This window comes from Nicotiana tabacum, chromosome 22 (assembly GCF_000715075.1).
Source record: "Nicotiana tabacum cultivar K326 chromosome 22, ASM71507v2, whole genome shotgun sequence".
Taxonomy (NCBI): Eukaryota; Viridiplantae; Streptophyta; class Magnoliopsida; order Solanales; family Solanaceae; genus Nicotiana; species Nicotiana tabacum.
Genome location: NC_134101.1, coordinates 52,919,311 through 52,980,258, shown reverse-complemented (window position 1 = coordinate 52,980,258; position 60,948 = coordinate 52,919,311). Strand labels below are relative to the sequence as shown.

The 60,948-nt window shown below is 38.3% G+C and overlaps 2 protein-coding genes across 2 annotated transcripts; one reads left to right on the top strand and one right to left on the bottom strand.

Annotated features, from left to right (window-relative positions):
• Positions 1-464: 464 nt before the first annotated feature.
• LOC107800891 (serine/threonine-protein kinase BLUS1) lies at positions 465-2,844 on the bottom strand. Its single transcript, XM_016624154.2, has 2 exons — positions 1,717-2,844; positions 465-1,267 (listed from the first exon to the last, which is right to left on the bottom strand). The coding sequence occupies exons 1-2, from the start codon at positions 2,671-2,673 to the stop codon at positions 644-646; spliced, it is 1,581 nt and encodes a 526-aa protein (XP_016479640.1). The 5' UTR covers positions 2,674-2,844; the 3' UTR covers positions 465-643.
• Positions 2,845-28,520: 25,676 nt separating this feature from the next.
• Positions 28,521-29,096, top strand: LOC107800893 (transcriptional regulator SUPERMAN-like). Its single transcript, XM_016624156.1, has one exon. It carries the CDS (start codon positions 28,521-28,523, stop codon positions 29,094-29,096), a length of 576 nt encoding a protein of 191 aa, XP_016479642.1.
• Positions 29,097-60,948: the final 31,852 nt, after the last annotated feature.

The window sequence follows — 60,948 nt, the reverse complement described above, 5'->3', positions numbered from 1 at the left end:
ATTTTCGTTTAGGAGATATGCCTTGTGCTCAAATTTGCCCGTGTCTGTGTACATTATGTATGGACCTGGTTCATGCTTGAGTTCCTTTGTCAATCATCAAAACAAACTTAAGCCAATATATTCTATATAACAGCACTTCGCTATAACAAAAAAAAAAATCTGAAATAAATATGGAGATTTCACTTACAATAAGAATGTGCCCATTTGCAAAACTCAGAGTACAAAAAAGTTAACAGGGCCCAACTCTAGAAGTGAATTCTAATTAACAGCCAGCTCCTATGGAAGCTCGCATGTAATCTTGAAGTTGGTTGTCATTAGAAAAGCCAGTTTCTTTCCCGTACATAAAAGGTTGAAAGAAGAGCCGGTGATTTCCAAGTTCAGGTCCTGACTCCTGAGCTTTTCGCAGTATCAAGGCAAGAAAATGCTGCACTTATAATTTCGTTTCTAGCTCCTAACAAAATATATCTGCATACATCATTTTAGCTTTATTGGTCAATAGACATTTACAAAGTACATTGTTGGGCCGGCTATATGAATCATCGTTGTTCATCATATCACTCAATTTAAGCTCATCTTAGTCCGACAACATATCTAAAGCTTAAATAAATAAAAATTCTAGGAGTACAATTACATATAAATTGTACTACTCGTTCGAATACTTCGACTTCAGAAACTCTAACTCGAGCTGCAAAGCACAGTTTTTCTTCTTCTCATTCTCCAGTTCATTTCTCAGCTTATCAATCACCTCAATCAAATGATCTTTCCTACTCACTTCCACACTGTGGTGTTCCCCATAGAAAATACTTATCAAATTCATTACATTTTGTCTTTGATCATCCAAACTCTTCTTTAAAAACAATAAGCTAGCCAACATTACTTCCCTACTAACACTCCCACCTCCGATTTCAGTATGAATTTTTCTATCTCCACTACAAACTATAGCACCATCAACCTCAGACGATTGGCGTGAACCTCCTGGCGAACTTATAGTCGATGTATCTGAACCCAGTTCCTTTTCTTGAATGATGATTTCAGTTTCATCAACATCATCATTTTCTTGTTTTACGCTAATTTGTTGATCTTTTTCAACCGGGAAAACTGGAACAAGTTCAAATCCTTGTACATTGAAATTCCACCCACTGATCCTTCTTTGCTTAGAAATTTCTCCTTGTACTGGATCCTCCTCATTTTCATCATCAGATTTCTTTAAAGACAATTGTCTTTGAATCTTTGATTGTCTGAATCTCTGTTCCACACTCGGCAACCCCTGCAAACATAAGCGGATTTAGAATTTAAATTTAACAGAGTTCAAGGTTTCAAATTCTTTAAAAAATATGAGTTCAAAACTTAATATTTACAATAAAAGAAAAGTCGGTCCGGTGCACTAAACTCCCGATATGCGTGAGGTTCGGGAAGGGCCGGATCACAAAGGGTCTATTGTGCGCAGTCTTACCCTGCATTTCTGCAAGAGGCTGACCCGTGACCTCCTAATCGCATGACAACAACTTTACCAGTTATGCAAGGCTCCTTTAGAACTTAATATTTACAATAAATTCTCAAAATTAAAGATCATTTGATTCTCAAATTTTTGCGAGAGACTGTTTCCACGGCTCGAACCCGTGACCTACTGATCACATGACAGTAACTTTATCAGTTACGCGTTAGAACTTAATATTTACAATAAATTCTCAAAATTTAACTATATGTCCACCCTACCTGCAAGATGTGCTTAACCAAAAAATCAGGACCTTTATTACTGCACTTAAAGAAAGGATGTTTCAACAATTTCTCTGCTGATGGCCTTTTAGATGGATCTTGATCAAGACATAATCCTACCATATCCTTAAAAGATTTGGAGAATTTCTTGTAATTCTTGCTGTTTCTTGTTTTCTCATAATCAGAAAACCGAAATTTCTTTGTGATTTTCATGAACAAGGATTTTGAAGGAGGAAGATGAGACAGTGGAGGCCGTCCATGTGCTAATTCCAAAGCAGTAATACCAAAAGACCAAATATCAGCCTTGAAACTATACCCTGTATGTGAATGTATCACTTCAGGTGCCATCCAATAAGGTGTTCCAGCTACGTCAGTGAACATTAAACACGAAGAAGAGGACGAATACGACGATCCATAAGCTGAAATTGGTTCATAAATTGATGCAGAAACTCCAAAATCCGCAAGCTTTATAGTTCCGTCAGAATCAATCAGTAAGTTCCCTGATTTAATATCGCGGTGAAGATGGCCTTGATTATGAAGATATGCCAATGCATTGAGTGTTTCTTTTAGGACTATCGCGATACATGGCTCGGATAAACCATCAGGAAAAGCAGAGGAAATTATGGATTGCAAAGAACCAGCAGACATAAAAGGCATGATTACCCAAATATAATGATCAACAGTGAAAGAACAGTGTGCTTTAAGGATATTTGGATGAGAAAGAAGGGACATGGTTTTAGCTTCACGTCTAATGTTGTCAAGATCAGCTCTTGATTGATCAAGATCAATGGCTTTGATTGCTACAACAGAGGAGTTCATTGGTAGACAAATGGCCTTGTATACAATTGCACTAACACCTTTACCAATCTCATCAAGAATTGTATAGCATGTTGAGTCTAAAGGATACTGAATTTTTTTGTGCTCTTCTTGATCATGTTCTTCTTGATTATAAGCCATGAACCTTTTGGTTTTGAGAAATGGTTGTTTCTGTTTTTTTGTTTTAACTTGTTGGAAAGAAAGACATAAGTATGGCAAATTTATGAATGGAGTTACCTCAAGAAGATGAAAGAAAGTTTAAAAAGGAAAGGATACAGAGAAGATTGAAGTGGTTTTCCTGTGAAAGATTGAAAAAAGGAGGTTTATCCAGGGCGGTGACATATTTATTTCATTACTTTTATAGTTTTATAGTAAAGTGTGTGCATGTGAATTTTCAACTACCTTTTTCTCGAGTTAGCCAGATGAGGATCAGGGATAATTGGCTTCATTGTCCAGTTTTGAGGCATAGCATTACGTATTATCAATCCTATAGCTTCATTAGTCGTTACCATTCAAATTTTCTTTCTATGAACGCAAGTATTATCATACCTAAATTGCAATGGCCATTTGGTTAGAAGAGGGAATTGTCAGAATCCACAACTTGGTCTAGTAATTTCTAATTAATGGATTTGGACCAGGCCCATAAGGTTCTGGCACACGGGTCAAACATGTATGTGAATCCGAATCGTAATCACAACAGATGAGCTACATTTATCATCTGCCTTCAAATTAAAGTGAAAATAGCACGGGCTAATCCGTTTTCAGACCGATAATTGAAAAATAATCAGTGTTTGCAAAGTCATTGAAAAATGCCATTATTTTGCTGCAACAGAAAGTTCCAGCATAATATACTGGAGATTGGTGCATATGTATATGAACTTCCAGCATATTATACTGGAACTCCAGCACATGGAAAGTTCCAGCATAATATGCTGGAGATTGGAGCACATGTGTATGAAATTCCAGTATATTATGCTGGAATATTTTTCGAATTTTGAACAGTGTTTCGTTCAGATTTATCTTTGCATGAAAAGTGGTTAAATTTCGATTACTTTTGAAACTGTGGTTATTTTTTAATTATCACTTGTAAATCTGACTATTTTTGAATTTCACCCCAAATTAAGGGTTGGAGCAATTGACAATTGTCATATCTTCCTAGCAGTTTATCCTCAAACGAGAAAGCAATTGTTGTTATAACTTATAAGCCATAGAATTCACATACAATTTAGAGTTTGAATTTCACTTCATTATTTCCCTAAATTACATTAAAATCGCCTGGTGTTAAGCTTAACTTGTCCTAGAAGCCCCCCCCCCCCCCCCAAACCCTATTTAAAATACTAATTTTAAAGTACGCAAGTTGCACGTGTATATCATACTAATAAATATGAACTTTTTAGAAATCACATAAATAAATATTGTAAGAAATATTTTTTATGCTAATAAAATAAAATCTAAAGGAAAAAAGTCATTACTACAATATTGGCCTCATATGTGAATTTGATATGGTGAGATAAATACATTTTTTCCATTATATTAAATCTTTTTTAATCGTGTCAAATATTTACATCAAATCATTATGGTTAAGTGAAATATTAAGGTGAGAATATGTATTAAATAACTATGATTTAATGATAATAATATTCATGAAGATATTCCTGATGTATTGATTGATTTTAAAGTATTATACATAGGAAATTTTTAATTGTTCAAATAAGTAAATTCAAAGTCCTAAAAACAAGGAAGGATTATGGATTCATATTGGATACCTACAATTTATTTTTATTTTTTGTGTGGTCAATACAAGGATTCTTGTTAACGAAGATAGATAAAAATCTCCAAGTTAGGAAACATTATGTACATCAGAACCCTAAGATCAAGGAAGGGCTATGGATCCATAGCTACCATGTGTATCATTTAATACTCACATATAACGAGTCCCAAACCTAATTGTGGTTTTTTTTGGACTCTAGCAACCATAATAGGTAAAAAAAATAAAAATAAAGACTGAGCACTATTTTATATATAGCGCGATTATTCACCATGCTATAATTTAACGGCACGTTTGTCCGTTAAGGTATAGCGCGGTGAATAACCGTTGCTATATTTGAACTTAAAATGAACGGGAAGGTATAACGCGCATATATACCGCGCTATAGTATAGCGCGGTATATATGCGCGCTATACCTATATAAAAAAATATGCCCTTCGCCTTCCCCCCCCCCCCCCAATTTTAACGAAAAAAAGCTCGGTTGGAGCCCACTGGTCCCACAAAAAGTATAGATTATCGGTATTGTAATAAGCTAACATCGTATCTAAGGCGTTATCGTGTAGTGGGTTGCTCGTTTCGGCTCCAAATTATCAAATATTCAACTTTCAAAAAAAAATTAAAATCGAGGTATTCCGACTTATTTTTTGTTAAAACTCATGTATAAAAAATGCATATTAGTTATTTTTTACTGTGTTCTATGTTATTTTATGATTGTTTTGCGATTTAATTAATTTTTTTTATTTTTTATCCGGATTATATAATTAGTGTGCTAAAAATATTAGTAAAGTAGAGAAATTATTATTTTATAAATAATTAATATTTTTTGTTATTATAAAAAATGATAATTAGTTATTTTTTACTGTGGTATATGTATTTTCGTGATTGTTTTGTGATTAAATCAATTTGTTATTTTTTATCCAGATTAGATTAATTATGTGCTAAAAGATTAGTAAAATAGATAATTGTTATTTTAGGAATAATTAATCTTATTTAGATGTTATTGTTGTACATATATTAATATGTGACTTTAATGTTGTTTAGTTCCCTGTAGTGTTATGTTATGCCTGTAATTTTAATATAGTGCCCGTAATTGTAATGTAGTGCCCTTTAGTATAATAAAATGTAGTGCCCTTTTGCGTAGTATCTTTGTAGTTATTGAAATTAATCATTTAATTTTTTGTTAGCCCCAAAAATATCTGAAAAAGATGATAGTTCAAATACAAACTCTCTCGAATTCCAGTCAACAAACGTAAGAAAATAACATTAAAAAAAATATTTTTCAAACTAAGTATTTTTATATGAATGTTTAATAATTAAAGCATGTATAGTTATGAAAATTAATTATTTAATTCTATTATACTCAAAAATAAGTGAATAATAAACTAACATATAAAATAAGAAACTAACATATAAAATAAGAAACAAACATATAAAATAAGAAACTAACATATTAAATAATAAACAAACATATAAAATAGTAAACTAACATATAAAATAATAAAGTAACATATAAAATAATAAACTAACATATAAAATGATAAACCAACATATAAAATAATAAATTAACATATAAAATTATAATATAGAAAATGTATCAACCTAAGTAACAATATAGTAAAAATATCGAATAAATTTTAATATTACAGATATTGCAATAAATTTAAAGATGTCAAGCAATTAAAAAGAAAAATCTTTTAATTAATATTGTTCAATTTACAGTCATCGTCATGGAGGTTCCGCCTGTGCATCCCGAACCTGCATCACTAGAGCTACTGTTGCTACATGCCGACCATAGATCTTCATACATATGGGATGGGAAATGTTTTCCCAGACATTCCGCGCCAGACGTATAGACAATATGTGGGGTTCATTAGGGCCCACTATAGGTGTTTAACGGATGGGCCGGGTTGAGAAAAAGGTGACCGGCCGGTTCCCAATCCGGACCGATTACCGGTTTTTTCAAACCGGGCTTAACGGGTCCGGGTCCATCCGAGTAAAAAATGAACCGGAAGGTTTACGGGTCCAAGGAGCCGGGCCGGGCCGGGTTAGTGTTATTTTTTTTTATTTTATATTTTGTATATCTACCGTAATTTATATTAATATAAAGTAAACATATAAAACAAAAAAATAATCTTCTTATAAAAAGAGTGTTTGAATAAAAGGATGCAAATGCTTTAAAATCTTTATATTTGAAATTTTGAATATTTCATTAAGAATTTAAGATAATAGAATACAATGAAGATGGAAAAAAATTACACTTATAATTTGTAAGTGCTTTTTTTATTTCAAACTTACAAATTGAAGTTTACATTTAACAACAAGTAAATTAACGAAAAAAGAGTAAATTCAAAGGTTTTGCATTGCCTTAGTAAGTTCTTCATAATCAATATGAACTTCTTGGCCATCTTCTGGAGTGTTAAATTCAGATGAGTTACCATGTGTTAATATATCTCTAAGTTCCTCGTCTTCTGGTCTATCAACATTTTTATGTCCCTGATTTCTTCGTTCCGATCTAATCCAATCTCTGAAACATACTAAAACTTCCAAAGCATTGCTTCTCAATGAGTGACGGGTGTCTCCAAGTTGTTGTCTTGCTTGACTAAATGCACTCTCTGATGCAACAGTTGAAATTGGCACATTCAGCACGTCCCGAGCCATAGCGGAAAGAACAGAAAATTGCTTTTCATTCTCATGCCATCATCCCAACGGTGAAAATTCCTTTGTGCGAGGCTCTTTTTGCTTTTACAAGTAGAATTGAAGTTCATCAATGTTCCTGCTACTGGTTTGAGTGGTAGGAAATGTAGACCAAATATTAAAACCATCAAGGACTTCATCATCATCCATAGTAGTAGAAGTGGTACAATGCATAGTGGGATTAACATTGCCTACATTAAAAGCAGCATCATCAACTATATTTGCATAATAATTATATAATTATTGTAAATAATCATTTAGCTTGTTCATACAACAATATATATACGGGGTTTCAGATGGTCCAATCTCCATATAAGTATATAAAGCATTGATTAATTGGTGACAATCAAACATCTTAATAGAAGGATTTAAAACAACACAAATTAAGTAAATTGGAGGAATTGGAAAGAAATATATTTTTTGAATTTTGCTTGTATTTTTTCAACAGCATCCTTATATTTTTCTTTCTTCTTAAATTCAGAGAGTAGAAAAGAAATTTCAGCTATATGTACTAAAGCCATAGTAACAGTAGGGTAATATGCTCCAGAAAACTCAACAGTAGCTGTATAAAATTAATGTAAAAATTTAACAACATCATTAATGACCTCCCAAGTAGTAGTCGTTAACATATGATTTGGATCAGTACAATGCGCATTAGCAACTTCAGTTATTGGCAATCTATATTTGTAGCAACATTTTAAAAATAAGTATGTATAATTCCATCTAGTAATAATTTCGTCTGGCATGAATCTGGGGTTAAGGTTATGCTCCATACACTTATTCTTAAATTTCCTAATTCTAGATTGTCTATTATTTCCTTGAATAACACCAACTGCTCTTCTAACATGAGTAATCTCAGTTGAAAATAAATCAAGGTCACTTTTAACAAATAAATTATAAACATGACATGCACACCTAACATGAAAAATTTCGTCAAGTGGTGGTTGCAAATGCAGTCTTAATATTGAAATTGCGGCATTATTGATAGAAGCATTATCAAAAGACATACACAATACTTTTTTCTTAAAATTATTAAATTCAACAACTTCGCAAATAGTAGTACTTATAAACATAGCAGTATAACTCTGATATTCATCATATTTAAAAGCGATAATACGTTTTTGCATACAGTAATTATCATCTATCCAATGACATGTAATTGTCAAATAATCATTTTCATTAACAGCATGGCCAATATCAGAAGTTAGAGAAACTCTACAAGGAAGGTGGTCAAACAAATAACGTATGTATGTTTGATATTGTCCATGAAGTCTAAAGATATCAGATCTACAAGTACTTTTAGGGATACCTTTAAATAAAGAATTATAAATCTTTTGAATATGCATAATAAGATATGATGAAGAAGCAAAAGAATAAGGTAGATAACCCAAAGCAATCATTTTTGCTAACTCCTCAAGATCCTTCATTTTATCATATTTCATAAGTCCTCCAGTACTAGGGTTTAGAGTTTCTTGATTTTGATCTAAATCAGAGCCCCATTCTATAGGATGCTCAATTCTCATATGTCTACTAAGTGTCCCAGTCCCCCCCTAATTGTCCTCCAGTCTTATGTTTAAAATCATCTTTACAAAGTCTGCATCTAACTCTATCAGTATTCTCTATTTCGTCAAAAAATTTTCAAACCTTACTTCTTTTTCTCCGATTAGTAGTCGGGGCCACAGGTGATCTACTACTAGCACCACGACTACCACCCATGCTACCAACTCCAACACTACTAGGTGTAAGTGGTGTCTCATCTTCAATTTCTAATTCATTATCTTCTATACCGAAATCTTCCTGTAATTGTTCATAATTTATATTATTATCAGGTAATATTTCGGAAATATGTGTAATCATTTAAATTACTACCAGATGTTGAAGTAGTACCTCTTTTTCTATTTTCTCGATTACCCCGATTAGCAACCTTATTACAAACTCTTTTTGCAGCATTAAACTTATTGTGAAAATTTAACTACTAGCAAAAATTAAATATGCAAATAAAATAGTAAATAAGAGAATGAGTTGGAGGGAGTGCACCGAATTCGGCAATAAATTGAATACTTGATGATTTTGCAACTCCAATTTTACCACGAAGATACGTCAATTGTTCAAAGTTTGAAGTTCAATTGTTCAAACTTCAAATAATAAATAATACGATAAATTAAATTCCAAAAATAATGAGAGCCAAATAGTTGATTGCACTTTAGGTGAAGAATGAGAGAGTGATAATTGAGAATATGAGTTTGAGAAATGAGAGATGAGTGAAGAAATGAAGAAGAGGTGGGGTGTATTTATAGTTTTTCAAAGGGCTAAATTAGTAATTACTAAAAATATTTTTTTAAAAATAATTACCCAAAAAAGGGCTATTTTTGCAATCCGACCGTTGGGCAACGGCCAAATTGAAGCTGACTGTTGCCAACAGTCATTTCACTTTAAAAAAATTCAGATTTATAGCCGTTGAACCGGTCCGGGCCGATTAACCGGTTCAACAGTAATTTTCGTTCACCGGGTTTGACCGGTCCAGTTAACCGAATTTTATTTTATAAACGGAGAAACCCCCTAACCCAGCCCACCCGTCCCCCTAACTACTGGTCCGGGCCGGTCCGAATTTCAACCGGTTTGGGCCTGTGCAGAAGCGGGTCAACCCGGCCCGTTTGACAGGCTTAGGGCCCACCCACTCCATCCCCGTATAGTTAGACTCCTTAAGGATACGAGTTTTTACATGATCATAGAGATCGGCCGGTTGCAGTTCGACTAGGCGTTGATCACGGCTATGATAGAGGGGTGGCGACCGGAGAGACACATGTTTCATATAACCATCGGCGAGGTGACCATCACGCTTGAGGATGTGGAGGTTCTTTTCGGGCTGCTGGTTGATGGGTTGCCTGTAGCTTACCCACATGCTCTCAGAGACTATAGGGGATTGCATTACCTGCATATGTTGCAGCGGCTCATCGGATTCCAGCCAGCGGTGGATACGGCATTGAGTGGAGCCACTCATTTGCAGCTGACGCCCGTCCGGCAGCATCGGGAGGCAATGGATGCGGAGATTACAGATGATTCTCCGCCGGAAGTTATCGATCGGCACACAAGATTGGTGCTGCTGTTGATGTTTGGTGGTGTACTATTCCCGAACACTTCGGGAAACCTATTTAGCTTGAGATTTCTACATCATCTTGAGCAGCTAAATGATTTACCTGGTTACAGCTGGGGTGCAACTGTTCTAGGTTACCTATATAGGCAGATGTGTCGGGCGTCCATGGGCACCTAGAGAGACGTTGCCGAATTTTTACCGCTACTGCAGGTGAAAACATAGTCAATTCTTTTCATGATTATAACATACATATGGTGAGAATACCTTAAATTTTACGTCCACAATCTATATTAGGTTTGGGCCTGGGAGCGATTCCTGCAGTTCCAGCCACCTCTACCACCCATCGCTCCGGATGTACCACCTCTAGCATTTCTCCCTTTAGCTTGGAGGTGGGTTGATAGGCGAGGCTACGGACGCGAGGTCGAGGCTCGACATCATCTCCTCTATTACAAAGATTTGTTGGATTTGCTTGAAAGCGCGCATGTACATGTATTCTTAAGTTTACTTGGCCTGGATTTATATGTGTTGTGTTTACTCACGATTCTAGTGTTTTATTAATAGTTCTTATGGAGGACATATAGCGACGCGCTCATAGCTGGTTTGCCCGATTATTGCTCCTGCGGCCGAGCTATATGGAGCTCTTATGTCCCACTGATATGTATCGATATTGTCGAGCATCATGCCACCGAGCGAGTCCTTCGCCAGTTTGGTAGACCGCAACTTGTACCTATTCCACCCGCTTGGCTTAGGACACATTACCAGCGAGATGATCGTTCCAGGGTTGACCAGACAAACTTGAACTGGCTAGAGGCCCAGATTGAGGTTTGGGACCAGAGGTATGACCTGATTCCTCCACCCCCTGCACCTGAGCATACGGATGGCGAGCATGAGTATATGGGCTGGTATCACATCGTTACCCGACTTCATGTCGGGAATCTCGTTCATCGCGCTGGTGGTCGGTACATTCCATACGCTGGGAGGCAGGAGGCACTGGTATGTTATTTGTTATACTTACTTATAACGTTAAATTATCATTCCGTAATTAATATTTGACATGTTATACAGGCTATTGGATTATATCAGTTCTACCAGTTAGGACTGCAGATGCTACTGCATACCGGCGAGGGAGCGGCAGCTTTGCATGAGTATGGCTATCGGGTTACAGATCTGGCTGCCCAGACATTGAGGCGTGCCCGAGATGATGAGCGATTAGGAAACGAGGCTGCTTATGTGCAGCCAGAGGAGTACCATCACAGGCCACCAGTGGAGCCTGGACGTGGTAGACGTGGCAGGCGTGGCAAGAGAGAAAGGGGTATCCCACGAGGTCGTGGTGGTCGGCGAGGACGGTGTCCCTTGAAAGGGGGCATTGAGGCACCCGTAGAGGATATTAGAAATCATCAGCCGGTTGACCACCCTGAGCCACACGATCCTCCTCATGATATGCCGTCATTCAGCCTGCAGCTGTCGCTAGGGACTTCGCAGTTGACCCCGTCAGCTCCATTGTTGATCGCGGGCACGATCATTACGCAGCAGGAGTGGGATCAGTATTTTCCTGATCGACCAGGGCCATCAACGATTTCCGAGGATTGTCCAATACGAGAGGTGAATAATGGGCGATGACTGAGTTATGGCTCATCATCGGGGGCTGCTAAGGATGTTTCACATACTTCATCTACTCCAGTGCACCCCGATGTTCTGACAGTGCAGTGTGTCGCTACTCAGGCGCATGTTTGTTTGTATTAATATTATTTCTATTTGTTTTTATCTCATCGATTAGTCATCAATATATAAAGCATTTTTTTTATAAAGACATCATCATAGCCCTTCACGGAGGCCACTTTGTGCGATATTGATATGCCAGAGACGAATGATTTTATTCAGGAGCCCGCCGAGACCATGGTATGACCATTAAATATTTTTTAGCTAACACGTACGTTAGTAATTTATATTTCATGTATCAAAATATCTTATTATTCTGTAGGTTACTGCTGGACCGATGGCCGCTTCTACCGAGTCTGCCAGCCTTATCGACGATCATGCTGCAGTGCATCCTCTGATAAAGAGGCGACGTGATGAGGATGATCCTGATAGCATAACCGAGCGGGATGGGATGCGCCTCAGGTCAGCCAATGCTTTAAAGTATACAGGCTGTGGGACACATTTACATTTATTATTATCTGTATATATGGCATTAAATATATAATAGCAACATTATTTATGTTTTACATAATTTGCGCATGTGTTTTTATTTCTCGGGTTATTTATTAGTTTAATACTACAACACAAAAAAAATGACAACTTAACATAATTTGAATTCGGTACAATTAATTATAACATATGACACGTAAAACATAAAGATAAAATACTACACTCAACACATCCATGTGTTTATTTAGTAACTATCGCCTATTATTCTGTGCTTCAACCACTTAAATTTCTCTTCCAACCTATTTTTTTCTTCTTCTGCCTTTTTTAGTTTCTCCTTCACTGCCGCAAGTTGTTGTAGTTTAAAGATCTGGAGTTCGTATTCACCGGTCATATTCCAAATATAGTGCAAACATGATTTGTAGTATTTCATGTTAATGGGTTCATCATACCATTCTTGAAATCCACATTGATTTTCGTCCTACCAATGGGGATTATAACACAACACTATTAATTAACATGTTATATAAAAAATATTAACAAATATTTTTTCCAAAATAATAACTTACAAGTTGTTGACAGATCCAACGCCTGCGCCCCAGATTGCAATTTGACCAACATGGCCTCAAAATCGCACGTTTGCCACAATAACACCTTGTATGTCATTGCGTCCAGACATTTCGTAATGCAAGAAAAATAAAAAATTAATGAATTTTTTTTCTATTTGTTTTGTTAAGCGCAAATAATAACTAAAACGCACTAGGCTTTTATAGGCAGCTATTACACATAACGCATATTGGTGGCGCGCTATGTTTCGCGTGATAATAATTCTTTAGGGTACAAGACAGCTTTTCTAGAACAACAACCTTTTCAGGTCAACAAGACAATACACATAACGCATATTGGTGGCGCGCTATGATTCTTTAGGGTATAAGATAGCTTCTTAAACTGAATCAAGAGATCTGTATTCGAAGACCATTTGAAGAAACATTACAACATCCATTTCAAAAATGCCACTAACATTAATAAGTGGTTTAAGAAGAGGCAAAAGGTTGAAGGTTATTCATTAGATCCCCATGGAATACGTCTTAATACTATCGATCCCTACCTTAAAAAAAATATGCTAGGTTGCTATATTGATTTGGTTGATGACAAGTGATATGATGTTCTGCGTCCCTTGGAAAATAAACCTATCAATATACACACTGATCTCAAAGTTGTAGGGCACATTATTGAGGTGAAGCGCATTCTACAAATCCTGAAGGTATGCAAAAAATTACAATGGGTTCCCCTTTACTCAAAATGATGTGATTATGAAGTACTATATCGCTGGCATGGGCTTGTTGTGTCATAAGCATTGTCTGCAACCTTCCAAACAAGCACACATAAAGATGAACCAGAAGTGATTCAGCATTTGATCAAGGAGATTCTAGATATGGAAAAGGCACAAGATGTTCATCATGCAATGGATGATCTTAACCACCTGGGAGAAACGAAGGATCAGTACTGAGATTTATTAGAAAATAAAATATTGCATAGAGACAATGGTTATCCTATTTTCCTAACAGTTATTGAGTGGGAGGGACTACCTAAGTTTCTACCACAGACGTTGGACGTAGGAGTCCCATATTATTGTAGATATTAAGCAAATGGTCTTATTGACGATAGCAATAAAATACAAGAAATGTGTGTCAAGTAGGGCCTAGATTACAATGCCCTCGGTCCCGAACACTACTAAAAATTCGACAAAAACCGACCAAGGTCGACCGACCAACTTTGGTCGGTCAAAAAACCGACCAAAAAACCGACCAAAGTTGGTCGGTTTTTCAAAATATTTTTTTAATTTTTTTTTTACGAACCGACCAACTTTGGTCGGTTTTCTTTGGCGCAAAAATGCGAGAAACTATTTTTGAGTCCCGCGAAATTTATGTTTCAAGAAACCGACCAACTTTGGTCGGTTTTTCAATTAAAATAAATAAAAATTAATATTAAAAAAACCGACCAAAATTGGTCGGTTAATTCGGCGGGTCATTTAAAAAAACCGACCAACTTTGGTCGGTAATTTTACTTTTTAATAAAACCGACCAACTTTGGTCGGTTATTTTCGTGCGAAAATACAATTAAAGAGTATAAATCAAATAAAAGACAATCTTAAAATAAAATGTACCAATGGTCTAGTGGTAGAATAGTATCCTGCCACAGTACAGACCCCGGTTCGATTCCCAGATGGTGAATCTTTTTATTACATAATTAAAATACCGACCAACTTTGGTCGGAAAAAACTGACCAACTTTGGTCGATTTGTTTTGCAATATTTGGTTTTTGAATTTAATTGACCGACCAAAGTTGGTCTGTAATTTCTGACCAACTTTGGTCGGTATTCCTTTCCGACCACAAAAATACCGTCCACACGTAAATGGTCGCGTTTTGGTCGGTTTTTGGCTATTATCGACCAACGTTGGTCGGTTTTTTTGGTCGATTTTTACCGAATTTCTAGTAGTGGAAGGGTGCGTACACGATGTTGACGAAGAAGATGAAAACAGTGATAATGAAATAGTGCAAGACAGCGACGATAATGGCGAATGACAATTTTCTTTCTTTCTTGGGGTGTATGTTAAATTGTTATAATGAAATATTAATGCTAAATTAGAATAAGATTTAACCCCATTGGAAACATAATTTTATTTCATACATTTTACAAGCTGAACATTTACATACATTTATTACAACAAGTTACTACAACAAAATACTACGTGTATCCTTGGTAATTGCGCATATTGGATGAACTTCCACCGGGAGCTGAATTACCACCGCTACCCAAACCAGCCGAAGGATATTTATGATGGTCGTGTCCTGTTTGGGAACATATGCCACATTTACGCGCATAAACGGTATCACCAACATCCATTTGGTTCCGTATACGCATTCTTTTTTGCACTTGTCGTTGACGCACATAATCCTTGTTACATACCATTTTGAATGGTTCCAACGGCCAATAATGCTCAGCACCCACTGGCTGCAACTGTCCACTATAGGTGTTTAAGTAAGCATCAACACTATATTCTTTATCAACATACCATGTTGCTGCGAAACCTGTATGTTGAAAGCACTTCATGGCATGCGAACATGACATGTGATAGATGGACCTTTTTCCACAAGAGCATAACCTTCTGGCTTCATTGACAGTGTGTGTATTATTCCCTCGATTGTGAAGAATATCAGTGCGAACTTCAAAAATATTTCGCTCGTTACAAAACTGCAAAAATGAATACCATTGTGCTCGCTTCCTGTATTTCTCAAATCTTTTCATTGGTATTGGCGTAAATTCAACACCCATTTCCATCAATGACAATGCACCTCTATATCTTTCAACAAACCTCTCCGCCATCTGCTTGAATGATATCCACACCATGGTAGTGACATGCAATCCACGTGCAGACTTCAATAATCCGTTGAAAGACTCTGACACATTTGTAGTCAGAATTCCCCATCTTCTGCCACCATCCGCATGCAAAGTCCACTTGTCAAGCTCATGTCGCATCAACCAACTATAGGCTCCTTGGTCTTCCTGCCTGATCAATTCCATTCGCCTCCTGAATTTACACTCTTGGGATAAGCCCTCTGGAAGTTGGCCTTTAGGTGCCTCACGCAGTAATGGTGGTAGGCATACTGTTCTTGACATGCACGCAAATTCTGTACAGAACTTAAAATACCGCCATGCCGATCAGATATTAGACAAATACCTGAACGCTGTCTGACAACGTGCTCCTTTAAGTGGTTTATAAATAATATCCACGTCTCTTGGCTTTCATGGGAACAAATAGCAAATGCTAGGGGAAATATACTTCCATTAGCATCTACTGCAATGGCGATCAACAACTTAATATCATACTTTTCATAAACATGAGTGCCGTTGATGGATATTACCGGCCGACAATGCACAAAACCATCAATGGCTGGTATGTGTTCTGGTATTCCCGGACTCCGCTCAAGTTTCCATTCAACAACTGTCCCGGGGTTAAAGTGTTGCAATGCGTCCATGTACCTGGGTAGAGAGGCAAATGACTTATCCTAGTTACCATAAACAATGTCAAACGCACGTTTGCGCCCGAGAGATGCCTTTCTTTTGGTAATGGTACAACATCCATATACCTGGTGGACAAATGTTATACACTCTTTGATTTTGTACCTTATGGACGCTTCAATGTATGGAATCAAGAAAAGAGAAATCAAGTCAATATTCAATTTAAAATGATTCCCACTGAATGTGTCCATTTCACAATTGTGGGTGCCAATGTATTTACCCACAACCCACATATTTGTTTTCAGCTTCCTCGCACGCAGCATCCAATTACAACCTTGAAACCATCTACGACAAAGAACCTTGTATACTTTCGGAGATGACTCATGAACCATGATCTCACGACACTCTTTTATGCTGTACATTCATACCGCCCTGCTTAGGCGCGCTTTATCAGCAAAAAGCATGCCCTTTGACACCACCGCTGCTCTAGATTCATCCCACATTACTGTCCGAATTTCTTCAGGATCCCTTGTGAAGGCATCCACATCCGACATACTTGGCAAATAATCAAGGTAGGGAATCTCCCTTGAATGAAATGGCACATGTGACTCGTACACTATTGGTCTAACGGGAGGTGGAGCATGCTCCCTCATCAAATCATGTTCAGCATTCTCGTCCTCATCATCATTACCCTCATTAGGGAAGGGTGTGTCATCTCTAAACTCATCAACATTGTTGTCATAATTACTATTCTCTTCATGACTCTGCGCATCTGCCAGATCATGCTTAAATATGTCGTCTTCGGGCAATTGAGTAAGGACATGACCTTCAAGTTGCTTATTTTCACTACACAACCAATAAAATAATGAGTTTCTCAAATTCATCCAAACTTTACATATAAACTTTGTTACTTCACTTACAAATCATAATGTGTTGATATCCCATGATGCACATTATTCTGTTGATGATGACTCCCGGATGGACCACCATATTCCAACACACCAAAACTAGGCATATTTCAATTGGCCGTTGGTTTATAACTTGTAAAATTCATATCTGGCCGGCACGCCCTATGAAATATATGAGTGTTAATACAAATTCAATACATAAAAATAAATATCGTACATAACACAAAGGACAATTGAAGTTACCACTCGGCTTGTGGATTATGTAAACTAGGGGAAAAATTATTTCCTCGCTCCTCATTTGTCCGTGGAGATAAGTTTAGATCAGGTCAAACTCTTTCACCCGGAACCTTTTCGGCTAAAACTTCTCCAGCCTTGACGTACATTTTCAATATTTTTATTACAAGAAGTTCCCGGTGTTCATCCGAAGTCCTCAAAAAATCTTTCAGAGTTTCATCATCTTCGATGTTAAACTCAGCATAACAAGCAGCCCCTTGCGGAGTAATAGAATACGTATATCTTTTGGTTACTTTAATATTCACCGAACGTTTGCTCACACGTATTTTTTTACATAACAACGATACCAATTTATCGTACTCTATTGTAAGTGGCAACTTAACATGACAATATGAAGAAAAACTATAGCGTACTGAATTATTCTCCACCACAACCTCACCCCCTCACCCCCAATATAATGAAATCCTAATTTTTCGCTCTTCGGACATTATGACAAAATATAAAATAACTTAACGAATAAATATTTTGGAAGACTTGAAAAATCCTGAATGGATTTTTACAAAATTCTGAAACTCCTTAAATAAGAAAAAAACCAGTCCGAAGGTACAATTATTTGATGTATAGCGCCTTAAATATACGCGCTATACCCTTATGAATTATTGGTATGTCAGTTTTGAGCAGATAAATTATTGTTGGGCCCAACTTTTATCTATAGCGCAGTTATTCACTGCGCTGTACCTTAACGGACAAACGTGCCGTTAAGGTATAGTGCAGTGAATAACCGCGCTATATATAAAATGGTGCCCAGCCTTTTTTTTTTTTTTACCTATTATGATCGCTTGAGTCCAAAAAATCACAATTAGGTTTCGGAACACATAATTGTACAATATACTACTAAATATGATTTTGAAATATCTCAATTAAAGACTCTTCCCTCTTCGCTTATTACATATGAGAAATTTTGTGTGGTAACTAAAAAAATAATATTTAACTTTATGTGTGAAATACGCAATATTGTTAATTATTTTAAAACTAATATAAAAAATTGAAACAATTTATAAAATAATATTGAATTTGAGAATACGAAAAAATAGAGAAAAGAAAAACAAGATGTTATGTGAAGCAAGACACTAACGAAGTATTAAAGACTATATAAAATCAAGCATCAAAGTAATTAAAATTATAAGATGGCAAGTGGTAAAAAAAAGTCAAAAGCAAAAATAAAGAGAAAGAAGAAAGATACTTATGTGCTCTAATCAGTGTTTTAAAAGGCGTGCGCGTAATGCGAGGCGTTTGACATATGTCTCAGCGAGGCGTAAGCCCCGTGGATATTTAATTTTTAATATTTTATAAAATAATATAATTACAGTAAAAATTTATAAACTGGTAAAATTTCATAAAAAATGAATAAAACTATAAATATGTGAAATATATATATACTTCATCCCCACAAAAAACTAGTCATAACAATCTATTATACGTTACTTAGAAGCACGAGTAACTTGAAAAATAAGTCAAAACAATATATTACACGATACTTACAAGCACAAGTAACTTGAGTCGAAAAAAATAATGTTTTCTACATGGACGAACAAAAAGGATGACTAACCTACAATTTGAACTTTGAACTTGCTGCTATAAAGGAAAATGGGGTTCTCTTTGTATTTGTAAAAAAAAAATTGAATATTTGTTGCTTTTGGGAGATATTAGCAGACTAACGGACAAGATAAAGAATTGGAAAATGCCATAAATTAGGGCTTCAATCAATAAAAAAGGTCCTGACTTTTAAATTTAATACATTTCAGTTCCTTTTTAAACTTTTGAGTAATTACAAGCTGACTTTTGGGAATTTGGATATTATATGAAGGACTTATTCATCAAATTTTATTTTAATTTGAAAAAGTCTCTGGGGCTTAAGCCTCACTACAAAAACGTGCCTCAAACGCTTGGGCGTACGCCCCGAACGTCCGGGCATACACTCTGAATTGCTGGATATATGCCTCTTGAGACTTTCGCCCCACACCATCACCTCGGGACATTTTTGGTACGCCTCGCCCCATAGCTCTCCCCGAAAACACCTTTTAAGACACTGGCCGTAATGGAGATGAATGTATGAGAAAAGTAATTAGTTTCCAGACCTCTCGTCTACAAGAGAAGAATTGGAATTGGATATCCAAAAAAGCTGTCTTTTGGGTAGTGTTATTGCGCGGGTGGAATTAATAATCCAACATATTAAGAATTTCTAATAAGAAAATATGTAATAATTAATATTTTAGTTAATTTTAAAGTCCAAAATATTAGAAAATAACTTAAATTACTATTTCATCCAGTGTAAAAATATGATTTTAAGGGTAAATTATTATTTCATCGCTAAGGGCATTCGTGCTTTTAATATAGTATAGATAGATAGATTAATCAAACACAATCTATTTATAAAAAACTAACAATAATACTTCTCAAATACATTGATCAAACACAAACAACTTCGTTTCAAAATAATTATCTAAAAATCTATTTAATTTGATAAAAATACTTTTCAAAATAAGCAGTTTTTGAATCTTGGACAAAGTGAATGTAACGATTCGACCGATCGTTTTGAGCACTTGCATTCTGTTCAACTATTTGAAGTCTTGAGCAGCATCGTATGATGTATTATGACTTGTGTGAATCGTCGGTGTTGGTTTTTAGGATTATTCAGAATCGATATGGAAGGATAAATTTCATTGTTGAAGCTTTAAGTTGAAGAGTTGACCAAGTTTGATTTTTGTGAATTTGACCTCGGGTGGGAGTTTTGATGGTTTTGTTAGGTCCGGATAGTGATTTTGTACACGGACATATGCTCAGATTTGCATTTGGATATTTCTAGAAGGATTCGGCACTAATGGGCGAAAGTTGGGAATTTGAAGGTTTGGAAAGTTCATAAGTTTGACCGAGAGTTGACTTTGAGGAGATCGGGTTCGGATTGTGGTTCCGAAAATTGTAATAGTTTTGTTATGTCATTTGGGGCTTGTGTGCAAAATTTGAGTTCATTTCGGATTGATTTGATATGTTTCGGCGCGAGTTTTGGAAGTAGAAAGTTCAAGTTCATTCAAGTTCGAATTGAGGTGCGATTCGTCGTTTCGATGTTGTTATGCTTAATTTGAGGCCTCGAGTGGGTCCGCGTTATGTTATAGGACTAGTTGGTATATTCAGGCGTGGTCCCGAGTGGCTCGGAAGAGTTTCGGATGAGGTTTTGATCGTTTAGATCATTTTTGGCTAAAGCTGCTGGTGACATAATCTGGTGTGATCGCATCTACAGCTGGTTTGCGCAGGTGCGATGGTCGCAGAAGCAACAAAGGAGTCATAAAAGCGAGTTGAGAGCTGGGTGAGATAGATCGCAGATGCGGAGCTTGAGGTGCATCTGCGGTCGCGTAGAAGCGATGTCCATGGGCGAAAAAGCGAGATTGAGCGCATAAGCGGGATTCTGCACCGCACCTGAGTGTGTGCAGAAGCAGGAAAAGTCTCGCAGGTGCGGAAGGCTGGTCTTCAAAGAGGCTTCGCAGAAGCAAAATTTGTTCCGCAGAAGCGAAGGTCGCAGATGCGACAAAGTGAATGCATATGCGGAATTTGCTGGGCAGAAACAATAAAATCGAGGTTTTTGGTTCTTATTTGAGATTTGGGGCTCGGATTGAGGCGAGTTTTGAAGTAATTTTTATCACGGGGATTGGGGTAAGTGTTCTACACTCGGTTTTGATTATATTTCGCGAATCTATCTTCATTGTAACGATCCAACCGATTATTTTACCTTCTAGAACCTTGTTTCCCTAAGTAAGACTCTCCGTATGTGCTTTTACTGTTTTATGACTTGCGGGAATGATTAGTTCGAGATTTGGAAGGGTTCGGATTGAAATCGGAACACTTGGTTCCTTAGTTTGGCTTTAAAAGGGTTAGTTTGACTTCGATCAAAGTTTTGAGTAAACGACCCCAGAATCAGGATTTGACGGTTCCAATAGGTTCGTATGATGATTTTGGACTTGGGCGTATGTTCGAATCGGGTTTTGGACGATCCGAGAGCGTTTCAGCGCTTAATAGTGAAAGTTGGCTATTTGAAGGTTTAAAGTTCTTCAAATTTGGTTTGGAGTAGGTTTTGGAGTAATCGAGGTCCGTTTGAAATTTTGAGCCTGGGAATAGTTCTGTATGGTGATTTAAGACTTGCACACAAAATTTGGTGTCATTCCGAGTAATCTAAGTATGATTCGGCGCGTTCGGAGCAATTTGGGAACTTGAAGTTCATATTTTGATTCAATTCGGTTTTGGGGTACGATTCTTAGTTTCGTTGTTGATTTATGCGTTTCGAGAGTTCGAGCAGGTCCGTATTATATTTATAAACTTGTTGGTGCATTTGGACGGGGTCCCAAGTGGCTCGGGTGAGTTTCAGACTGCCCAGAGCAATGTTGGAAAAACCAGATTTTCCAGTTCTGGTTTCCTTCTTCGCGAACGCTGAAGGACTCTCGTGTTCGCGATGAAGGATTTGGGGAGCTGGGCAGTTACCCTTCACGTTCGCGAAGCTTGGGAATCCTAGGCCTACGCGTTCGCGAAGGCCTTCTCGCGTTCGCATAGAAGGACGGATTCTTGGAGGGGTCATCATATTTTACCCTTCGCATTCGCGAAGGAGCTCACGCGTTCGTGAAGGGTAGGCCAAGTAAGCCTTCGCGTTCGCGAGACCCCTGTCACGTTCGCGAAGGGCATTTTAAGGGCCTAGGGAATTTTGCCTTCACGAACGCGAGGTGCTTACCGCGTTCGTGAAGAAGGATTTTACTGTGTCGGACAGAATATTTTAAAAACGGGGCTCAATCATTTTTGAGCTCATTTTCTTCATCCTTGGGCGATTTTTGAGATTCTTGAGCGGGGTATTCACCTAGCAATTTGGAGGTAAGTAAATTCTACCTATTGTAAGTTAAATATATAGTTTATGGGTAGATTTTAACATGTAATTATGGAAAGTCATGGGTTAGATGAAAAACCTAGGTTTTGAAAAAAGAAGAAGAGATTTTAACCACGGAAATGGTTATGGAATGGGATGAAAATTGTATATTTGAGTTCTTAAGGTTATGGGTGATGATTTCCTCCAAAAAGTTTTGGAATCCGGGCACGTGGGCCCGGAGTTAATTTTAGGAATTCTATCAATTTGGGTTAGATAATTAATCTAATAATTTAATTTCAAATTATTGAGCATGTATTAATTAAATTATATAATATTTGACTAGTTTCGAATTATTTGGCACCAAATTGAGGCTTTAGCGCGAAAAAGTGACCGGAAAGTGAGCTTTGAGACGAGGTAAGTCTCTTGTCTAACCTTGTAAGAGGAAATTTACCCCATAAGTATTGTAAATAAATAATTATTTCTAATTGTGGGGGCTACGTACATACGAGGTGACGAGAGTCCGTGCGTAGCTACTAGTTATGCTTATGTCCGGGTAGTTTTAGGACCCAATGCATGAACTATTTGGAATTTTTGCACCATACTTGTTAAAATTAGAATGCCTAAATTATATTAGAACTTGTTAGAGAAATTGTGAAAGGTAGTTAATAAAATTTATATTACTTTGTATATAAATCCTTAATCACGTTAAGTCAAATGCTTATAAAATATACTTCTCTTCTTGTGGAGTGGGACGAACGCCTCGGCAGTAGATAAATACATCTATAGATCGTGCCGCACGTCCCTCGGCAGTGTACACGTTACTCTGGATCGGGCCGTACGACCTCGGCATAAATCGTGCTTAATAATAATATTTGGTGTCTTGATATTTTGTTGTAGCTGGTAAGATTACAACCTTTAAAAGGAATGACTTATTTGGAAATTATATAATTGTGAAAGAATTATTTGCTCCTGCTTGTTGAGAAGATTTAAATTTATTTATACATCCAGTATTTATTTAAGATTTTATTTGAATAATTATTGACCCGTAGTGAGTGTCGAAGTCGACCTCTCGTCACTACTTCTTCGAGATTAGACTTGATACTTACTGGGTACACGTTGTTTACGTACTCATATTATACTTGCTGTACTTTTTGTGCAGGATTTGAGACAGGTACATCAGGTGGGCCTACCGGTGCGCATCCCCGATATCCCGAGGCCTAGTGGTGAGCTGATTTTTCTGAGCCGTTCCGCAGTACCTAGTGTCTCTCTTTGTGTTCATATTCTGTCTATTTTATGTTCAGACAGTATTTAGAATTTTGTATAATCTACTAGATGTTCATACACTTGTGACACTAGGTCTTGGCACACATACTAGTAAAATTGTGGTATTGAATCATTACTTTGGTTTTATTTATTTAAACCTTTTATTTTCTTGAATCTTGCAAATAAGAAAAGTTTAATTGCTCGGAAACATATTAAAAGAGGAATAATATGTCTAATTCACTAGTTTGGCTTGATTCAAAAGAGAAAATTGGGGGGGGGGGGGGGGTCTAAAATTTCATAAAGTGAACTTTTGAGTTTTGAACATCACTTCGGAGTCGGATTTGAGTGAAACTAGTATGGTTGGACTCGTAATTGAATGTGTTATCAGATTTTATGAGTTTTGTCGGGTTCTGAGGTGCGAGCTCGGGTTTGACTTTTTGATTGACTTTGGGCTTTTGATTAAAGATTCGACCTTTATCATTTGAAAATGTTTCCTTGGGCTTCATTTGATGCATTTGAGTTGCTTTTGGCTATTTTCGAGTCGTCCGGAGATCAGTACGCGCAAGATGGTATTTTTGGAGCATTGTTTGGCTTGCTCGGTATTAGATTTGGCTTATTCGAGGTAAGTAACATTTCTAAACTTGGTGCTGACGGTATGAAACCCCGAATTAGGTGTTACGTGATTGATGTCGAGGTGACGCACATGCTAGGTGACGGGTGTGTGGGTGTGTACCGTGTGAATTATGGTTTAGTCGATTCCATGGAACTATGTAACTATCTTATCTGAGTATTTTTACTGAACTCTATGTGTCAGAGCACTCGAGCTGTAATTTATGCTAGAAATTATGTCTAGGCTATATGCTTATCCTGTTGGGGCCCACTGAGTTTATTTCTGTTGTTGATTTATTTGTTTACATTGCAATTACGTACTTAGTCATACGCATTCCTTTGCATATCATATCTCAGTCTTTGTTACCATTTATTGATACATCACATCATCATTTTGGGCTGATTTTTCATGACATTGTAAGCCCAGGAGACTGGAGAGATTGATGACTGAGTGATGTCGAGGGCCTGATTGTGAGGATATTGATACTATAGCACGTGAGTTGTCCATGCGGATCCAGATATTGATACTATAGCACGTTAGTTATCCGTGCAACACGTTATATGTGCAGATCTAGATATTGATAATTTAGCATGTGAGTTGTCCGTGCTGATCCAGATATTGATACTATAGCACGTGAGTTGTCCGTACAACACGTGAGTTGATACTATGGCACGTGAGTTGCCAGTGCAGTACGTGAGTTGTCCGTGCGGATCAGGCTTTATTGATTCATGCCAGGATTTGGCTTATTATAGCGCTTGGGCTGGATCCGCCCCTCCAGAGTCTGCACACCCACAATGAACGCAGATTCTGATTCATGATGGGATAGGGCTGCACGCCGCAGTAGGTACCATACAGTGCTGAGTGATCAAGTGTGTCGAGTGATTGAGAGTGATGAGTGGGAGTGTGAGACAGTGAGATTGAGTACTCTGAGAGTGTAGGTACATGAGTTCATCACTGTGGTGCATTGCATTGACATGTATACTTGGCACACATGCATAGAGATGCAATCCCTCATATTACACGATTTTGTAACATTTATGACATTCACATGTACATTGACATGTAGGCATAGAGATGTACTTTCCTCATGCCATCTGATAATGAGACTTCTTAACTGTTGTTGAAAGTTTTTAGGAAAAATCACAATCTTCTAACTTACTCATATTTTTTAGTGTTTTTCGGTGAAAGATTTGAGATTTACTGTATACTTGAAATGCATGCCTATTTTTCGTAACTGTGAACGAGCTAAGCTATTTCTTGTACCATCTTTATTATATTGTTATGAATTATTGCTGGTTATTGGAGGTGGACTTTGATCGTTGTCCCAGCTCGTCACTACTTTCAATCTAATGTTAGGTTTATTACTTATTGAGTATATGTGGTCGATTGTACTCATACTACACTTCTGCACCTTGCGTGCAGATGTTGGATGGTGAGGTTGCTTCGTACGACGAGAGCTGGATCTCAAGATGTACCTGCGTTTCAATTATAACTATCACTTATCCTTGGTAGTATTAGATTTGGATTCTGTTCATTTACATTTCAAACAGATGTTGTAATTGTTTCAATTCAGTTTTGTTAAAATCTTAGTCTTAGTTGCTCATGACTTGTACTACCAGTCCTTGAGAATTCTTTGTATAAAAATTCAGTTATATTTTTATTATTTCTCTCAATAAATCTCATTTGAATTTGATTATTGCTAAGTGGCTTACCTAGCGGGTTGTGTTAGGTGCCATCACGACTAGTTGGATTTTGGGTCGTGATAGTGCACCAGTAGCCACTTTTAAGCCTGCTATTTAAAATATATTCAGAATTTGCAATAGATTCAAAGATTAGCTAATCCACTCAAACTTCATAACTAAATTTCCTGATTTTTGTATCCTGAATTTTTGAGTTACAAATTTAAATTCAGGACTTACTGTCCTAAATTTTTGGATTGTTAATTTATAATTCAGGACTAAGTGTCTTGAATTTCTAAACAGCTAATTTGAAATTCAGGACTAATAGCATGTTTGGCCAAGCTTCTAAAATCAGCTTATTTTGAGAAGTACTTTTCTCAAAAGCGCTTTTCAAAGAAAGTACTTTTTGTGATAAGCAGTTTGTGTTTCACTAATTAATTTAAAAAATACTTCTGAGTTGAAAGTAGTATTTGACCAAGCTTTTAAAAAGTGTTTCAAAGTGTATTTTTCTCAAAAGCACTTTTGAAGAGAAGCTACTTTTTTCTGCTTCTCAAAAACTGCTCATGCTTCTCCTTAAAATCACTTTTTTTCCTTTCAAAAACTTGGCCAAACACTTTAAATTCTAGGAAAAAAATACTTGACCAAAAAAAGCACTTTTGTCTCAAAAGAAACTTGGCCAAACAGGCTATAAGTGTCTTGAATTTTTGAACAGCTAATTTAAAATTCAGAACAATAGATTCGAATTTTTGGATACAATTTTCGAACTTTAGGATATGATGACCTGAGTTTGAACCTTGAAGTTTAAACTTCAGGACGCCATGTCCTAAAGTTTGAACGAATTGGCTAATATTTAAAAATATATTGTAAACGATGAATATATTTAAACAGTATACTTAAAAGTGGCAATCTGGAGTCATTTCCACTAGACTCTTCGCCAAATTGGCTCCACGTAAAAAAGATTAATAATATCATGAGTTTATAAAAGTTAAAGTCAAAATTGAGTAAATAACAATCTACTGTGCATTTATAGATCGAACCACAAACATAAACATATGCTCTTCTCTTTTTAGGTTTGATGATAGGGTCTTAGGAGAGGGGAGAGGGTAGGAAAGCAGTGTATATTGAGGATGTCTTTCTTCTCCATCTTTTTTGTCACTCATAAACATAGTAATTATTCATTAGCACCAAAGCAAATATTGAAAACACATTCACTGCAATTTCGGCTTTGTAAATAGAGGGCTCCAATTGGCCACCAGTCCCTCACTAAATCTAAGCTAAACATGGTACAATCTTTTGTATTGTTCGTGTAGTTCTGAAACAATGTCCTTTTCTCCATACTAATAAAATGGAAACAAAATATTTGCTGAATTCACTCTATCAGTTAGTCTATAGTTTCTTTGGAATTGTAAATCTAAGGGCGACTTGACCAACTACTACTCTTATTACTCATCATTACATGCACTCAGTTCCAAGTAGCTAAGAACAAATTAAATATAAATCATACAAAAGAATATTGACAACTCGTTTTCAAATATTGACTCCTCTTTCTATATCTGCATATTTTTTAATTTGTTTTTGCAATCGTAGTTTCTTTTCAAATATGTTCCATGTGCTTGGACCCATGGCCATACTACAAACTTAGTAACGTTTATCTCAATATATTTGAAAATTTGAGTTTGCAGAGCCTGTTTTTTAAAATTTTCAAAACAAGTAATACTATTTATTTACGCATAGAATTTAATTAGATGTATCAGCAAAACACTAAAATATCTTCAAATTATATGTATGTACATACATCTATCATTACGCTCCTCAAAGCTAATTTACGCTTTATGTTGGCATCACTTTCTCTTTTTTAACAGCGAATCCAATAATAGTAGCTTAATTTTGTATAGTCCAACTTACACAATAATAAACATGAAATGTATATGTTTTCCCATTGCCGCCACAAAAGAAAGCAAAAAGAAAATATAAACTTTGGGAGGTAAATTTTTTTATAAGTTAACATAAACTATAGGGTTCTGTGTGAGTAATAGATTACTAGTTCGAGTCATAGAAGTAACTACTAATGTTTGTATTTGGGTAGGCTGTCTACATTACACCCTTTGAGGTGCGATCCTTCTTCGAACCCTCCGTGAATACGGGATACTTTATGGAGGAGTTTTTTTTTGTAAAATAATGCATGAAATGTGGCATAAAGTTCAAATTTTGTACTATATAGAGAAGAGAGAAAAATGACTTTGGAAAAGCCTATTAGCTTCCTCATTATAAAGGAAGTTATGGACCAAAGATAGAGTTTTTCTCCTAAATGCTCTCCAATAAAATCTTCTACTTCTGGCTTAGTATTTTATGGCCTCTTTTGTGCTGCCTACTGTACTACCCCCCCCCCGGGGGGGCCGGTACTCAACACCTTCCCACCACACTCCCTCACTGCCATTTTCTCATTCAAACACACACACAGAGTATCCCAAATCTAAGCTCTATATCATCATCACTAGTCCCTTGCTAGTAACAGATCTCCCATTTAACCCTCACCAAAAAAAAAAAAACATTCACTCAACCAAAACAGAAAAAAGAAATCAGAGGCAAAAAGATGTTTGGACATAGTTATTAAACTAAATTTCCTATAGTTTTCCTCTTGATCTTGCTAGGTTTGACTGAAGAAAATGGCAGGATACAAACACAAAAGTTTCATGGCAAGACACATCATGAAGTCGAATAATAACAACAACGACGATAACAACAATAATGTTAAAGACTCATCATGGGATTATTATGGAAATGAAAATCATTTGTCTTGGCCTCCAAGATGTTACACATGTAGCTTTTGTAAAAGGGAATTCAGATGTGCCCAAGCTCTTGGTGGTCACATGAATGTTCATAGAAGAGATAGAGCCAGGTTATTGAGACACCACTCTCCACCTACACATCATTCTCGTCTAAACCTTAATCTTGATCCAAACCCTAACCCTAGTTTTTCATCATCCCAACCACCCTCTCCTTTTACTTCTAGATTACCTTTTCCCTCTTATAATGCTGCTGGTGGTTCTGAAATGAGGAGATGGGGAAAAGGTGTTGTTCCAAACAATCACTTGAAAACTACCAAAGTACTTTTTGGAGTTGAGAAACTTGGCCCTTTCATGCAAGAAAAAGATTTTCTGAGATTGGACTTGGAAATTGGCAGCTTAGTCACTGAATCAAAGCAAGATTTGGATCTGGAACTTCGATTGGGATACAGTTAATTAGTTAGATCAACTTTCTACAGCTTTATTGAGGTTTGTAAATTGAGTTGATATAGCTATGGCCTATGGGCAGTAATATAGCTAATTAAACTTCTTCACTTTAATCGCCAGCTGTTTCTAGTTTTAATACCGTGTCACTTAAATAGAAACCAGAATCTAAATTACTTTTAATTGTTTCCCATTCTTTCTTCCTATCTTCTTTCATTTTTAGTTGCTCAATAGCGTCAGCTAATAATTGTTTTTCAATTATGTTAAAATCATGATGGACTACACTGCCAATTAAATTTGGTTATTAAATGATTTTTCACTGTAAAATTAAACTGAATTAGCTAATTGATTAAATATACGATAGTTTAGAATATGGTATGTAAAAACAGATAAGACTCTGCTGCTCTCATCTGAGAAAAACTCAAGTTTAAGATACAAATTGACTTCTTACATCATCTGATAAGGATGCATTTTTTTCGCTTATAGACCCTTCTATCGTTATATAAACAACATTGTTTTTTGATCCATCTATGTTTATGCAGTGTTTTGACATAAAATTTAGACCAATATTCGACAAAAATAAGGACTAGCTTGCTAGATGTTGTAGATTCAACAAGTGGGTGATCAGCTGTTTTGTGCCAATGTTTTAAATACAATATTGTTGGAAAAATAAGAAATAATTTTCATTTTCATGACGACCTTGCAAGCATTTACAAGTGCATGGGCTGCACATGGGGAAATGGTTCATTTATCAGGAAAGTGAAACCACATGAAGTACCATTATTTTTGTTTGAATCACCAGAAAAAGTTGTTCACTTTGTTGGAAACAAAGATTCACTACTGTTGATTAAAAGAAAAACTGATTTCTCCACATTATTGTGAGAGTCTCTCTTTTCATTCATCTTTCTGGATTCTTTTTTTTTTTTTTTTCCTTTTGTGTCTTTTACAAGTAGTACCATTAAATGATTGTTACAAGTATTGTTCTGCTTGTACTTTTAGGGGTCGTTTGGTACGATAGATAAGCAAAAATAATCTTGGGATAAAAGTTTAGTGTCGTCTTTTCCCTTGTTTGATTACTACTCCCAGGATAAGTTGTCCAAGGATTAAAAAGAGTACCGGGATAACTTATATATGCTAGAGGTGAAATAATAATCTCAGGATAAAGCAGTAAAATTGATAATCTCATTAATACAATATACCAAACAGTCAATAACAAATAATATCAGGATAACTAATCTCATCATAACTTATCTTCAAGCCAAACGACCCTTGGGGATGATAAGCATGGTTTTGGGAAGTTCCAGCAACAATTTGATCTTGAGGGAAAGAATTTATTGTACCTTTAACCATGAAAATTGAAATTCTGTTTTCATAGATCAAACTATATATATATATATATATATATATATATATATATATATATATATATATATATATATATATATATATATATATATATATATATATATATATATATATACATGCATACATATACCTGCCTAGAGTATCGATCGGCCTTTTTAATAACATGCACTAATATTTACTGGCAACTTGAGAAACAAATAGGTGACAAGAAGTTTATTGTACTTGAAAATTAGATGCCAATGTATATCATATGGGCTGAATTAAGTTGTTGACTAAGGTTGCGAAATATAAAGAGAGTATACATAAACCAAGAAACCAAGAAGCTTTTCCTATAGGGTGTTATTCCTTACTGACACAGTGAGCTAGCAGCTGGCAAGTATTACAATTGTTCATAAAGTATGAACCAATTGATACCTTTTATGTGTTTCTGCCTTTTACAAAAATTCATGTAGCGCACATGAGGACCAAACAATAATAATGGTATTGTACTTTGCTATTCCCTTAAAGTTGTTGGAGTTTAAATTGAGGAATCACAAATTCACAATTCCATCTGTTCAGGTATAAGGCAAGCAGCTACCCACATGCAATATAATTGAAGTCCTTTGTCAGATTATCCTAATATTTTCACACACACATATAATGGGTGTATCTTCATAACTATTGTTATCAATACCATATTAAATCTAAAGCAACTACTAAAAATATATTCTTTCTTTCAAGATAATTCACGGCATGTTAACTCCTATTAAAGTTCTTCATTTTGCCTCAAATTAAACCACATGTTTACTGCTTAATTGTGCCAGTCTCCTTCAATTCCTTTAAATGTTATCCTTACGAACATATTATGAAGGCAGAATATTAAATGCGTGAACTATAGCACTGCACGGGTCGATATAAGTATAATTTAAGGAAAATGGTTAAATATGCCCTTATACTATTGAAAAATGTCTAATATTATCTTCCGTTATACTATTAATCCAAATATAGCCCTAACATCATACTATCGATCCAAATATACCCCTGACGTCATAAAAGTGGTATAAACCTACCATTCCTCCGTTAACTGCCTCCCTATGACCGCATTCATCGCCACCTCACCATTCTATGTTAAAGTTTTACAACATCAGTTCTATTTAGTGTTGACCAAGTCTGTAGTATAACTAGTTTTTAGCTTTAAGTTGTTATTTTGTTATTGTTAGTTGCATATATATTTTTCCTTGTTTTTATAGTTGCAGATATCTTTTCCTAAAGTTTAGGAGAGTTTGTTTAGTGGGATAACATGTTCAAGCTAATTTGTAAGCTTATATAAGGCCATCAGTGAATTGAATAAACCATCCAACTATTTTCTTCCACAAAAAATTCAATTCTACTTCCAGTTATTCTTTCTAATATTGTGTTTGCAATTCTATTTTGATTCTTCATTTGGTATCAAGAGCCAGCACAATAACTGATCTTCAAGTAGTTGGCGGAATCAAAAAACTCAATAATCAGAATTAAAATACATGGGAAACATGTATGATGTCTTATATGCAGGGCCAAGATCTTTGGAAAGTGGTCAACGGAAGTAAAGTTACACAACCAGAGGCGGAGGATGGGAATGGAACCTTGCGGAAGTGGAGGATCAAAGCAGGCAAATAAATGTTTGCTCTCAAAACAACAATCGAAGAAGATGTGTTGGAGCATGTCTGTGATGTTAAAACGCCAAAAGAAGCATGGGACACACTTGCTGCACTTTTCTCAAAGAAGAATGACGCAAGGCTGCAACTTTTAGAGAATAAGCTTTTATCAACAGCTCAACGTGATATGACGATTGCCCAGTACTTCCATAAAGTAAAGTCGATATGCCGTAAAATTTCAGATTTAGATTCAACGGCTCCAATTAGAGAAACCAGGATAAAAAGAATAATTATCCATGGGTTGGGGCATGAATATAGAGGTTTTGTTGCTGCAGTACAAGGATGGCCAAATCAACCATCACTTGTGGAGTTCGAAAATTTGCTCGTTGGTCAAGAAGCCATGTCAAAGTAAATGGTAGGAGCTTCGGTGAAGAGTGAAAAAGAAGCTCTCTACACCAACAAAACCAAGAACTTCAAGCAACATACTACTGGTAGTTCTAAAAAGAGCAATTTTCATGGAGATGGAAATTCACGCTCAAGGGGAGCTTTGAAAAATCACGGGAACAATAAAATATTTGAAGGGAAGTATCACAATTGTGGAAAGAAGGGCCATATGGAAAAAGACTGCTGGTCCAAGAAGAAGTCTGTGGAGATTAATGCTGCTACGTCAAATTCAAATGAGAAAAGCAAAGATGATTGGGATGCTGAAGCATTTTTTGCTACAAAAGAGGAAGATTTAGCACTCACAACAACAATATCTGAATCAATTGATTATGAGAATGACTGGATCGTTGATTCAGGTTGTGCAAATCATATGACAGGTGATAAGCAAAAGTTGCAGAACTTGACAGCATATAATGGAAGTCGTGTTGTGGTGACGGCCAACAATTCAAGGTTACCGATTGCTCACATTGGTAAGACGATAGTTTCTCCTCAACAAAGTTCCAGCCAGATCTCACTTGATCATGTTTATCATGTTCCAAGTATGAAGAAAAACTTACTTTCAGTATCACAATTAACATCATCTGGCAACTATGTTCTGTTCAGTCCTCATGATGTGATGGTATATCGTGATCTCAAGAACTTAGAAAATCCAATTATGAAGGGGCGTAAATCAGACTCAGTTTATGTAATGTATGCAGAGGCAGCATATGTAGAAAAGACTAAAAAGAAGGAGACTGCAGATTTGTGGCACATGCGATTGGGTCACGTGAGTTATTCCAAGCTAAGTGTGATGATGAAAAAATCAATGATTAGGGGTCTTCCTCAACTTGAAGTAAGAACATACACCGTTTGTGCGGGCTGCCAATACGGTAAAGTGCATCAGTTGCCCTTTGAAGAGTCCAAATTTAAAGCTGAGGAACCGCTAGCATTAATTCATTATGATGTATTCGGACCTGTCAAGCAAGTGTCCGTTGGTGGGATGAAATATATAGTGACCTTCATTGATAATTTTTCCAGGTATGTGTGGATTTATTTCTTAAAGGAAAAATATGATTCATTTTTAAAGTTCAAAGAGTTGAAAAGAGATGTTGAAGAAGAAGTTGGTAAGAAAATTCTTTGCTTGCGAACTGACAACGGTGGGGAATATACCTCAAACGAGTTTGCTGACTTCCTTCGAGAGTGTCGAATACGTCATCAGTTCACATGTGCAAACACGCCATAATAAAATGGCGTAGCAGAAAGGAAGAACAGACAGTTAGCAGAAATCTGTCGGAGTATGCTTCACGCGAAAAATGTTTCAGGACAGTTATGGCCAGAAGCAATGAAGACTGCAGCTTTTGTGATCAATAGACTTCCTCAACAAAGGTTAAATTTTCTTTCACCTTTTGATAAGTTGTGAAATATGAAAGCTAATGTCAGTTATTTGCGAGTGTTTGGATGTGTGTGCTATGTTTTTATAGCAGATCACCTACGTAGAAAAATGGACAAGAAAGTTGTCAAGTGTATATTTGTGGGCTATGACAGTCAAAGAAAAGGGTGGCGATGTTGTGATCCAACAACAAGAAAGTGTTACACTTCTCGAAATGTAGTATTTGATGAAACTTCTTCATGGTGATCTTCAGATAAGGAAGTGTTGCCCGACTCAGATGTGTTCAAGGATGTGTTGGACTCGTACCAGATTCAGTTGAGTGTAGATGAAGCTGAAGGTGCAACTTTTGAAGGTAATGTTGAAGAAGACGTGACTCAAAATCCTTGGCAATTTGGTGTATACCAACAAACAAGTGAAGAAGGCGAGCCTAGTAGCGCAGCTGCACCACCTACACTCAAAAGGTCAATAAGGACCAGAAAGCCAAACCCAAAGTATGCCAATGCTGCCGTAGTAGAAGAAGAAGATGCGATAGAACCTGAGACATTTGAAGAAGCATTTGAAGATCCAAGGTGGACTAATGCTATGGAAGATAAAATTGCAGCATTAGAACAAAATCAAACTTGGGAGCTTGTGCCAAAGCCAAAAGATGTGAAGCCTATATCTTGCAGATGGATTTATAAAATAAAGCGTCGCACAAATGGGTCGATCAAGAGGCATAAAGCTCATTTGGTAGCTCGAGGATTAACTAAAGAATATAGTTTGAAGTACGATGAAACTTTCAGTCCAGTGGCAAAGTTTACAACTGTGCGAGTCTTACTTGCACTTGCTGCTAGCAAAGATTGAAATTTGTGGCAGATAGATGTAAAGAACGTGTTTATACATGGAGAACTAGATCGGAAAATTTACATGGTTCAACCAATGGGTTTCCAGAACCAAGAACATCCTGAATATGTTTGTAAGCTAAGGAAGGCGCTCTATGGATTAAAGCAATCACCAAGGGCATGGTATGGTAAAATTACTGAATTTTTAACTCAAAGTGGTTATTTTATTACATCTTCAGATTCAAGTTTGTTTGTCAAAGTCAATGAAGGAAAGCTAGCTATAGTGCTAGTATATGTCGACGACTTGATCGTAACTGGTGATAATGAAGATGAAATTCTCCAAACAAAGGAGAATTTATTTGTTCGGTTTCACATGAAATAACTTGGACAGCTCTAGCATTTTCTTGGCCTGGAGATTGATCGTACTCAAGGAGGAATTTTTCTTCATCAACGAAAGTATTCTAGAGATTTGTTGAAGAAATTCGGAATGCTGGGGTGCAAGCCAATTGCAACACCAATTGAACCAAATGCCAAGATGTGCGGCACGAAGGGAAGGATTTAGAAGATGTGATGATGTATCGACAATTGGTAGGGAGTCTGATTTATTTAACTCAAACTCGACCTGATCTTTCTTTTGCAATTGGTGTAATGAGTCGTTACATGCACAATCCAAAGAAGCATCATATGGAGGCTGTTCGGCGAATGCTAAGATATGTAAAAAGTACAATTGATTATGGTCTTTTGTATGAGAAAGGTGACGATTGCAAGGTCGTTGGGTACTGTGACGCGAATTATGCAGGAGACCATGATACCCGTTGCTCAACTACTAGATTTGTGTTTTAGCTTGGAGCTGGAGCAATTTCTTGGTGCAACAAAAGGCAACCAACCGTATCTTTGTCAACAACAGAAGCAGAATATCGGGCAGCAGCAGTTGCAGCTCAAGAAAGTACATGGCTTATGCAGTTGATGAAAGATGTACAACAACCAGTAGGCTACGCGATTCCCTTGTACTGTGACAATCAGTCAGCAATTCGCTTAGCTGAAAATCCAGTTTTCCACGGAAGGACTAAACATGTGGAAATACATTATCACTTTATCAGGAAAAAAATATTGAAAGGAGAAATTATTTTGGAGCATGTTAAAACCGAACATCAAATAGCAGACCTGTTCACAAAAAGTTTAAGTGTCAACAAGGTTGAAAGTTTATGCTATCAACTAGGCATGGTTAAGATAATGAGAGCTGATGTCGAGATGGGGTGTTAAAGATGTACAACATCAGTTCTATTTAGTGTTGACCAAGTCTATTGTATAGCTAGTTTTTAGCTTTAAGTTGTTATTTTGTTATTGTTAGTTGTAGATATTTTTTCTAGTTTATAGAGTTGCAGATTTCTTTTCCTAAAGTTTAGGAGAGTTTGTTTAGTGGGATAACATGTTCAAGCTAATTTGTAAGCCTATATAAGGCCATCCGTGAATTGAATAAACCATCCAACTATTTTCTTTCACAAAAATTTCAATTCTACTTCCGGTTATTCTTTCTAATATTGAGTTTGCAATTCTATTTTGATTCTTCATTCTACTCTCATTTTCATCCCTTCCCCACAACCTTTATTCCCCTTTCATTTGAAAAAAATTCACAGATCATAGATATACAAATAAACTATACCAAAAGAAATGCAACAACTAAAGATAATATGAAACAATGTGAATCAAGAAAATTCTGATTTTTCTATTCACAATCCATGCTTGTACGAATGAAAATACATTTTGTTTTATATAAAAAAAACTAAGTGCAAACTAGTTTAAGGTTTCAAAATTGAATTCCATGGTGAGAAAGAAAAACAACCTAGGCATGAGAGTTATTTTTTTTGTTTCTTTCTCTCCAACCACATTTTTGGAAGGCTGCCATTTTTTCTATTTTTACGTTTTATGTTAATATAAAAGTGCTACTAAAATTTTCCTTAATAGGTCTTACAAATTCAGCGGCAACACAATGAAATGCAAAATGAAACACAAAATTATAAGGTCAAGTGAAAGATACGTATAATTTCAGGGTCGGCCTAAGAAGCAATAGGTATTTTGAAAAGAAAGAGGAAGTTGAGGTAGTGAAGTCTTCAAAATAATGATAGAACTTCAAAGTCATTGAACTTGATAGCTGCAAACGGGGTGAAATGGTGAGGTAACAATAAAATGTGGTCATAGGGGAGGCAGTTAACGGAAAAAGAATAGGTTTGTACTACTTTTACGATGTTAGGGGTATATTTGGACCGATAGTATGATGTTAGGGGTATATTTGGACTAATAGTATAACGGAGGGTAATATAGACCTTTTTCAATAATATAAGGACATATTTGACAATTTTCCCTAAAATTAGAATAGGAAAATATATACATCCATATATATATATATATATATATATATATATATATATATATATATATATATATATGTGTGTGTGTGTGTGTGTGTGAAACAGGAGATCTAGGGGGGAAATTAGTCAATGATATAGAGTGGGTAATTAGATGCTTTTTCTCAAAATGTGATTGTTTGCTTGTTCTCGATAATGCTTGGGTGTCAAAAGCATGATGACGTTTTCTGAAAAAGGAGGAGTTGTTTTGGTCTGTTTCTTCAAAACATGACAAAAGAATTGAAAGGAAAGCCATAGCTTTCCTGAATTAGTTAAAAGGGCACTTGCATTACTTACACATATCAGACATATGCCCTTCACCCTTTAACCTCATTTATCACACTGTAAATCCAACATTGATTGTCCTTTCATTTTGTGAAGTCTAGAGAGTCTTGAATCAGCAAAATCTCTGAATATGTTCGAGAATAATACTATTAAGTACTCCCTCCGTTCGTTCCGATGTATGTGAAGACTTTTGAAATTTGTGGTTCTAAACAAGTCAAAAAGGAGCCCAGAGTATTTGTGTGGTTATAAAAGCTTCTCATTAAGGATAAAATTATAATTTTAAGCAAAATTATTTTCAAATTTAGAAAGGAGTCATTCTTTTTGGAACAGACCAAAAAGGAAATAGGTTCACATAAACTGGAACGGAGGGAGTATTACTTTGTTTTCCAATCTACCCCTTGCCAGTTTTTAGTAGTGCAACCATGTACTAAAAATTCTAGATCCGTCTTAGAAAGAGTTGTACTAAATATAAAAAGAAATATTCTTTTTGAAACATAGTTGAGGAGTATGTGAACTTATTTCTTTTTAGTTCATTCCAAAAAAAAAATTTGATTATTTTTTAAATTTTATAATCATGCAAATGTTATGCTATGTTTATATCAAAAGTTTTAAAATTTTTTTTTTCTTTCTAAAACTCGGTGTCCGGTCAAATAAATTTAGGACTCAGCTCCCATTTATAATGGGTCTTCTGATGGTAGTTATTCGATGTCCCTTTTTTCCATTTCGACTCTTTTTGCTCTATTTTTGAGATGATGTTTTAAAAAATTTCCAGAAAAGACATGCTTACAAAACCCAGGGAAGGAAATAGTGAAATAGATGTTGAAGAATTAAAGGAGGGCTTATAAAAGGAATTGCAAATCAACAAGAGCAAGTGATATATAGTCGAAGGAATTGAAGTCAGCCTAATATTGGAGAGGGAATCGAAATGAAAAGGGTTCAAGCTCAAGACAACCCAATTTGTTACTGTGACAGGCGTTTGTCATTAATCACTTAAATGTCATGACAACGATTTCTGAAGACAGTACAGAAGTTGAATAATTCCCAACCTCCAAACGTCATGTCTTCTATGTTCTCTCGTCATTTCATCTATGCTCACTTTTCAGTTTACAAAGGAGGGTACGACAAACAAAAGAACAAGAAGATATTTTTTGACAACTCTTTTGGATTTATTTACATTTCATATTTAGGCATCTTCGTAGGCTAATTCAGAATTTTTAACTTGTGAATGTTCAACCGTCTGTAACTGAATATTTTACTGTCTAAGATTAGCTGCTCAACCAATATTATTGTATAAAAACACTTATTTCCAACATAGAAACATAAAATGGGTGCTTAAGGTTCAATGTAGATCTACCATTGCATCTTGGTCGTAAAATCAAATTAGTTTTTTTAGATATGTATAATGCTACAGTATATAGTATCATTTTTTTTAAAAGTAAAAGTGTTTGTACAGGTGCTGGATTACACTTATACGTGGCAAAATAGAGATGGTTATAATAAATTAATCTCACGCGGACGCACAAATTGAAAGTATATTTACAAGAGATACACTATTAGTTACACAATTTCAATATAATTTCCTTCTATTCATTTCAATCGAATTTGCACCTTAGAAATGATATTCTTTCAACTTACAAGTCACTGAGAATTCAGATTAGTTAGAGAGCCATAAGAGAACTTACAGAGTTAATAATTTCAACTGAACCAAGGAAAGAAGGAACTGTATCATATATATCAACTATCCATTTGGCTAAAAACTGGATTTTGATTTTTTACGTGCTAGCTAGGATAAAATCATTGTACACGGTCAAAATCGAGCTCGTAGTGTATCCTAACCTCCGACATGATAAGCCATGCTCGAGACATGACAATAAAGGATTGAAGATCGACCCCAAGTCCCACCAAGCTAGAACCCCGAGACGGGACGTCTGCCTTCGAGAATATCGAGACCATGATCCCGGAATCGGTCCTAGCCTCAAACGACTTTGAAGAAATATTGCCAGCATAGCCAACGGAAGATCGAAATATCTGTGACCGGCCGGATATTACGGCGGGAATCTCGGCAAGTACCGATAAAGAACCAGCAATCTGTAAATCAAAAGATTTCCTACCTTTTATAGAATTATACTAAAGTAGGACTCCTCTACTATATAAATGGAGTCTGATAATTCATAAAGGACATTGTAACACGCATTCCAAGATAATATATTATTATTTTTTCTGTTATTAGTTCTTTTGTTTTCATTCGTCAGTGCTTGTCGTTACGAGCCCAGATCGAGGGTAAATATTTCACTAAGGCTTAAATCGTCTTTCTCGTGTGGTTTGAGCTTACTTTATGCTTATTTATTTAATTTATCTTTATTTACTGCTTTGTGTCAAATAAATCCGTGTATCCTTAAAATCACTTACAAATTTAATTGTTATCCGATTTTGAGGATAAATAATTTGGCTCCCACCGTGGGGCTAAGGATAATAGTGGCTATTTGATAAAAATATTTATAACACACACTACTTCACACTTGTTCTTTGGAGTGTCTCTAATTTCAGGTTAAAGCTCAAAGTGTCAAACTCTCAGTCAACACCTCTACATGTTGGCGATGAGTCCGGTCATCACGGTGAAAATAACAACATAGTGCCCAGTGGCGAGGTACCACCTATTGATCCCATCAGAATTTCGGTCGCTGACCTGATTGACGCCAACTCGCATGTGGCCATCGACGCAAATCTGCCTACTGATACCGAGAATAACATCTATGGTGAAGCCCGATCAGCATCCCAAAATACACAAGACATTGGAGTGGACGTGATCAATTTACGGGTGATCTTCGAAATGTTGCACGCTCAATAGGCAGCGATAGCACAGTTACAGAACCAAAGCCGCGCGCCGAGCAGAATTGAACCCGAGCCATATCGGGAAGTCACCCACAGAAATAAACCGATCACGGAGAGACCGAATGAAAATGAATTGGGGACTAACCCCGAGATGATAAAAATGCTCAAGGAATTGACAAAACGAATAGAATCGGGGGAGAAGAAAGTCGAAGCCAATGACACAAAGATGGAAACCTACAATTCCAGGGTCGACCAAATCCCAGGAGTACCCCCGATTTTGAAGGGCCTGGATTCCAAGAAGTTTTTTCGAAAACCTTTTCCTCCGAGCACAATGCCGAAGATGATCCCGAAAAAGTTTCGCATGCCCGAAATTTCTAAGTACAACGGAACGACCGACCCAAATGAGCATGTGACCTCCTATACATGTGCCATCAAAGGGAACGACTTGGAAGATAACGAGATCGAATCTGCCCTGCTGAAAATATTTGGGGAAACTTTATCCATAGGAGCTATAATATGGTATCATAACTTACCTCCTAATTCTATTGAATTTTTTGCTATACTTGCAGATTCCTTCGTAAAAGCACACGTTGGGGATATCAAGGTCGAGACCAGGAAGTCAGACCATTTTAATGTAAAATAGAAGGATAATGAGATGCTCAGAGAGTTCGTGTCCCGGTTTCAAATGGAACAGATGGACCTGCCGCCGGTCGCTGATGATTGGGCCGTTCATGCTTTCACCTAAGGACTCAGCATTCGAAGCTCGTTGGCTTTACATCAGTTAAAACAAAACTTGGTAGAATATCCGGCTGTTACTTGGGCCGATGTACATAACCGGTATCAATAAAAAATAAGGGTCGAAGATGATCAGCTTGGGGCCCCTTTCGGGTTCGTGTATCCCTTCGAAACCATCAACAGAGTCAAGAGAGACATTGATCGTGAACCGAGATCAAACAGGGATCGGTATTAGCCGTACAATGGAGACCGAAGAAGCAGTAGGTCTGGGTGGAACCCTATGAGAAATAAAAGGAGAAATGACCGAGGTCAAAATAATCGAGGACTCATGAGCATAAACAACTTCAACAATTCCGTCGGGCCTAAAGAAGCGCCACGATTATCAGAGTACAACTTCAACGTCGATGGCGCCGCTATTGTATCTGCCATCGGATGCATCAAAGATACCAAATGGCCTCGACCGCTACAGTCCAATACAAACCAAAGGGATCCTAACCTAATGTGCAAATATCATGACACTTGTGGCCACAGAACAGAAGACTGCCGACAACTAAGAGAGGAGATGTCCCGACTATTCAACGACGGACATCTCCGAGAGTTCCTGAGTGATCGGGCCAAGAACCACTTCAGGAACAAGGATTCAAATAAACAGACCGAGCAGTAAGAACTTCAGCACGTCATTAACATGATCATCGGCGGGGTCAACATTCCCAGAGGCCGATGCTGAAGCGCACCAAAGTATCCATCATAAGGGAAAAACAAACTCGGGATTACGTACTGGAAGGAACCTTGTCTTTCAATGATGAAGACGTTGAGGAGTTCATGCATCCCCACAATGATGTACTAGTAATATCTGTACTCATAAATAAATCTCGAGTTAAGCGTGTGTTAATTGATCCAGGTAGCCAACCAACATCATCAGATCGAGGGTTGTGGAACAACTCGACCTACAAGATCAGATCATACCTGCGGTCCAAGTCCTGAACGGGTTCAACATGGCATGTGAGACAACTAAAGAGGAGATAACATTACCAGTGATCGTTGCTGGAACCGTTCAGGAAGTCAAGTTCTATGTAATCGAAGGAGATATGAGATACAACGCTTTGTTTGGGAGGCCATGGATTCACAACATGAAAGCAATACCCTCAACACTACACCAGGTGCTGAAATTCCCAACACCCGGGGGAATCAAAATAGTTTACGGGGAATAACTGGCTGCCAAGGAAATGTTCGCGTTCGATGAGGTGATCCCGGCATCCACACTCTCGATATTGAAGGATCAGAATCCGATGGCCAAAGACGAGGCCAAATAGCAATTACCGATACCAGCCTCCACAGAACAGGAGAAATAAGGGGTAGACGAGGACGCCAACTACGGAGTTCCCAGATCGTTCATAGCCCCTGACGATTCCGACGCTACCAAATCAATGGTCGAGGAACCGGGGCAAGTCATACTAATCGAACACTTGCCCAATCAAAAGATATACTTGGGCACAAGGCTTATCCCCGAGCTCATGAAAAATCTCATTCAATTTCTTATAGCTAACAAAGATTGTTTCGCTTGGTCCCACCTTGATATGACATGTGTAATGACCCAACCGGTCATTTTAACTTTTAAAACTCCGTTCCCTAAAATAAAACTTTACGTAGGTTCTTGTAATGATTTATGACTTGCGGGGATGGTTAGTTCGGGATTTGGAAGTGTTTGGGGTGAAATCGGAACACTTGGTTCCTTAAGTTGGCCTTAAAGTGCTAAGTTTGACTTCGGTCAACATTTTGAGAAAACGACCCCGGAATAGAATTTTGATGATTTCAATAGCTCCATATGGTGATTTTGGACTTAGGAGCGTGTTCGAAATTTTATTTGGAAGTCCGTAGTTAAATTAGGCTTGAAATGACTAAAAACAAGAATTTAAGTTTGGAAGTTTGACCGATGAGTTGAATTTTTGATACCGGAGTCGGAATCCAGTTCCGAAAATTTTTATAGCTCCGTTATGTCATTTATGACTTGTGTGTAAAATTTGAGGTCAATCGGAGTTGATTTGATAGGTTCCGACATCGAACCTAGAAGTTGAAAACTCTTAGTTTCATTAAGCTTGAATTGGGGTATGATTCATGGTTTTAGCGTTGTTGATGTGATTTAGAGGTTCGACTAAGTTCGTATGATATTTTAGGACTTGTTGGTATATTTTGTTGTGGTCCTGAGGGCTTCGAGTGAGTTTCGGATGGTTAACGGATCAAAAGTTGGACTTAAAAAGCTGCTGCAAATTTCCCTTCTGCTGTATATTCTGGGCTGTGATCGAGCCCCAGATATCGAGCCCACGATCGAGGCCTGAGTCGAAGCCAGGGACGAGGCTTAGTATCGAAGCCAAGATCGAAGGTCCAGCTCGAGGGCCATGATCTAAGGCAAGGCTCGAGGGCCAGGATCAAGACCCAAGATCGAACTTGATCGAGGCCATGACCATGTCCCAGGCTCGAGGCCTGATCGAGGCCATGACCAAGTCCCAAGCTCGAGGCCATGATCGAGGCCATGACCGAAGCCCAGGCTCGAGGCGTGATCGAGGCCATGACCAAGTCCCAAGCTCGAGGCCATGATCGAGGCCATGACCGAAGCCCAGGCTCGAGGGCCACGATCGAAACCACGATCGAGGCCCAATTCCGAAGGCTGCCTCGGAAGTTTATAAAAGAGGACATTCGTCCCATTTGCCATTTTTGACGAACTTGAGCTTGAGCAGAGGCGACTTTTGGCAGATTTTCAAGGGAAAAACATTGGGGTAAGTGATTCTAACTCGGATTTGGTCTACATACACAAGTATATCATTGTTTTCACCATAAATTAGTGTTTTGAGATTTAAATTTGGGAAAGTTTTAGAAATCTCATAAAAACGAATTTTTGAGATTTCGGTATCGATTCGGAGTCGGATTTGAGTGAAACTGGTATGGTTGGACTCGTAATTGAATGGGTTATCGGATTTCGTAACTTTTGCCGGATTCTGAGACGTGGGCCCCACAGACAATTTTTTAATTAATTTCGAGATTTTTATTAAAAATGTAGTATTTTCTTATAGAATTGATTCCTATATAATTTATTGATTGTATCGAATTATTTTGGCTAGATTCGAGCCAGACAGAGTTGGATAATCGTGAAAAAGGCCTTATAGTGGATTAAATTGGAGCAAGACGAGGTAAGTCTCTTGTCTAATCTTGTGAGGGGGAAATTACCTCATAGGTGATTAAAATTAAATAATTATTGCTAATTGTGGGGGCTACGTACACACGAGGTGATGAGAGTCCGTGCGTAGCTACTATTAATGCTAAAGTTCGGGTAGTTTAGGACTCAAAGCATGCATTACTTGTGTAAATAGTATTCTTTGATTAATTAATATTAATTGATATATATGAATATATTGTGAATTGTTAGATAAAGATATTAAAGGATGGAAATCTCATAGGCTTGATTTTCTGTTTAAATCAATTAATTGTTAAAAGAAATTGTTCTCCTCCCGAATTTATCTTATAATAAATATACTCTCCTTCCGGAGGTACATAAGAAAATGTCCTCCTTTCTTGTGGAGCGGGCCGAACGCCTCGGCAGGATAGATGCATCTATGGATCGCGCCGCATGTCCCTCGGCAGTGTACACGACACTCTGGATCGGGTCGTACATCCTCGACAGAAATCGTGCTTAATAATAATAATTACACGATACTTTAATAATTTATTTCAGCTTGTGAAGCTAATTAATAAATTGGAAAATCTTTGGAATTTAATGAATTATTATTCTTGCTTGTTAAGGAATTAATTGTTACTCCTGTAAATGAGATTTAATTGATAAATTGGAAATTATTTGAATTGAAGGAATTTAATTAATATATTGAGAATTGTTACATTTGAAGGAATTTGATTATTTTCGCTGATTAAATAAATTATTGTAAATTCTGTAAATCATGCTGATTTAAATATCCTGGTTTTATTTCAGTTATTATTATTGACCCATAGTGAGTGTCAAAGTCGGCCATCTCGTCTCTACCACTTCGAGATTAGGCTTGATACTTACTGGGTACACGTTGTTTACGTACTCATACTACACTTGCTGCACTTTTTGTGCAGGATCTGGGACAGGTACTAGTGGAGGACCTATCATCACATACCCACGTCATCCCGAGGCATAGTGGTGAGCTGCCTTTCTGAGCCGTTCTGCAGCTACCAGTGTCTCTTCTTATATTTATATTCTGTCTATTTCATTTCAGACAGTATTTGGAATTTTGTATAATCTACTAGATGCTCATGCACTTGTGATACCAGGTCTTGGCATACAAGGTTTATATTTTCTTAGTTTTAAATTTTATCAATGTATGCTTAATTTATTAATGGCTTGCCTAGCTGTAGTGTTGGGCGCCATCACAACCTACAGGTAAAATTGGGTCGTGACAACATGGTATCAGAGCACTAGGTTCACGTAGGTCTCACAAGTTATGAGCAGACCTAATAGAGTCTTGCGGATTAGTACAGAGACGTCTGTACTTATCTTCGAGAGGCTATAGGGTGTTAGGAAATTACCTTTCTTCACATTCCATCATGCAATTAATGTAGCACTAAAAATCCTTCTCTTATTTTCTCACAGATGGTGAGAACGCGCTCGAATGAAGTTCCAGACCAGGGAAGAGCTATTCCCCAGTTACTAGAGGCCGAGGCAGAGGCCGGGGGAGGGCTCCAGCCCGTGGTAGAGGGAGAGGACGTCCCAGGACTATTCCGGTTATGCCGCCAGTGGATCCAGCAGAGAATCCCATTATTGAGGAGCAGGGTGAGGTGTATGTGGCAGAGCCAGCTCCGGTGGACTTCACATCTGCACCGGGATTTCAGGATGTCATGGGTCGTATGCTGTGATTCATGGACAATATGACTCAGGCCGGTTTATTTCAGGCAGACCCAGCCACATCTCAGGCGGGCGGGGGAGCACAGACCCCTACCGCGCAGGCTCATGGACAGACAGCTGTCGTATATCAGACCCAGGGTGCACTACCCGTGGGTGGAGCCTAGCCAGTGGCGGCAGCTACACCTAAGCCTAGGCCAGCTATAGCCGCTGATCCTCAGAAACTATTGGACAAATGGACTACACTACATCCTCCTGTCTTCGGGGGTGAGCGACATGAGGATCCACAGGATTTCATTGATCATTGCAAGGATAGACTGTACGACATAAGGATATTGGAATCCCATGGGGTTAATTTCGCTACTTTTCAACTAGAGGGTAGAGCCCGTAGATGGTGGCAGTCTTATGCTCTTGGCAGACCAGCAGATACTCCTCCCATGACTTGGGACAGGTTCACCCGTATCTTCTTGGACAGGTATATTCCACCCTCCCAGAGGGAAGAGTTGCGGTTTCAGTTTGAGCAGCTCCAACAGGGTCAGATGTCAGTGACTGATTATGAGGTGAGGTTTTCTGAATTATCTCGCCATGCACTAATGATACTCCCTACTGAGGCGGAGAGAGTGCGAAGGTTTGTAGCCAGTTTACATACTGGTATTCAGGCCACTATGGCTTAAGAGGTTGAGATGGGTACTTCTTATGAGCGAGTTGTGGAGATAGCCCGGAGGATTGGGGGTGTACGTCAGCGGAGCCGAGAGCATATTATGTGAGATAAGCGGTTCAGGTACTCTACAGAGTTCAGAGGTGCTCCGTTCGGGGGCAGTCCAGCAGACCCCCATATCCAGCACCACCACCTCCTCGAGGTGCTCTAGTGCGACCTTATCTCAGTGCTATTCCAGAGAATTATTACAGCCCACTAGCTATTCAAGGTCCTCCCAGTGGGTATTCACGTCCCCAGGGCCAGACACTTAGTCAGCAGCCCATCGCACCGAAGAGTTATTACGAGTGCGGGGATCCCAGTCACATGTGGAGGTTTTGCCCCAGGCTTCGGGGTAGACCAGTACAACAGGGTCAGCAGCCTATGCTTACCGGACCAGTTGCTCCACCAGTAGACTGAACACCCAGAGGTGGAGGACAGGTGGGTAGGGGCCGTCCTAGAGGTGGAGGTCAGCCAGGTGGAGGCCAGACAGTTGGCGCTCCAGCTCGGTTTTATGCTTTTCCGGCTAGACCAGATGCAGAGGCCTCAGATGCCATGATTACAGGTATTATTTCTGTTTGTGGCAAAGATGCCTCAGTATTATTTGATCCAGGATCTACATATTCATATGTTTCATCTCTATTTGCTCCTTTCCTGGGTGTTTCTCGTGAGTCCTTGAGTTCTCTTGTTTATGTGTCCACTCCTGTGGGCGATTCTGTTGTTGTGAACCAGATCTACCAGTCCTGTATTATTACATTCTGTGGATATGAAACTAGAGCAGATCTCCTATTGCTTGAGATGACCGATTTTGAAATTATTCTGGGCATGGACTGGTTATCTCCATATCATGTTATTCTAGATTGTCATGCCAAAACTGTTACCTTGGCTATTCCAGCATTGCCTAAGCTGGAGTGGAAAGGTTCACATGTTAGTTCATTTAATCGAGTTATTTCTTTTATAAAGGCTGAACACATGGTTGAGAAGGGTTGTTTGGCTTATCTAGCCTATGTTTGGGATACTACTGCAGAGACTTTGGTTATTGATTCAGTGCCTGTAGTTCGGGAGTTCCCCGATGTATTTCCGTCAGATCTTCTAGGTATGCCGCCTGATCGTGATATTAATTTCTGTATTGACTTGGCTTCAGATACCCAGCCTATATCTATCCCACCGTATCGCATGGCTCCGAAAGAATTGAAAGAACAGCTTGAAGAGTTACTAGCCAAAGGGTTCGTCAGACCGAGTGTATCGCCTTGGGGTGCACCAGTAATATTTGTGAAAAAGAAGGATGGAACAATTCAGATGTGTATTGATTATCGCCAATTGAACAAAGTCACTATTAAGAAAAAGTACCCATTGCCGCGTATTGATGATATATTTGACCAGTTGCAGGGTGCTAGGGTATTCTCTAAGATCGACTTGAGGTCGGGGTACCATCAGTTGAAGATTCAAGATTCTGATGTTCCGAAGACTGCTTTTCGGACTAGATATGGTCATTATGAGTTTCTAGTGATGTCCTTCGGTTTAACTAATGCCCCGGCAGCGTTTATGGATCTGATGAACAGAGTATTCATGCCATTTATTGATTCATTTATCATTATCTTCATTGATGACATCTTAATCTATTCACGCAGTAAGGAGGAACATGAGCAACATATGAGAGTAGTGCTTTAGACATTGCGGGAACAAATGCTATATGCTAAGTTCTCTAAATGTGAGTTTTGGCTAGAGTCTGTAGCATTTTTGGGACATATTGTATCGGGCGAAGGTATTAAAGTTGATCCCAAAAAGATTGAGGCAGTTTAGAATTGGCATCGTCCCACTTCGGCGACTGAGATCAGAAGTTTTCTGGGTTTAGTAGGTTATTATAGTTGGTTCGTGGAAGATTTTTCATCTATTGTAGCACCTTTGACCAAATTAACCCAGAAGGGTGTTCAGTTCCGATGGTCCGATGATTGTGAGTCAAGCTTTCAGAAGCTCAAGACAGCACTGACTACAACACCCGTGTTAGTGTTACCATCTAGTTCGGGAATATATACAGTGTATTGCGACACGTCACGTGTTGGCTTGGGTTGTGTATTGATGCAGTAAAGGTGAGTTATTGCATATGCTTCACGTCAGTTGAAGCTCCACGAGAAGAATCATCCAGTACATGATTTGGAGTTAGCTTCAATTGTTCACGCTCTAAAGATTTGGAGGCATTATCTTTATGGGGTGTCTTGTAAAGTTTACACTGATCATCGCAGTTTGCAGCATTTGTTCAAGCAGAGGGATCTAAATTTGAGGCAGCACAGATGGCTGGAGTTACTAAAAGATTATGATATTACTATCTTGTATCATCCGGGCAAAGCAAATGTGGTTGCAGATGCCTTGAGCAGGAAGGCAGAGAGTATGGGTAGTTTGGCTTTCATTTAAGCAGAGGAAAGGCCATTAGCCTCGGATATTCAGTCCTTGGCTAACAAACTTGTGAGGCTGGATATTTCAGAGCCCAGCTGAGTTCTTGCATGTGTGGTGGCCCAATCTTCACTATTTGAGCAGATCAAGGCTCGCCAATATGATGACCCATACTTGATGGTTCTTCGTGAAACGGTACTACGAGGTGGTGCCAAGGAAGTTACTATTAGAGCGGATGGTGTTCTGCAACTCCAGGATCGTCTATGTGTTCCTAATGTGGATGGACTGAGGAAAAAGATCCTGGAAGAGGCATACAGTTCTCGGTATTCTATTCATCTAGGTGCTACTAAGATGTATCGTGACTTGAGGCAACATTATTGGTGGCGACGAATGAAAAATGACATATTTGAGTATGTATCCAGGTGTCTAAATTGCCAGCAAGTTAAATATGAGCACCAGAGGTCAGGTGGCCTACTTCAGTAGATGACTATACCAGAGTGGAAATGGGAACGAATTACTATGGACTTTGTAGTCGGGTTGCCGCAGACCTTGAGGAAGTTTGATGCAGTTTGGGTGATTGGTGACAGGTTGACTAAGTCGGCACATTTTATTCCTGTTGTGACTACGTATACTTCAGAGAGGTTGGGCCAGATTTATATTCAGGAGATAGTTCGGTTGCACGGTGTGCCAATTTCCATCATATCAGATAGAGGCCCTCAGTTTACTTCACATTTCTGGAGAGCAGTACAGAGTGAGTTGGGGACCCGTGTAGAGCTCAGCACAACCTTTCATCCGCAGACCGATGGACAGTCAGAGAGGACAATTCAGATTTTGGAGGATATGCTCAGGGCATGTGTGATCGACTTTGGAGGTCAGTGGGATCGTTTCCTGCCTTTGGCCAAGTTTGCTTATAATAACAGTTACCAATCCAGCATCGAGATGGCTCCATTTGAGGCTTTATATGGTCGGCGATGTCGTTCACCTATCGGATAGTTTGATCCAGGTGAGGCTAAGTTATATGGTACTGATTTGGTAAGGGATGCCTTGGAAAAGGTAAAGTTGATTCAGGAGCGACTTCGTACAGCACAGTCCAGACAAAAGAGTTACGCAGATCAGAAAGCGCGTGATATATCATTTATGGTAGGTGAAAAATTTCTCTTGAAGGTTTCGCCGATGAAGGGAATTATGAGATTCGGGAAGAAGGGCAAGTTGAGCCCAAGGTTTATAGGCCCATTTGAGGTGTTGAAACGAGTTGGGGAGGTTGCTTATGAGCTTGCATTGCCTCCCAGCCTATCGGGAGTTCATCCGGTTTTCCACGTATCTATCCTCCGGAAGTATCATGCAGACCTATCACATGTGTTAGACTTTAGCATAGTTCAGCTAGATAATAGCTTGGGTTATGAAGAGGAGCCAATTGCCATTGCTGATAAACAGGATCGCCAGTTGAGGTCCAAGAGGATTTCTACAGTAAGAGTCTAGTGGAGGGCTCAACCAGTTGAGGAAGCGACTTTGGAGGCCGAGGAAGACATGCGGAGCAGATATCCACACTTATTTAGCACTCCAGGTATAATTCTAAACCCGTTCGAGGACGAATGTTTGTTTAAGAGGTGGAGAATGTAATGACCCAACCAGTCATTTTAACTTTTAGAACCCCGTTCACTAAAATAAAACTTCACCTAGGTGGTTGTAATGATTTATGACTTGCAGGGATGGTTGGTTCGGGATTTTGAAGTGTTTGGGGTGAAACCGGAACACTTGGTTCCTTAAGTTGGCCTTAGAGTGCTAAGTTTGAATTCGGTCAACATTTTGAGAAAACGACCCCAGAATAGAATTTTGATGATTCCAACAGCTCCGTATGGTGATTTTGGACTTAGGAGCGTGTTCGAAATTTTATTTGGAAGTCCGTAGTTAAATTAGGCTTGAAATGGCTAAAAACAAGAATTTAAGTTTGGAAGTTTGACCGATGAGTTGACTTTTTGATACCGGAGTCGGAATCCAGTTCCAAAAATTTTCATAACTCTGTTATGTCATTTATGACTTGTGTGTAAAATTTGAGGTCAATCGGAGTTGATTTGGACTTAAAAAGCTACTGCAAATTTCCCTTCTGCTGTATATTCTGGGTTATGATCGAGCCCTAGATTGAACCCAGATATCGAGCCCACGATCGAGGCCTGAGTCGAAGCCAGGGATGAGGCTCAGTATCAAAGCCACGATCGAAGGTCTAGCTCGAGGGCCAGGATCAAGACCCAAGATCGAACTTGATCGAGGCCATGACCATGTCCCAGGCTTGAGGCCTGATCGAGGCCATGACCAAGTCCCAAGCTCGAGGACATTATCGAGGCCATGACCGAAGCCTAGGCTTGAGGCGTGATCGAGGCCATGACCAAGTCCCAAGCTCGAGGCCATGATTGAGGTCATGACCGAAGCCCAGGCTCGAGGGCCACGATCGAAGCCACGATCGAGGCCCAATTCCGAAGGCTACCTAGGCAGTTTATAAAAGAGGACATTCATCCCATTTGCCATTTTTGACGAACTTGAACTTGAGTAAAGGCGACTTTTGGCAGATTTTCAAGGGAAAAACATTGGGGTAAGTGATTCTAATTCGGATTTGATCTACATATACAAGTATATCATTGTTTTCACCATAAATTAGTGTTTTGAGATTTAAATTTGAGAAATTTTTAGAAATCTTATAGAAACGAATTTTTGAGATTTCGGTATCGATTCGGAGTCGGATTTGAGTGAAACTGGTATGATTGGACTCATAATTGAATGGGTTGTCGGATTTCGTAACTTTTGCCAGATTCCGAGACATGGGCCCCACGGATGAATGTTTAATTAATTTAGGGATTTTTTAAAAAATATAGTATTTTCTTATAGAATTGATTCCTATATACTTTATTGATTGTATCGAATTATTTTGGCTAGATTCGAGCCAGACAGAGTTGGATAATCGTGGAAAAGGCCTTATAGTGGATTAAATTGGAGCAAGCCGAGGTAAGTCTCTTGTCTAATCTTGTGAGAGGGAAATTATCTCATAGGTGATTAAAATTAAAAAATTGTTACTAATTGTGGGGGCTACGTACGCACGAGGTAACGAGAGTCCGTGCGTAGCTACTATTAATGCTAAAGTCCGGGTAGTTTAGGACTCAAAGCATGCATTACTTGTGTAAATAGTATTCTTTGATTAATTAATATTAATTGATATATATGAATATATTGTGAATTTTTAGATAACGATATTAAAGGATGGAAATCTCATAGGTTTGATTTTCTGTTTAAATCAACTAATTGTTAAAAGAAATTGTTCTCCTCCCGAATTTATCTTATAATAAATATACTCTCCTTCTTGAGGCACATAAGAAAATGTCCTTCTTTCTTGTGGAGTGGGCCGAACGCCTCGGCAGGATAGATGCATCTATGGATCGCGCCGCATGTCCCTCGGCAGTGTACACGACACTCTGGATCGGGCCGTACATCCTCGGCAAAAATTGTGCTTAATAATAATAATTACACGATACTTTAATAATTTATTTCAGCTTGTGAAGCTAATTAATAAATTGGAAAATCTTTGGAATTTAATGAATTATTATTCTTGCTTGTTAAGGAATTAATTGTTACTCCTGTAAATGAGATTTAATTGATAAATTGGAAATTATTTGAATTGAAGAAATTTAATTAATATATTGAGAATTGTTACATTTGAAGGAATTTGATTATTTCCGCTGATTAAATAAATTATTGTAAATTCTGTAAATCATGCTGATTTAAATATCCTGGTTTTATTTCAGTTATTATTATTGACCCATAGTGAGTGTTAAAGTCGGCCATCTCGTTTCTACCACTTCGAGATTAGGCTTGACACTTACTGGGTACACGTTGTATATGTACTCATACTACACTTGCTGCACTTTTTGTGCAGGATCTGAGACAGGTACTAGTGGAGGACCTATCATCACATACCCACGTCATCCCGAGGCATAGTGGTGAGCTGCCTTTCTGAGCCGTTCTGCAGCTACCAGTGTCTCTTCTTATATTTACATTCTGTCTATTTCATTTCAGACAGTATTTGGAGTTTTGTATAATCTACTAGATGCTCATGCACTTGTGACACCAGGTCTTGGCACACACACATTGGTAGAGTTTGGGTTTATATTTTCTTGGTTTTAAATTTTATCAATGTATGCTTAATTTATTAGTGGCTTGCCTAACTGTAGTGTTGGGCGCCATCACGACCTACAGGTGAAATTGGGTCGTGACAACATGGTATCAGAGCACTAGGTTCACGTAGATCTCACAAGTTATGAGCAGACCTAATAGAGTCTTGCGGATCGGTACGGAGACGTCTGTACTTATCTTCGAGAGGCTATAGGGTGTTAGGAAATTACCTTTCTTCACATTCCATCATGCAATTAATGTAGCACTAAAAATCCTTCTCTTATTTTCTCACAGATTGTGAGAACGCGCTCGAATGACCACAGGAATCCCGCCGGAAATAATCACTCACAAGCTAAGCCAGGACCCATAGTTCCACTCGATCAAGCAGAAGCGGAGACCCCAGTCTGAGATCAAACATGTTTTTATCAAGGATGAGGTATCTAAACTCCTTAAAATAGGGTCCATTCGGGAGGTAAAATACCCAGATTGGTTAGCAAACGTAGTGGTAGTCCCTAAAAAAGGGAATAAATTAAGAATGTGTGTAGACTATAAAGACTTGAATAAGGCATGTCCCAAGAACTCTTTACCTCTGCCCACCATCGATCGCATGATTAATGCAGCAGCCGGCCACGAGATCCTCGGTTTTCTCGACGCCTATTCCGGGTACAACTAGATACGGATGAACCCGGGCGATCAGGAAAACACCACCTTCATCACTAAATATGGCACCTACTGCTATAACGTGATGTCATTCGAACTAAAAAATGACTGTGGCACTTACCAACGTCTAGTAAACCGGATGTTCGAGGAAAAATAGGAAAATCAATGGAGGTTTACATTGATGATATGTTGGTTAAGTCCCTGCGAGCAGAGGACGATTTGAAACATTTGCAGGAAGCCTTCAGCATATTGAAGAAATATAATATGAAGCTGAATCAGGAGAAGTGTGCATTTGGAGTCGGATCCAGTAAATTCCTCGGATTCATGGTATCTTACCAGGGAATTGAGATCAACCCTGATAAGATCAAAGCCATCAAAGATATCACTGTTGTGGACAACGTGAAGGTTGTACAAAGATTAACCGGACGCATAGCCTCCCTGGGGCAATTCATCTCGAGGTCTTCCGACAAGAGCCATCGGTTCTTCTCACTGTTGAAAAAGAAGAATAACTTCTCATGGACCTTGGAGTGCCAACAGGCCTTGGAAGAGCTCAAGAGATATCTATCGAGCCCATCGGTGCTCCATATGCCGAAGACAGATGACCAACTATACCTGTACCTAACAATATTAGAGATAGCGGTAAGTGGAGTCCTAGTCCGGGAAGAGAAAGGTACGCAATTTCCAATTTATTATGTTAGCAGGACTTTAGGCGAGGCCTAAACTAGATACCCTCACCAAGAGAAATTGGCGCTCGCTTTGCTAAGCACATCTAGGAAGCTGAAATCGTTATTTCAATGTCACCCCATATGTGTTGTGACTACTTACCTATTGAGGAATGTAATGCATAAACCCGAGCTCTCGGGACAGTTGGCCAAATAGGCCATGGAGATCAGCATGTACGATATTGAATATCGGTCTCGAATCGCCATTAAATGTCAAATTTTGGCAGACTTTGCGGCCGACTTTACGCCGGCCCTAATACTCGAGGTCGAAAGAGAGTTATTGTTGAAGACTTCTTCGGGGATTTGGACCCTATTTACAGACGGCGCCTTGAATACAACAAGGTCCAGACTTGGCATCGTATTGAAACCACCAACAGGCAATGTAGAAGACAATCTATTAGGACTGTAAAATTGACTAACAACGAGGCCAAATACGAGGCCATGATTGCAGGTCTCAAACTAGCCAAAATCTTGGGGAGGAGGTTATCAAAGCTAAGTGTGACTCCCTCCTTGTGGTGAACCAAGTCAATGGGACGTTCGAGGTTAGAGAGGAACGAATGCAAAGGTACCTGGATAAGTTGCAGGTAACACTACATCGGGTCAAGGAGTGGACTCTATAACACGTTCCCAGAGATCAAAATTATGAGGCTGATGCCCTTTCTAATTGGGGTCGTCGGTCGAAGATGATGAGTTCATCTCGGGGGCAGTCGTACAACTCATGAGATCGGTGGTGGAAGAAGGCCATGCCGAGATAAACTCAACATGCCTAAATTGGGACTGGAGAAACAAATATATATAATATCTGAAGACTAGAAAACTACTCTTAGATCCAAATGAATCGAGGGCCCTACGATCCAAATGGGAGATGGACATCGTTGTCCCCCTTCCATGGGCACTCGGTAAGGCTCAATTTATATTATTTATGACTGAATATTTTTCTAAGTGGGTGGAAACCCAGGCATATGAGAAGGTCAGGTAGAAGGAAGTCATTGATTTCATTTGTTACCACATCATATGTCGGTTCGGAATGCTGGTCGAGATCGTGTGCGACAATGGGAAACAGTTCATCGGCAACAAAGTAAGCAAGTTTCTCGAAGACCATAAGATCAAAAGGATCCTATCAATACCCTACAACCTTAGTAGGAACGGACAAGCAGAGTCCACCAACAAAACCATACTCTAAAACCTCAAAAAGAGGTTGATCGACGCTAAAGGAAAATGGAAGAAAATCATGACCGAAGTCCTATGGGCATACCGTATGACCTCGAAGTCCAGTACCGGGGCCACCCCTTTCTCACTGATTTACGACGCCGAAGCTCTAATACCGGTCATAGTCGGAGAACCAAAAGGTTTGTGATGATTTTTCAATCTTTTTTACTAGGTCACAGGTTCCGATATGCAACAAAAAAATCAAATGATGAAGCTATGAATACGAGACTGGATCTGATAGATGAATGGCGTGAATCCACCCTCGTTCGGTTGGCCGCCCAAAAATAATGGATCAAGAGGTATTACAATCGAAGAGCCAACCTTCGACATTTCAATATCGGGGACTTAGTGTTAAGGAAGGTCACGCTAAGCACCTGGAACCCGAACGAAGGGAAGTTGGGGCCTAACTGGGAAGGTCCTTATCAAATTATCGAGATCATCGGAAAGGGATCATACAAACTTGGAACAATGAACGGTGAGAAACTACCGAACAACTTGAACATAACTCACTTGAAGTGATATTACTGTTAAGGTACAACCCTATTCATTACTTTTACTTATTTGTATTTTGAATTAACACTTGCAGGCGACCGTTGAAGAACGACACAATTTTTAGGTCTGAAAGCACGCGTTTCACTCTTTTTCCCTTGAACCGATTTTGTCTCAAATGGGTTTTCTGACAAGGTTTTTAACGAGGCAACAGCAAAATCGTGCTAACTTAGAATTGAAGGCTAGCTACGAACTAGTGTCAAAGGTCATGGCAACAGTATTCGAAGCTTCTCTATGATCGGCCTCGAACACTTGGGGGCATCACCCTCAGATAATGACTTTAGCAAGGAAAGAAACTTTGTGATCGAATGGTCTTAGCTCGATCGATAGGATTTACTGTAAGGGCCAAATGGTCAAATGAACAATGCCCACATAGACTGCTCGAACCCTGACATAAAGCTTGTACACATGTGTAACCATATATATTATGCATATAGACTTTAGCAAGGAAAGAAACTTTGTGATCGAATAGTTTCAGTTCGATCGATATGATTGCTCAAACAGTCAAATGAACCGTGCCCACATATACTGCTCAAGCCCTAAGACAAATCTTGTACACATGTGTAACCATATATATTATGCACAGAAATAAAAAGTAATTTCTACCTTGCGGATAAATATCTTATCCTTTAAAAATTTTCTTTCCTTTCTTTTCTCTTAAGGAATTTCCTACATTCGATCCTCTAAAGATATCGAGCCCAAGGGCCACTTTTATCTGGGTTCAAAGGATCGCTCTCACTCGGGGACTGCCATCCAAAGACAAACTCGGACGGCCCGAGCTATCAGAGCCCGGGGGCACAAGACCTATTAGGCAGTGCCCGAACCTTAAAGGCTATGGCCATCCCCATTCAGGGACTGTTATTTTGGGCAAGCCTGGATAACTGGGGGTAACAAGCCCACTAGGAAACACCCGAACTAAAAAGTCTACAGCCATACTAAAATAGCTCGGAGTTGTCTGAGACCCGTAACAAAAACAAGGCCTTAAGAATTTCTAAACCTGTTCAAAAGGCTACCCTCGGCAAATTTATCATCTAAAAAGTTCTAAATATTTTGGGGAAAGCTTCCGGTCATACCGACCCCCACAAATCGTAAACAAAATAATATCGAAAGAAAAGCTTGTTCGAATCTCTGGGCCAAACCTAAATATTACATGCTAAGGCATTTCGACAAGTCTTAAACAAAATAATATCGAGAGTAAGGCCTGTTTGAACCTCCGAACAAGACCTCATTATTACGTGCTAATGCATTCTTCACAATCATAAAGAAAAAAGTGAAAAGAAATAAGCTTAAAAACTGTTGAAGGGAAAAAGAGCCTTATATATAAAAAAAGATCTTTACAAAGGCCAAACGGCCTCGACAAAAAGGTACAAAAGTACAAAAACAAGGAAAAAACTACAAGGCATTTAAACGGCTTGGTCTCCACCGGAGCCCGCCTCATCACTCGGACCATCGGAGTCTTCTTCGTCCTCAGATCTGCCCGATCCCTTGGAGTCTTCTTCATCCCCGGGATATGCCAACTTCTTGACCTCAGCCTCGAACCCTTTAGCGGTGGCGATCTCGGCTGACACATCAAAACCTTGAGCATGAACCTCCTCGAGGGCCTCCTTTCGGGACTGCCACTTTGTGTATTCGACCGTGTCCCTTAGAGAGGTCCTGGGCTGCCTCGGCGTCGGCCTTATATTAGGCCACCATCTCATCAGCATCAGTTTTGGTCACTTCAACCACCGACTTGACCGCTTTGAGCTTCTTGGCAAGGTTTTCTCGATCGGAGATGGTCGAGCTTAGCTGATACTGGAGCTCCTATTAAGTGGAGATTTTGACTACTTATTAGCATTTTTTAGCTTTTGTTTTAGTCCAAAAGCGTTTAATTGTATTCCCAAAAACTAATGGCATGTGCTTAATTGCAGGAATATTGGAAGATGAACTCTCGAGATGAAATCCAACTCAAAAAGGAGTAATCTGAACTCAAGGACATAAAAGGAACATAAGCTCAGAAGTGCGGACCGCAGAATATCATCTACGGCCACAGATGATGAAGAAAAATCCAGCAGTGTTTGGTGCAAAGTGCGGTCCGCACATGAATTGTGCAGCCGCAAGAGCTGGGACGAGAGCAAAGTTCAGAGAGTATGCATTCCAAGTCCATCAAAAGTGTGGATCACACAGGAATGGTGTGGTCGCAAGAGTAAAAGTGCGGACCGCAGAAGATCTAGTGCGGCCACACATGTAAAAGTGTGGACCGCAGAAAGAGTGCCTTGCGGCCGCAGATCAGAATTATGTGGCCGCAGACTTCCAGTCCTGACAAGTTGAAGAAAAGTGCAGACCGCACATGGAATTGTGCGGCCGCAGAACTTCCCGAAGGGCATTTTTGTCTGAAATTTCCAGCCCTGTATAAATAGACGGGTTTCACAATTTTAGGTCAACTTTTAACATCAGCAGCTACAGTAGCAGTTTCTCTTTACTTCTTTTAGTAGTTTTTCATATTTTGAGCTATTTTAACATAGATTTTATCATTTTAATCTTGGTATATAAGTTTAATTATCATTTCTTCTTCTTTTTCTTCAATTTCAAGCATGAGTAGCTAGATTTTTATTAAGGTTGTGACCCAACCCTAGTGTGTAAACATTATGGGTGTTTAATTTAATGCTTGTTTATGGTTGGGTATTTTTTATTTAGCCTTGTTCATGCTTTAATTTGTGGAATTAATGGTTGCAAACATTAGTTCATGCCTATTTGACTTGGTCTCTACTTGAGAACGAGAGACTTAGTCTAGGAAAACTTGGCTAATAAGAAATTGGGTCAATCGAGAGATTGATAATCCCAATTAATGGTTTCAACCTAGAGATAGTAATAACCCGACTTGAGCTTTTATCAACCGTTTTGTGCAATACCCATTTGGACTTGAGAAAGTCAAATTGGGCAAAATCACTCTCTGACAGGGAGGTATTGAGTGGGTATTGAGTGTTGTTAGCTATAATACACCCAGATCAATAAGACAAGCATTAAGGTTTATATCCCATTAGGCAAACACCTAGGCGATGGTCATAGCCCTATGATTTTTATAAAACTTGAAAAACAACAAAAACAATTTCTTAGTTTTATTTCTCAGCTTGCACTCTTAGTTTTAAATTAGACTTAAAAACAACTCAAATTTGTAGAAGTGTAAATTAGGATAGTCAAATTCACATACTACAATAGATACTCCTAACTCCCATATATCGCTCCCTGTGGAAATCGACCCCGATTCTTGTTGGGTACTATCATTGCATTCGACCATTTCATAACCTTGAATTGAGGTGTGAAATTAGACGAGATCAATTTTTGGCGCCGTTGCCGGAGCGCTAAAAACGGTGTTAACTATATATTTAGGTATGTTTTTGAAATATTTTCTTTTCCTTCCTTATTACTAATGTGTTGAAAAATTGTAGGTGCAATCATGGCAAATAATGATCTTGAAAACATAGATCTGGGGGACGTGGACGTTGATTATGATCAAATGGATGAGGTCCCTCTTGAACCTCAAGCAAATAGACGAGGCCGAGCACCTTAAGACAATGTACCCGCTCCACCCCCACCTCCACCAAGAGCGGCTCCACACCAGGTGTTACCGAATGAAGGGTATTCAAGTGCTATAGTCCATCCTCGTATTAGGGTGGGCAACTTTCAAATAACCAACGTGATGCTAACTTTGTTCGAGAAATGAGGGTTCTTCACTGGTGCACCGAGTTAAAATGCATACAAACAATTGAAGGGGTTTGTAGATACTAATTGGGGGAGTAAACAAACTAATGTCTCCGAGGATGCCTTGAGGCTAAGGATTTTTCCCTTCTCTCTACAGGAGAAAGCTTTAGATTGGTTGAAACATTTGCCAAATCATTCCATTCATACTTGGGATGAATTAGCAGAGAAAATTATCTCTAAGTACTTCTCTCCCGGGCACATGGCTATTCTTTGGGATGAAATTCTAGCATTCAAGCAACAACCCAATGAACCACTACATGAGATATAGGAACGATATAGAACAATGGTGAAAGAGTGTCCCAACAATGATATGACAGAGAATATGATTCAACAAACTTTCTATCGGAGAATCAATACAACCAACTAATGTGTAGTGAATCAACTTGCCGGTGGGAACTTTATGACTATGCCTTATGCAGAGGCGTGCGATATTTTGGATGATATGACAGGTACTTCATCGGCGTGGCAATCCCGGGCTAATGTTCCACAAGGGGATCCCAATGTGATTCACCTTCATAAAGAATTGCATGACCATGGAAAGGCCATAGCCGAATTGACCACCACTATGAACAAATTGGCAAAGGCTCAACTTTAACAAGTGCAAAACCTGAGGCAAGTCAATACAATGGAGGGAGTAAACATGATGGTGAACAAACGGAGAACAAAGGGTCCGCAAGTGCAACAAAGAGTGGACAATTTTGTGTAAGATGATAGTGGATTTGATCAAGATGAATCTTACAATGACCAAGAAGAGGAGGTCCAATATGTGAACAACTTTCAAGGTCAAAGAAACAACTACCAAGGCCCTAGCCAACAACAATGGAGATCTCAAAATAATCAAGGCAATTGGAATTCTCACAACCAAGGTAATTGGAGTGGTGGAAACAATCAAAGCAATTGGAATAGCAACAGAATTGAAGTGGAGGCAATAATCAAGGGAATTGGTATAACAATAATAACCAAGTCAATTGGGGAGGCAACAATCAATGCGGGTGGAA

Excerpts from the sequence above, each read along its gene's own strand:
- LOC107800893 (XM_016624156.1), top strand. The coding sequence starts at position 28,521 with ATGGCAGGATACAAACACAAAAGTTTCATGGCAAGACACATCATGAAG.
- LOC107800891 (XM_016624154.2), bottom strand. The coding sequence starts at position 2,673 with ATGGCTTATAATCAAGAAGAACATGATCAAGAAGAGCACAAAAAAATT. Across the intron at positions 1,268-1,716 it reads TGGTTAAGCACATCTTGCAG|GGGTTGCCGAGTGTGGAACA; the intron begins GTAGGGTGGACA and ends TTATGTTTGCAG.